Source organism: Solanum tuberosum, unplaced genomic scaffold (genome assembly GCF_000226075.1).
Source record: "Solanum tuberosum cultivar DM 1-3 516 R44 unplaced genomic scaffold, SolTub_3.0 scf00517, whole genome shotgun sequence".
NCBI classification, from domain to species: domain Eukaryota; kingdom Viridiplantae; phylum Streptophyta; class Magnoliopsida; order Solanales; family Solanaceae; genus Solanum; species Solanum tuberosum.
Genome location: NW_006239435.1, coordinates 166605 through 237432, shown reverse-complemented (window position 1 = coordinate 237432; position 70828 = coordinate 166605). Strand labels below are relative to the sequence as shown.

Below are 70828 nucleotides of genomic sequence, written 5' to 3'. Positions count from 1 at the left end.
TGCAGGAACTAAATAAACTGGAAGGTAAACTGGCAGAGCTCTCTTGTAGGCTTGAATTAGAAATGAAATGAAATGTGCACCACATCCTTGATTCTCATGTACTATCTGCATGAACATCCAAAGGGAAAACAGTGCTTGCAGATCAACAATATCAGCATGTCGATTAAACTCTTGCAATCCTTGATTAGTATGAATCCAAAAAATTTCAAGATAGCAGCACCTACCTTAGGCAAACAGATGAAACACAATTAAGAGTCTACTATTGAGGCCAATACAACGGGATGTTTGGTTTTTTCATAACATTTACAGGCTACAGCTGCCTTTTCTTTTTGGTAAGGTATAAAGTGGCTACGGCACTGCAGGTATTTTTATTCATATGAAGCTTATCAGTGACTTGTGCACCATAATTGGACCTACAAAGCAAATTAATGAACAAAACTAATCCTGTACTTAATAGTTTCAAGAACTCTTGATCTGCAGAATTGATAGTCCACACATATCAAACCTCATATACTTCTCCTCTCTAACTGGGTATTCACTATGATAATTAAATCAGAACTGTTCCTTTTGCTGTAATACAACTTAAATGCATTTCACATAGCCCCAAAATACCACATGAAAGAAGAACGGAAAAAATATCACAAATTCCAAACAGTGAACAACATATTTTCCACATACACATAAGAACATCCAGATATTGCTTTTGCCTTCATTAGCTCTAAAAAAGTATTTGACTATCAACCATGCTGGTTCATTGAAAAGCAAAGGGTAATAATAAACAACAAAAAAGGAAAAGGAACTATGATATGGTTAAAATGCATAAATCTACTAAGCAGTTTATTCTTAATCATAAAGTAGTGACTACATAAACTTACTAGAAATAACCAATGGCATCAATTTACAGACGCTTAATAAAAAGATATCGCTCAAGCCCCAAGAGCCCTTGTTGTAATCTTAAAAATTTGTTAATTAAACCCTAACGTTAGAAGTACCCAGACAACCTCAAAATCTTTAAGAATGCAGAACAATAGAAACAGAGGACACGAAACAACCTCCAGCCAAACCTCCAACTTCTAGCTCTACACAGTAAATATTTTAACTCCTTTTCCCTCCAGCATTTTATAAAGTAGCAACATTTACTTTAGGAGGACCACACCCAACTAAAATAGAAAGCAGCATTCATATTTGGACTATTTTTACTGCCAAAGAACAGGAAACTATGACATACCGAGCAGGGTACTTTCATTTGCGGATCCAGTTTAATGTCAATACCATTGGACTTGTAATGATTCTCTATTGCTTCCAAATTCATTACAGAGTTCCCACATGCCAGATCTTTCACACCCTGCAGGATAACCAAAGCTTTGCCACCATGTTTGTTGAGAAAGGATTTGTAAGATGGATGCAGACTATCTTGCTTCAATATATAAGCGGACCTGACATAAATTTAAAAAATGCAGTATGAGAGAAAAACATTGCTCATTAGAGGATAGGCATCTCAGACTCAGAATAAGCAAATCAGTCTTCTGAGTAAATCAGATTTAGAATTCTGAACTCACTACCTTTTAATCAAAACAATAGACCAACAGGAAAGAGATTTTTTTTATCTTTATTGTAATACCTGACAAAAAAGCATTTAGACAACTACTTGTAGACAGAAGTTTTGGGTAATTTCTGCAGGAATTTGTAATCACAACTAATCCTATGGAGGCACAAATATCTATCTTTTCCATACAAGTAACATATCTACACCATTAGCACTTTCTGTGTATACTGTGAAGTGCTAAAAACTGGCTTGTTGTGTATATATTGTATCCCTTCCTTTGAATATTACAGATTTGACCTCTTCTTGCCGTTGCTAACAAAATACACCCCATCTCCCACATCATCAGCAGGAGCCAAAGTTATATGAGCTGACAATGCTAGCTTGGATAGGAATTCCACTTGGGCTAATGGAGCACGACAGCCCAAGCAGTTACTTAGACTCATTGTTGAGGTACATTATCCTTTAATTATTGTGCTTCGGGATGACATACATGCAAAGACAGTAGTATGTTCACGGAAGGCTTTGCTTTGTATAAAGCCTTTCCACAAAAGATACATGGATATATAAGGAAGCTAGAGCTTGGGAAATGCAGTGTTGCTTCCTCAAAGGAGATACTAAACATGTCAACTATCTCATGGAGCCACTGCAAATTGGTGCAGTTTATGTTTAATTGGTTAAACTAAACGCATGGTATCAAGATTTTTATAAATAGGATCCTACTTACATTGATAGAAGGGATTGGAGATTAGATCTAGGGATGGCAATGGTGCGGGTGCGGGGTAAACCCGCATAAACCCGCAATGACTTTACTCCCCCCCTCCCCGCATAGCACAATCCGCACCTGCATAAACCCGCAATGACTTTACTCCACCCCGCCCCGCATAGCACATTTTTTTATTTTTTCCCCACCCCGCCCCGCATATACCTGCCCCGCAAAACTTCAACATAACAGTACATGTGCTTGATTTTGACACTTAAGTAAAACAATACTGTAATTTATTAAGTTTTTCATACACTTTAGTTTCTCATTTAAGAATCTGTTACATTACTTTCTAACACCATGATTATGAAGGTAAATAATAAAATATATAGCCTAGTCAGTATACAAATTAATTAGAATCAGAATTCATCACAAGTGATGCATCATTTTACTTAATAATATTGTATAAACACTAGAGACAAAAGATAGGCATAATAAACTAAGAAATTCAGTGTCAACTGTCAACTGACAACTGATTTGCATCTGCTATTCGCCCAATTTAGTTTAACTTCAAAAGAAAAAAAAGCCCCTAACCCGTACCCGCTCCGCATGTTTTCCTAAAAAAAAATTTTGTACCCGCCCCACCCCCACAAAAACATTAACTCGCACTCCCCGCAAACACTATAACCCGCCCCGCTTTGCAACCGCCCCGCCCCATTGCCATCCCTAATTAGATCTCAAGACAATCCATAAAATCCTGCTGAAAGTAGAAAATGCTTTGTCCACATTCTCCTTAATGCAAGGTCGTGAATCGTGATACAGTTCTTTCATTGTATATTGTGACAGATAAATAAAGAATCTGAGATTGACCTGATTCAGAGATGAAAATTCTACTATTCTTGAAACATATTACCAGATTATCAAATGAGACTATCAGTTTAAACATTCATCATAATAAGACTACTGAATGTCGGTGTCCTATCAGCACTCTGACTGTCATGACTTCCTTAGTCTGAGACAGCCACTTCAATAAAGGAGAGACTGAGCACACATATACACCGATTAGAACATAAAGCTTACAAAGTTGTAAACCACTAGTAATAGTGTGACCAGTTCATGCATTTATGTAGCTGTCACTTCCATTAGAATAATCCCAAATACAATCAATCTGATACATATCAAACATAAGGGTGAATTTCAATCAAGAAGTCAACTTCATTCTCCAATTATTCAAGTTGCCTCACTCTCCACTAAAATGGGATTAAAAAATTTAGGCAATTACCATTTCTAGGGGAACTTCTCTTTCATGGTTGACTTGGAAAGTACCTAATTTCTTGGCCAACTTCAATACAAAGTCAAATCAATATGATTTATTAGCTTAGAGCCAAGCATGGTTAATCTCAACTTCTAAGCACTGCAAATTACATCATGTTCAGAAGGAAGAAACATTTACTTGTTCATGGCATTACAGTTTATCAACAATGTTATAATAATGTATTATAACATAAAAAGCATACGAAATATGGCTTGCAATTAAAGGAAAGATATCATTACTCAGTATGTTTTTATATGAAATTAGGTCCCACAAAAGGAGAAAAAATGATGCTTACAGGATCTGTGAAGAGGATAGACACATAAGGAAAATGTCTCCGTGAGCCCAAGTTAAAGGCTTGCATATGCGCCCAAACCGCTTACTTTTTATTCCACAACGGGATGCCAACACAGCCGCACGCACAAGAATGTAAACCGCCAAGCTCGTGTGCTGTGTGCTACCAGTAAGAAGCAACGATGGCCCTGCAATTGCACCCGCTAGCAATGCTCTCCACTTAGCTGTCCTGGAGTTCAAATAAGTTTCTGCTTAATCTACTGTTAGGTTAATCATTTCACCAACTCTCAAACAAATGAACATTTTCTGATTTTCGCCCACATATATACAAACACACGCTCAAACAATACAATACATAATTATATGCATAGATAAGTAACAGATTAGTTATATCTATTTCGCATGTACATAATTCTATTTAACAAACTGAAAACATCTGAATTTAATTAACACACATACAAATGTGTGTATGGATATATACAGTGACGTACCTTCGATGACCTCCCCAAGCGGATACAATTTCATCAACTGATACAAATGTACCAGAGAAAGTGCCAAGGAACAGACCATATCTTAGAGTTTCCTTTAGTGCCAAAATTACATCATCCCTGCTCGAGACCATTTGCCCTTTCCTAAAAAATTAAAACATATTCAACTGAGCTAAACCAAAGCGGTGAAATATAGATCTAAATGCTTTGAGGATTCAAAAACAACTTTACTTCGCGGAGGACATCGATTTTCTACGTCGTAGCCGAGAGAGAACAGCAAAGATAGCGAGGCCACCTTTTAGGCCAGCGCCAATAGTGAATCCTTTAACGGAAGCACTAAAGATTCTCCAAAGCTTGTCGTAATCCTGAACCGGATAAGATTCGAGGCTAAGCAAAGAGCAAGATGACGAAGAGGAAGGGAGAGTCGATCGCCGGCAATGCTGGCAGTTCTGGATTAGGCTTTCCTCATCGAGGGAAGAGCACGTACAGGGGCCACCGGCAGAGACATCAGCTCCGTCGCCGGACGGCGGCATAGCGGAGGTGGAATGGAAAGCGTTTCCGAATGAAACTCTGAAATTATCGAAGGGCAAGTGGAAGTATTACACGTATGATTGTAGAATTAGCTGTTGAGGATGACGGTTTTTCAAAAATAAAATAAATTTTATTTTCTGGTACCTGATTGTGATTTTCACTCACTGTTTTTATTTATAAATAAATAAAAATAAAAGACACTATGATTATTTCACCATAATATTTAGTATATCAATTAATATTTAATTTTAATTTTTTATATTCAACGATTTTGGACAAATAAAAATGAATAGAATTTCAACATCAGTGGCATAGTGAAAAGAATAATACTACTAGTAAATTATTTGTGTGCCTCGCCAGAGAGTTAGTATTAATTAAATGCGCAGTCCTTAAATAGGTAAAAATTTATGATATGATTGGTTTGTTATTTTTGTCATTGACTTGTCACCTTCAAAATGTGAGAATGATATTTAAAACTTACAAGCTACTGCTAACAATTAAATTATGTGAATATGATTGTTTCATGTATAATTTCATTTTAGACTGCTTATAATTTTAAAAGACAAATTGAAATTGTTTCCAATAAAGGAACTTATCATTTTCTTAGAAACATGGAAGGAAAGTAGGAGGAAGTGTCAATTTTTTCCTGGTATATTAACAAAAGAAATTTGAAGTCAGTTGGCTTATATACAATATTCTTGCAAAGCAATTGAATCAAAGATTTGGAAGAGAATCAACCATTAAATTAGAAAATCTTGTTTTTATGATTTATTTTTGTTATTTTGACTTAAAAACGAGTGTTTAAAAACACTTTTTAGTTTTACTCAAACAATACAATAGTGGTTAAGAATAGACTTTGGATTGGTTATTGTTTTTTTACTTACTTTTATCATTTTAGCTTAAAATCAAGTGCTTATAAAAACTTCTTGAAATTTACACAAACACTGAAAAAAGACTTGAATTGAAATAAGAGATACGAATGGACATTCATATATAGCTGTTTATCTCCTATAGGCTATAGATATGTATAATTTATACAAGTTTGAAGGAGCTAGATACATTCCACATGTTGGTTAAACTTGAAAATTAGAGATCTCGATACAAAGAAATTCAGATAAAGAGGGACTATAATGTTCAGAATTTTCAAATAATCAATTTTCATTTTTTAAGATCGCAGTACTCATTTTTCCATTGGTTCTTTGTTCATATAGCTCTTTTTATCATTTGATGAACCTTTGCTTCCCAATAATAAAACACACCGGGTTGTGGTTGATAAAAAAAATGTATTTCTTTTGGGATAGAAGAGTGTAAAATATAGTATCGAATCTGTGAACCTGGATCTAAGCTAAGAATTTCATCAAGTGTTAAAGAGAAATTTTAGATTTCATGTCCAACAAACTAGATCCTACCTCTTTAACATCAAGGTGATGAATAACATTGTAATACAATGCTTTTGTACCTCACTACTTAGCAACAGATGTCCTTCATTCCGCTTTGAGAACAATCTTCATGAACTCGTAGACGAAGTAGCTTATGGAGGCTGAAGGTAACACCTGAAGATTCAGAACATGAAAAGTGAGAATGGGAAAGTCTTGATAGTTACTTGAAATTTAGAATACTATAATCATATACATATGAATGTCAATTGAACTGAAATATGACAATCCCTCTAGCTCTGAATGAAGTACTCTTTCTGCTATTTAAAGAAAAAGTAAGACACAGGGTCTATCCAATAAAAGGAAGGGAAAGGGTGAAAAGGAAGATGAAAGGAAGAAATTAGATATGCCACCACCCCAGAATCTTCTTGTCTTTGTCTCCCCTCTTGCTATCCATTTTCATAGATAGTTTGTTCTTTCGAGGAAAGGAGATGAGATTTTAAGCCTTAGATTTAGTTAAACACAGCTAATTTTGTTCTAATTAACGATGTTAACCTAAAGAAATATTGTGACCTCCATGCATATCGAGGAGCACAACGGTTGGGAAGAACATCGTATTCAGTTTCTGAGATTAAAACGAGTCATTTTCCAATTAAAAGGTTATCTCAAACATAATGGCATGGTTACACAGTACTGGTACCTGTAGTAAACTAGGGATTAGTCCTGCATATAGAGCTGGAACACCTCCCTGTTCAACAATCTTCGCACATGTTGCCAACGCACTCAGTTTAGATGCCCGGCCTTGTAATTGAAGATGTCTTCTAATGACCTCAAATGGATAAGTTGCAGCTTCAGCACAAGCACCAGCAATAGCACCATGAAGTAAGGTCCTCATAGGTCCCAACTCAAGCTGGTCAAAAGCATTGAGCTCTGCTCCCTGATTCTTCATATACTCTATTCTTTTTCTGCCTTCAGGTGAACGCAAATAAGCTGATTTTAATATGTCATATACACCATAGAAAACAGCCGCTGCTGGGGCCATACTCAAAATGGAGGGTACTAGTCCCTTATAAAGAGAGAAGAATCCTTCAGTTCTGATCACATGTTGGAAAGCTCCAACCACACCACCCAAGGCTTCTCCACCCCGTGCCACTAACTTGGTCCGGATCTGAAAGGTTTTAAATTATCAGGCAACATAGGAAATAACAAAGCAGAAGCCAGAGAAAATCAACTTCCCCAACCATAAGGAGGATAATCAAATCTAATAAGGACATTTCTGAAAAAAGAAAAAATCAATAATAGGACTACAGGTGATGTGAACACGCTAGACATTCATATTTATTAAAAACAAAAGATTGTTACACATTCTTACAGAAGAGGAAATGCAAACTACTTCAGCGCAGCTGCTTTCATATTCAAATCAGAGACCTAAAAACTATGTACTAAAACCAGGCCTTTGATGCTAATGGTTGACAGAATATCATTCCATGCACAAATTCAAACAAGCACTATGTTATATTAGAAGCATGTATCAGACCTGAAAGATAAGGGAGAAACTAATTTGGTCCATATTAACAATAACAGACATTGTCCAGCACCCATTTTGTTGCTGGTTCCCTGATGAAGCTAAAATTGCTCTATTCTTCCATCTCATTCCTTGTTTTTCTCTTGGACAAAGCTGCTGTACTAAACCTTTCTTCTTCCTTTTTTATCAGTAGCTGCTGTACTAAATTTTATACAGGGCATTTCGCTTCTTCACCCCTGCCATGTATGTCATCTTCAGTTGGGACCCTTCTATTATCTGTTTTAGAAAAAAAAATTAAATCCTCAACTTCTCCCGACTAAGTTTATTTCTAATCCAAAATGACACATTAAGATTCTAAGATTCTTAGTTTTATTTTATTCTGTATTCCAAAAGTTTTCCCATCTTTTGGTACCTTGTGCATATCAATAAATAGCAAAAACAAAAAAAGATGTGCTTAAGGATCTTCCGGTCAGGATTCACAATGATGTGCTTAATAGTGTGTATTCTTGCTTGAGGACGAGAAGCTTAAAAGCTAGAGGAAGTTGATAAGAGTCTATTAATCATCAACCTCTTTGTCCACAGCCCAAGGCTTTCCCTCAAGCACTGTCCCACCTCCCCATTCCTTTTTTTAATAAGGTCCCACCACCTCCCTGGTCCTTTCTGCCACTAGCTGGCTTTCCTTTCCCCTTGTCACACCACTATCTCCTTCCACAACTCACCAAGAAATACTAGAAAAACAAAAAAGATTTAGAGGCAAAACCTGCTTGAAAAGTTAGAACTCATCAACAGATGAATCAGAAACAGCGTAACCACCGAATGTATCATGTTTTCAATCAGCAACTGTAAAATATACGAGAAATAGGACAGTTATGAATCAAAAATGGGATGGGTAGATGATTATTGACACTTGAAGATAAGGGATCCAAAACATCAACCTTCTTTCCTTCAAATCCAAAATCAATTGTTTCATATAAAGAATCTCTTGTTTTTTGATTGCTGAATTTCCGATGCAAATCAAAGTCTAACAAAAAGATATCTCCTTTCTACCAGAAGAAACCTATTATCAATGAATGACACAAGTCAAACTGACAAGCAGCTAGAATTTTGCAGAACTTAAACCATAAGATTATGTGACAAAATACCTCCTTTTTTACTCCACAAGTTAATTTTATAATTTTAGTCCTATTTTCGGATTTCACTTGTACTTGCAGCTTCCTTTTTGGATTTTGCTAGAAGGTGAGAAATTTTATTGATGGAACGGAAGAACCATGAGCAACATAAAAGGATGTTTACTAAAGAAGAGAAAAGAGCTCTCTTATTTTCCTTTTCTCTTGCTATCAGTGGATTGGAAATGTACAAGTAAAGAAAACAATTACATAGAAAATTGGTACTAGAAAAGAAGTTCTTTGACAGTTCTGTCAACAGCTAGATCAAAATGCAAAAATTAATGCACTGACAGTTTTATGTGTTTGTACACGATCTTAGATGGGCTTAGTGAAAATTATAATTATCAAAAGGCTTAAAAAATGCAATTTTCCATATCTCATAACTCATGACTTACAGTGTCCAGTGGTAAGCACATCACAGTAGCAGTCACTCCAGCTGCAGCACCAGCAACAAACCGCTCGATGTTAGTAGTTTCTTCATTTCCTGATAATCTTAGGAGTTGCTTTCTGTATGTGTCAAAAGCACAAAAATTAACTGCCTTAAAAGGAGCAGTACGAAGAATATTGACCAAGTTCCCTTTCCAAAAGCCTCTCAAGCCTTGAGTAGCTGCAATTGTTTTGATGAGCTCCGACAGGTGCTTCTGTTCACCACGAACTATATATTCCAGCTTTAGTCTTTCAAGTGGAGCAACAACAGTTCTGCAAAAACAAGATTTATTCAAACAGAGTTGAAGCAAAAGATAATTGTAAGCAGAAACTGAATTCAAGATCAATGTGAAGTTAACTACTTTAGAAGGTATATCGAAGGATAAACTAAACTATCTTTTACCAATTTTATTATTTTAATTTTTAACAAATGTCAAATAATCAAATATAAAGAAGTTAACAGGTCTATTGTGTTAGTTATATACAATTAGTTGTCGACTCTGGCCATCACAATATCAGAGAGAACAAGGAACAAAGAACGAGAACAGAGAATCGGAAGCATATGGAGACTTGAAAAAAGTGTACAGAGGCTCAAAAAGAATGAAGAAGTAAATTAACCAAGAATGGATGGACAAGCTCGTATTCCAAAAAAAAAATGATGGACCAACCCTCTCTCTCCTCAATATAAAGCTCCCACGACGGTTTCAGAATAACGACCATTCCGAAATTTCATCTTGGTGCAAATTGCAGAAAACCCCTAAAGATGATTAAGGCAATTTGTAAGCTTCAAATATTTACTTACCAAAAGGAGGGGGACAAGAGGAATACAAAATTTAACTTCTTTGTATTCAGAAACAGTATGATTAAGAAAAAGTTAAAAACTTGAGCATACGGAATATCTAGAGGCTTAATCCAAATTAAAGGATTTTATTGGAAGTATTCAGATAAAAATTGTATTAGGTCAAAACGTGATGTTCCTCTTTTCAATTTGAATGTCTTGTTTAACTTTTTAAAAAGATTTAAAAACCTCTCTCCTGCCCTCCGGCAAAACAAAAAAAAGGAAATGGCACTAAACAACAATGATTTTAAATGGTCATAGCATTGTAGAAATATGGATGACTTGATGAGTAACAGGTCGAACTTTTTGGGTAAAAGCTTACTTCTGATTCATCTCTATGTTGGAATGGAGTGTAGAAAGTGTATCAAAGAAAAACATGATGTTTTTGGTTTAGAAGATGGGCGTCGATTTAACAAGATCCGGGAAAAAACCACAATATTCATCAAATGGAGAGTAACTGAAAAGTGAGACAAAGGTTCAAAGTTTGAGCAAAATGGATGACCGCGCATGCTTTAAAATCATTGATTTATAACTTAACAGAAAATAGGCCTTTGATTCTGAAAAGAAGGCCAAGACAAGGGAGGGATAGCCTAGTAAAAAAGGCCCACTAACTCAATGAGGTTGGGATTTTGAGTCACCAAGGGAACAAAATAGGGGAAGGGCCACTGTTTGCTCCTGAATTGGGGAGCTTAAGCGGTGGGATTTACGTATCAAAAAAGGAAGGTAAGACCAGACACCACACCATATCCTAATGTTTCATTGGACATTTTTTTACCTTAAAACAACAAGAGAAGCATAACTAGACCCATGACACTTTCATTCGTAACAGCAGCATAGTGATATCGGATTATCTAAATTAAATATGTCCACAATGTGACTTGTTTGACAGAGCCTAAGATTCTTTTTACTGTTCTTACTTATTAATCTCTCTTGATTAACCACTACAGCTTCTTACCCCAAGGTAGAAGAATATCAGGATAAATCTCCAACAAAGACTCATCCATTTCCCAGCACTTATACATTTGAAAAACAATTAATGGAAACCATCCCCTTTCATGGCATTACCTCCATATTCACAGTTTATCAATGTCCTATATTGAAAATTCAGTCCTCTCTGCACTATTGTTTTTCTGTTAATGAAAATCAACCCCTTTCTCCCTCATATTTATCCATATTTACAGCTTTTTTGCTATTATATATATTTGAAACTTCATGGCCCATTCCTTGTTTCTTAGAATTCCTTCTTTCAAATGCAAGTAAAGATATGGCAGTGTTGTAGATAGGGTCAACTGAGAAGGTCTGGAAGCTTTCACAGTCAACCAAGACCAAGAGAGACAGTCGACTGCCCTTAAAACAAATAAGCCAGTTAATACATTCTTTTACAGTAATATAGTTGTGAAAATTTACTTTGCTTCTTCTGTTCATGCTTAGTTTTTCTGTAGTTATTTATGGGGCCAAAAGATATGAATGCACAACACCCCGTTGCACCACGGGGAAAATCTCCTAAGGTGCCACTTAAGAGTAACCAGCAAGAAAAGACTAGAAAACAGAATCCTAAGTGGATCAAAGAATGCCCTCGTGCATTTAAAATTTTTTCCTTATAGTTTGTTAAAAGAACACACCATCTAGCTCCCTGGTTATTGTACTTGCTTTTGAAATGTGCACAAGGAAGAAAGAAGGTAAACTTCAGATGGCAAGCAATTTAACCTCAAAGGCAGTATGGGAAATTCCCTACCACGGTTTAAGTATTTACATAGGAGATCAAGTGCAAGGAAGCAATAAAAAAGGTCAGCTATGTAATAATTCCTCCAGGCTATGATGAAAATCCACACTGTTAAATAGGAGACTGGCAAGTTAAACTATGTTTGCAGCACATCTTGTTTCTTATCTCCACCTCCTACAAAGCATTTGTCATTGTTCTGCCGACTAGACCCCAAACAATTATGGAGTTACTCAATATATATATATATATATAGAAAGTTATGCATACTGCGACAACTTTACTCAGCGAACACCAAAAGTAATCAATCATCAATCAACTACACATTAACTAACCAGTTGTGTTGACTATATATATCCTCTACATCCATTCCATTATGTTCAGATTCATTTCGTTCCAATAAAACCTTGTAATTAATTTGTCTTTTTAGGTTACTTTGGAATTCTCTAAAACAACTTGAAATCTCACATTAGTTCCTTCACAAACAAGTGTCTAACCAAAAGGCTCCTAGCAAACACTAGATCTAATTTCAGTGAAATAACAACTAAGCTTAATTTTTCAATTAGTTTGAATGCCTAAAACCATGAGCAAGTTTATGAATGAATTCCATATCCACTGTTCAAAATATTAAGACTCCCTACCAGATTAGCAATGAGGTCAAAGTGGCAAGGTTGGGGGTGTTAAACAACTTGGGTTTCGAGATCTAATTTTCCCGAAAGCAGGATAACTTTATTTATAATTACTTCACCCCTTGGTTATCAAGAAAATAACTACTTCTCCCCTTATATGGGTACTTGACTAGGTGTGAGTTGTGACTGTGTTACATTCAATCTTTTTAATCGGTAATCTACCTAACATGGATTTCCTTGTATAATGTCACTCCACTCGAAAGAAGAAAAAGTCCCCTCTAAGACTAAGAAAGAAATTATGATGACCCAAAGATATATATAGATAAGAATAACATCAATTAGCAAAAACCATAAGCTGCAGTAATTATTTTTCTTCAATCCAAAACTTGGCAGAGACAAATTATTCCTACGTCACAAAGAAGATAATGATGTATTGAAAACTCTCTCCTCTACATAATGTAGCTTCTTTTTTTCTCTTATCCCTCCTATATATCTCATCTCAAAATTCAATCACAACTTGCCAAATGGCACTTACAAAACAAAGTCATACACCTAATATTAGGGTATCAACAACAGATCCCCAATAACTAATTTGAAATTCTGAGTAAGTTCAAACTGCTGTCAGTGTACAACAATAACACCCCCAGTGTAATCCCACAAGTGTCGTCTGGGAGGATAGAGTGTCGCGGACCTTATGGCTACTTAAGTGCAGCAAATCGAAGTATTTACTAAAAGGATAAACGACAAGTAAAACAGATACTGGAGAAAAGCACTAACCTTGACACCATTGCAGCAACTGCTCCAGCCCACAAATGTTTGCTGGTGTTCATTGCACCACGTCCCCGTAACCCAATATTTCGCTTCTTCACATCCCCATTGCCGTCACTAGACTCTTCCACCTTTGAACTCTCGTCTCCATTACTCAACAAACATTCACTGGAATTCCCAACAACCTCAGTATTCTTCTTAACTGACAAACTCAAACACAAGAAATTACCCCCAAAACCGGCATGAACACTTTTTTTTTCTCGCCGGAAAATTGGTCCACTACGACGAGAAAAGGGAGAATGTAACTCACTGGAATCATCAATTGATGATATTTTTAGAAAATTATTTGTAATTGAAGAAGGAATCAATGGTTCAATAAATAATCCACCAGAAAACAAAATTGTATCTGGATTTTCTACAAGAGTGAGACTTTCTAAGTGTTTAAACCAAATATTATGAACTCCAGTCATTCTAAATTCTACAGTATAGTGAATATGAGAAGAATTTTGCTGGCATTCAATGAGATAATGGAAGGGAAAATGGCAAAGTCACCTTTGCTTATGTCGCCGCACTGAGCAGCTTCAGCCTAGTTGATTATTTTTTGTGTGGTTTGTACACCATTATTAAACTACCGAAAAAAATATCATTATTATTGGAACTATTAAGTGCAGGCCCTATACTATATATAATAATAGTAATAATAATGGAAAAAGAACAAATATACCCTCGAACTATCGTAAATGATATGCAGATACCATTTGTCATATTTTTGATACATTGGTGCTCCTAACGTTCAAAAATTAGAGCATATATGCCCTTCACTCTAATGGAAGACTAAATAGAGACACGTGACACAATCTTATTCGTCAATTCGATATTTAATAAATGTCGAGTCGATGGATAAGATTATGACATGTGTATGTCCATTAGTCCAATGGTATATATGCTCTAGTTTTTTGACGGCAGGGGCACCAATATCCCAAAAGTATGACGGAGGGTATTTGCATACCATTTACGATACTTCAGGGTGTCCTTTTTCCCAAATAATAATAATAATAATAATATAGCTAATTGAAATGAAGAACGTAAAAAGGGAAAAGGGTTCGAAATATATCTGAACTTTGATCGAAATTGTTATAATAATTCCAAACTTTGGACAGTACCGATTACTCCTAAACTATTTAATAGTGTAATCATTATAAATAGTAACTTATCTAGATGGGCAACTATATATCTTTAAAATACAATATTAAATAGGTCAAAGTTCAAATATATTTCATACTTTTTTTCCAAATAAAAACAAAATGGATAAGAAAAAATGTGAGAAATTGGAAGTGTGCTAGTGTGTTTGTCTTGGGAGTTGGTTTTTTGATGGTTGACACATGTATTTGATCAAGAAAAGGCTTAAATATGTCAATTAAATTTAATAAAATGACTCCACATATATCATTCGTAATAAGGGATACGAGGGAAAAGGACGGAAGAAATTAGATTATATCATATGGTAAAATTTGATACTAATTAGATAAGGTATGTATTATTAGTGGGTGATCTACACCATTGCTAATAAATATTTCCTTCGTCTTAAAATATTTGCGTCTTTATTAAAACTATTTGTTTTAAAATATTTGTTATTTTAATTATATTTTTTTCCATTCTAATCTTAATAGTAATTATTCTTGAAAATTATAAGTATTCAGTGAGGAGAGATTATAGTCATCACACATATGAGGGTAAATAGTCAAATACCTTCTTAATTACTATTTTCTTGATGAGTTATATATAAATATAAAAAAGGAAAAAAGAACAAATATACCCTCAAACTATCGTAAAATATCCTTCGTCATATTTTTGGGACATTGGTACCCTGCCGTCCAAAAACTAGAGTGAAGGGCATATATATTCTAGTTTTTGGACGGCAAGTGCACCAATGTCCCAAAAGTATGACGAAGGATATCTATATATTATTTACGATAGTTCAAAAGTATATTTATCATTTTTCCCAATAAAAAAATACCAAATATTTTGAGACGAAAGAAAAAGTAACACTAACATATGATGCAAAAAATAAATATAACTAATACCGGAGGCATAATTGAATAGTGCAATAATGTGTTCTAGGGAATCGTATGTGTGGGGGTATTATATTTCAAGAAAATTATGAAGATATCATCGAGTTTACTTGTTTAAATTACATATTGATATTGCATTTCTTTTCCTAAGTACGCTAAACGAATATAAGTGGAACTATGAAATGTTATTATTTTGTAGAGGTATTATTTAATCGATAAATTAATATTTATTAATTTAAAAAGTGTTTTGAGATTCAATGAAGGTTAATTTTGATTACATTAAAATTATTCAATTTTACTAATTTATGTATCATATTTATTGAATTCACATAAAAATAAATTCATTATACATAAAGTACAATGTATGTATATGATTCATTGTAATCTATTTTTTTGAAAATGATATAATACCTTTGGAACCAATTACGCGTAAGAAAGCACATATTGTATCTAAAATCCTTCACAATTTTATGGTGCAGTTCAACAAGACAATACCGAAACTCTTGGATGCAACAAGAAAAATTAGAGATAAACTTCAACTAGATTTAAATTTTAACAAAAAACAAAACACAATGAAATCATATTTCACTAAATGGTCTTAGATATATTTGTACTTGTAAAGAATTATTAATTTATAATATTAATGAGACCATATATTTATATAGAGGTCTTTTGAAAATAAATTATCTTATCAAAATGCGTGATTTCTTGCATTGGCTCAAGTCAGGATCGGAGAAAAATATTATCTTAGAGAGATTATTAATTATCGAGTATCAATTTAGTATAGTTTTACTGTATTTGATGAACGTATGCTAATGAATCCGAATATTTATTTGAATTAAATGATATTCACTCCGTCGATTGTATTAATGCTAATGAATCCGAATATTTGTAATTTTATTAGTAATATTTTCCTCATATGGATAATGTCAAGAATATCCGTTGCACAAAACGTGAATTTCATTATGATAAAGCCTTTATTTTTTGTTTGTTATTTTATTTCTTCGATATGTATAAATATTTTTCAAAACTCACTTTATTATCGGAAAAAAATAGAAATAAAATTATAAAATAGGGAATGGAATATCACTAATATAATGAAATTTTATATAATTAATCAACTGAAATACATGAAATGAAATCTGAATTAATCGAGGTTTAATACAGATCCAAACACCGGACTACATGTGTTAAGTAATCAAGGTCCAAGAACCGATTTGTAATCCTCCCACCTCTTTTTATTTTTCTTCTATATTGTGCAGCAACAAACAACAAAAATGAAATAAAAAAATGAAACATGAAAATATCTCCCCGGCCCACCGACTTATAAATACCGCATTTCCTTCGCGCCATTACATTTCGAATGTTCATTCTCCCAGACTCGACGTTCAACTGAGAGAGAATTGCAGAAGACGATCGCTTCGAGATTCCTTTTTCCTGAATTTTCTTCTCCGATACAGTCTAATTCTCAACACGAACACTGAAAGCTAAGTTCACAGAGCCAATAGCTTCGATTTCTAGGGTTAACATCCTTGCTTTGTGATCGACAAGGCCACAAAAATTAACGTCGTAGGATTCCTACTTCGTGTATGTAGGGGAATTCGATAAGTATTTGCGTTTGATTTGAAAATGAGTAAGCTTTTAGGGTTATCAGGCATGAAAGGCCTTGATCACTTCAAATCGCTGTCAGGATCTGGTGTAGGAGCTGCGAAAACGATGTCAATACCTACGCGCATGTCTTCGGACATGGTTTCTACTGGAAGTTTTGCGAATCTGAAGCTTACAGCAGGTAGTATTTTGATGTATTAGCGTTCTTAATTTTTTGAAGAAATGGATACATTTTCTTATAAATTGCTCATGTTTCTATCGTCACCAGAGAAATTGGTGAAGGAGCAAGCTTCTGCTAAAACTGATCTGCAATTGGCGGTAAATTGGTTGAACTGTTCGAATTGAACACCAATGCATGGTTTTGTGTTTTTATGTGTGTGTGTGTGTGTGTGTTTGTGGTATCTTTCTATGTCTTTCCTATTTTGTGCGTGTGTCATGTGCCATAGATTCAGCTACCAGGTGTAGGATTTTACAGAACACAAAGTCCTCTATATGTTCATATAAATGCAAGTATTAGGTTTCATGTCTAAATTTGAACTCAATAATTAGTAATTTCACTTGTTCTCTAACTATGCGCCATCATAATACAGAGCTCAAAATTAAAGAAGTTGACTGAAGAAGTTCATATGCTAGAAGAAAAGTTGAAAAATGCATACAATGAAAATGCTAAGTTGAAAGTGAAGCAGAAAGAAGACGAGAAGCTATGGAAAGGACTGGAATCTAAATTTTCTTCAACAAAGACCTTGTGTGATCAGCTAACTGAAACCTTACAGCACCTAGCTGGTGTGGTTCAAGATGGTATGTAAGCGGAACTTTCCTTTGAAGAATTTCCAGATGCAGAGCAGATGGAACAATCCTTTCTAGCTTTTAATATTATTTTTCTGATTGTGCACTTGAACTCTACAGCTGAGAAAGACAAGGCATTTTTTGAAGATAGACAATCTGCAACTTCTGTTGTTGTTGATAACTTGCAAGACGACTTGAAATCCCTCTCTTTGAGGTTGGAATCCTCCGAAGAAACTGTTAGAAATTGTAAGTTATTAAATGCTTGATTGTGCAATATGTTTTATCCTCAATTAAGAAATTCTATGTAGTCAGAAATCATATCTGCTGCTGAGTAACTAGAGATTTATGCTTCTTAGATCCTAATGTTTATAGTTTCTAACATGTTTTTGGGTTGTCACTAAAGGTAAACGGGAGCTGAATGAACTTGGTATTGAGAAGGAGAAAATGAAGAACTGTTTCATGGTTGAACAGAGCAAATGTACTAGTGTAATTGGGGAGAAAGGTAAATAGCTATGATCTAAGAGCTTTTGTGCTTGCACCTTAACTTTCTAGAAATAGCAGATGTTGCGTAAAAAATGGCTCTACTGTCTGCATCAGCAAGCTAATCCCCTTTTCTTATTTTTTTTTAGTTCTGTTGTCTATCAAATGCCAGTGCCCTTTGGTTGGATTCATTATGGACCTCACTGAAAAAAAATTACTTAAGCAGCTCAAGTTCTATTTCACTTTTATTACATGGTCGATTTGTTTGTGAACAATCTATGACTGTCTGCTCTTAATTACGTAGACTTGTCTGTAGCTATATAAATGCCCATAGTTTCTCCTTTTTGAATCAAGGGCTTGTGATTCAAGTCTTTTTTGAGTATATAACTGTTGAGTCCCACATTGTTTGTGGGATGGACACTTGAGCTTCCTCACCTCTTGAGCTAGCTTTTCTAGTTGAGTTAGGCCCACATTCCATTTCAGAGCACGCAAAGGTCTTGGATTCGAGTCTCGCCATCCATTATTCTTTTATAAAATTCCACATGATTAGCCCCATGAAAAATAATCAGGCCCACACGTGAGGGGTCGTGTTGAAGAGATAATAAAGTTAATAAAAGTGTGCTCTCTCGGAAAGCTTAAGCTTTTAGATGAGATGGTCACACACTTCAGCAACAACATCTGTCTTTTATGTTATGCTGCTACTGAAACTGTTCACAGTAATTGGAAACAGTTTGTTTGACAATTCAGTTGAAGTCATCTGTCATTTGACATTCTTCTCTATCCATTGGAGTTCATACCGTGCGCTTTAAGATTCTTTTAACAGAAACTTTTCAGAGTCTTAGTTTCTCCGAAAAAGGTGTTAGCTCTTTAGGACATTTGTCTTGTTAATTAGAAAGGGGAAGTTTTCCTGTTATGCTTCATTCTGTCTAACAAATGTTCTACTGCTGTCATAGACCTAAACATCTCTAGTTTTGTTATAATTTTACCTCTTGGTAACTTTCTAGTTCTAATCACTTTTCTCCCTGTATTTACTTGTTTCTTTCTTTTAATTTTTCATAAGATGCCATGATCAAGGAGTTTGAAGCTACTGTAGCAGTTAATGGACTTGCAGTGGAGAACTTGAAGAATAAGTTGGAAGAATTACATCTTGAATCACGATTAAAAGAAGATAAACTGGAGGACTTGAGAACTGCCAAAAAGAATGCGGAGAAAGAAAAGAGTGATCTTGTATCTAAAAATAGCGAATTTGCTAAACAGTTAGATACATCACTTCAGGAGATAAAGAACCTTAATGAGTTTGTGAATGAAATGGTGGTGAAGGTTACTGATCTGGATAGTCAAAGTCTTGCCTTTGCGGAGAAGATTATTCAGCTTACTGCTTTATTTGACTCTGGTTTTGAAATGATGAGAGAGAGGAGGGAACTTGCTGCTCAGCATGCTCAACAAAAGTTTGGCAAGCTCCATGATCAATATACAAGCATTACATCAGAGAAAAATGCTCTACTGTTGGCTAATAAGGACTTGAAGGATAAGGTCTCTGCACTTCAGAAAGAGCAAGAACATGCAATGGTGCAGCACGCTCAAGAATCCCTTTTAGCAGAAGATCAAATTAGAAAATTAGATTCTGAAGTAGAACTGCTTCTTTCCAAGAAGAAGGAGATGGAACTGCTGATTAGCAAGCTGCAGGAGAATATTGTCACTCTATCAGATAGTTCAAAACTATCGGAGAATGAAATGGTTGATTCTTCTCACAAGATATTCATGCCTAGTTGCAGTGTCCGATTTAACATAACATGCTCAATTTTCATATGTTGCAGCAAAATTTATCATTGAAACTCTCTGAGATGGAAACAGAGAACAAAGACCATATTGGAAAGCTTCAATCAGACATGCAGAAAAAGGAAGATGAGATTCATGTTTTACTCAAGGAAATTGACAATTATACGGAAACAGTGGATTCACTGGAGAAGCATGTTACAGAGATTAACAATAAATTGGAGGAGAAAGATCAGCTTGTTCAGGAACTTCAGGACAAGGAGAAACAGTTGGAAGCTGAGAGAGAAAAGGTTTTTACTACGGATACTTTTAGTTCTACAAGTTCTATTATAACCAATACAATGTGTTCAAATGACTAGTGTTTTGCACCTTGTTGCAGATTCAGGCATCTTTGCTTGCTGCTGAAAGCAAGCTCACCGAATCTAAAAAGCAGTATGATCAGATGTTAGAAAGCAAACAGCTAGAACTTTCGAGGCATTTAAAAGAATTATCCCAGAAAAATGATCAGGTTAACCTTAAAATATTTTTTCTGTTGTTTTCTCTGCACTTGTTTGATCCTACCCTACAAGTTACGATCGTAAGATCTTGCTCAGGCCATCAATGACATCCGGAGGAGGTACGACTTGGAGAAGTTGGAAAGTGTCAATCTAGAGAAGGAGAAGGTAGCTACTAATTCTTATGGTAAAGGACATTTGACTGGAAAAATACTGTATGCCTTTCACTTTATTTATTAATCTTCAGGCTGAAAAAATTGTTGGGGAGATGGAAAAGAATTGTGAGTTAAAGCTGTCGGAATGCAGAGAAGAATCTAAGCAGAACTTGAAGCATGTACAGGAAGAACATGCTAATTTGGTATGTGTTGGAAAGGATGCACAATTATCATTTACTTCTTTAGGGTCATGAAATCTTCTATATTTTCTTATGAATTCCAAAATTGGCAGTCTGATAATTCTACTTATTCCTTCTTTAAAGTCATTCTTTGCACACAGTTCAGTTTTTCCTTTGTTTTCTAGTTCAATCCTCTCAGATATTAGTGTTTCAGTTACATTGAAGTTCTATAATCTTTCATGATTCTCACACTTATTTGTTAAGGTTGTAGGGGAACTCTTGAGAACGATGATCTTTATCTAAAAGTTGTGGTCATTTATATGAACTATTGAATTTCTCATGATTCTCTGGGAAAATGAATTTTGGGATCTTGCTTAGATCTTTTTAAAAACAGTTTTTCAAGGCTTAAAATGATGTTTAAGGCTAAAAAGTAATTTTTTGAGTTGTTTGTACTGGAATCACGATGGTGAGCGGGCAAGTCGGATGTGATTTTTTCACACGTTGTTGAAGCTACCTTCTTCAAGGCAGCTTTTCCCAAAATTGAACTCTATTTAATTTCCTAGATAACCTTTCCTCATGCTAGCGAATGTGAAATATCTACAGAATATGGATATGATTAATTTGCAATCTGTTAGTATGATCATCTAACAAAGTAAAAGATCATTATACTAATCCTGTTTGTTACATCTAATGGGTTCTATTTTGTCCACCATATATCCGGACGGGCCGTTAGGCTAAGAAATGCTGCCTAAGAAACATAAAACCATCTCTTTGCTTTACTATGTAATTCAGACAAGACCAACACTTCTTGAGCTTCAAAGACAGAAGCTTGTGAATATGTTGAGAACAGACTTCATTTAGCCAGTAGCTGAAGCATTTTGCTGCAGGTATGTCAGATTCAGCAAGCGCACAGCAGGAAGGAAATGAGTCTTGTTGCCAGTCACAATGAAGAGCTAAAACGTTCCCGCTTTCAGTATGAAAATGAATTGAGAGAGGTAAATTCTTTTAAACTTAGTTTTTGTGTCTTGGAAAAATTATTCTGCGTGTATATTACCTTAGTAGCTGATGTGTGATATTTATTTCAGAAAACAAATTCAATGAGGAACGAACATGAAGCTCAGTTAAGAGCTCTGAGACTTGAGCTTGAGGATGACAGCAGAAGACTGCAGGAGGAGTTGTATATGCAGAAGTCTAAAGTATGTTCTAATTGATTTTCTGTTCACATTGAGTTTTTGTCTTATTGTATTCATGTGTCATCTCAGGAGGAAAAACAGAGGGCTCTTTTGCAGTTGCAGTGGAAAGTAATGGGAGATAATCCAGAAGAAGAAGAAGTGACTTCAAAGAAGGTTTGACTCTTTATTGATTAGATAAGACTTATGCCCGTCTTTTACCCAGTTTCTGTCTGCAATCACTTCTTAGTTCAGTGGTTCCTTTCTGATTCAATAGATACTTCATGAGGATTTGAATTTAATTATCAAAGCTTATTGTGGTATAACTAATAAAAAAATAATTGTCAGTTATAAAACCACATAGCTATACAAAGTCATTGCAGTTGATTTACTAACATATAAATCTGCTGATTGAAGTTTTAAATTTATATGTACAAATAAATCATGTATACTCCCATATTAGGTAGCACTTTTTGTTTTTATAAGGTAAGGTAACCCCATATTAGGTAATGCTCACAAGTAACTACTACAGAAATTAATTTGTGTTATATGGTTGAACCTTGTATCTTCTAATTGTATCATGCTGATCACCAAGTGTAACTACACGTTTTGTTCGCCTCCCTGAGATTTGTTGGATATGACTGGCTCCCACATGAGAACAAATGAAAAAGACACCAAAACTTGACGTATGTTAGAGATTTTCACTTGTTATATTTTTTATCTGAACTGAAAGAGATGTGGAAGGATCAATTTGGTTGCTACTTGAGGGGGATTCTGAACACTTTAAATACAACAACAAACAACAACAACAACAACAACAACATACCCAGTGAAAACACTTTAAAGACAACCAATTTGGAAAATAAGTCTAACTTCAACCATCATTGCTGAAAATTTGTGAAATTTGCAGAACTACTCTTGCTCGGTGACAAAAAGAAACCAACCTGATAGTGGCAAACCACCTGTGAGAGCTGAAGCTAAGGATGTGGTAAACATGCAAAGCAACAGATCATTCTGGTTTCCTTTCAATTTTCTAATGTTTCAATGTTTTCGTAGGATTCACATTATCTGGTTGGAAATCAAATACCTGTATCAAATTTGTTGAGGAAAGTTGAGCAGGTGAATTCAGGAAGTCTGCCCCAACATAGTAGGAAGGTTAGTGTTTAACTGCAGTTATCACTAACCCAAACAGTTCAGCTTAATTAGCTTCTGCAACATTAGCTTGCGAATAAGAAGCACTTAGTTCTGTAGAATGAGTTAGCTGATGCCTTATCATGGAGCATGCTCTTTTATGGATTCATTTTGCATTAGATAATTGGTATCTAGCATCTGGATTACACTCTGATTTCATCTCCTTCAGTGGAGATTTATATCAACATATGACCTGAATTCTTCTGCATGTCCTATCTCACTGTTCCTCACTTTGTAAATTCCAGGTGACTCATCATGAGTATGAAGTTGAAACCACAAATAGTAGAATAATCACAAAACGAAGAAAAACAAAAAGCACTGTCATGTTTGATGTATGTAAAATTGAATTCTTAACAGCATTGCTGGTCGTCATTACCTGATTCCAGTATGTCACTAGACTGCTGGCCTGCCAATGTAAATGATGAGTCTAACTTCTATATTACTGTATTATGAAAGGATCCATCAAAGCACAAGAAGAGAAGGACACCAAAGGTGAAGACTCCCAAAGAGATTATTGGGGTATGACTCATTCATTACCTCCTTTTTGTTCACTTGCCATTGTCACCCGATTCCAGTATATCGAAGTTACCACCCGTCGTTATGCATTTATGCCAATGTTTAGATAAGTTTAGCGTTGATATTGCTGTACTATGAAAAGTTTCATCAAAGCACGATAAAAAAGAGACCAAAATCAAGACCCCCGGAGACTTAATCAGCATATGAATCATTATTTGACCCTGTTGTGTTTTCACTTTCCATTCATGGTCCTTCGTACCTTAATCTAAGAAAAGATCAGGTCTCCTTAATTGGTGCCTTGAAAGCTTAACTAGCTAAAAGAGTAACACGATACAGACAAATCTCCATACTTGAGCTCAACTTGTTCTAAAATCCATTACTTAATTTTGAATGCAGGTTGTTAAAAAAGGTCACCCAAAACCTGCAAACATAGGTGATTTGTTCTCAGAAGGATCTCTGAATCCATATGCTGATGATCCCTATGCATTTGATTAAGAGGTACTATTAATCATTCTAATTGCAGAAACCTGAGAAATAAAACTTTATATCTCTTCTTGTCATGCCTGTGCTGCGCACTATCAATCAGTTCCCAGTGCATTCATTAATTTGTCCATCTAAAGATATAGCTTGAGCAAACAATTTTTCACCTGTTAGAAGAAAGAAGAAAGTTTTATCTTATTCTGATACCAGAAACCTTTCAGTAATAATAATGTAACTTCTTCCTGCAATCAGCCTATGCTTCATTGAATAACCTCTTCCCCACTCCCCAACCCCTTCTCTGTAAATTTACTGCTACCGATTCAACGCCCCCATTTTTCAGCACACATTTCATATGACTTGATAAAAGAGTAATTATTAAGGTATGTGCTTTTGCAGCTTTATCAGGAGTGTTGAGCATCACATCCTTGTTTAGTTTTTTTCTTCTATCAGTGCCCTTCCCAGGTTGGATAATACTATATGGACAAACTCTTAATTGTCAACTTTATCCCTTGTCAGGTGAATAAGGTACTACTCCAGAGTGTTTATCTGAAGTGAAGTTTGACCTGTAAATTCATGCATGCTGATTCTTTGATGGTAGGCATATATTTGTTTGTTTCATATATAGCAAGGAATTATAATTACTTTTTCTCGCAATGCGTATATCACTGCAATTAGTATGTGAAGAAATTAACTTGATTAGAGCTCGATGTGAGAGGAAGTGCAGCAGTGTAAAGTCACCACCAGCTGCTTAGAACTACATATATTTTTTGTATGTGCTTTCCAAACTGTATAAGATCAGCTTTGGTTGTCGGTTTAGGTGGAAATTTCTTTAGATTAGTAAGACTTGCACACAGCCGCTGGCCTTCTTCCCAACATAAGCACACGCAAATAGTAACTCCGGGGTCTCTCTAGTCTCTATACGTCTCAAGGGAACACTAGAATCAGATAAACTAATACCCTATAGGAAAAAAACAAAATTTATACGGGCATACATTCACTTTTGTTTGTCTCTTATATTAAAAAAGATATATTTTCACTTTTAATATATCAAGAGAAAACATATTTAATTACATATTCTTCAAATTATTTTTCAAGACTCAAAAAGATTATACATCAATTAATATTGGTAATTGGGAAAAAATACTCAAATTATTACATATTCTTTAAACTGTTTTTCAAGACTTAAAAAAAGACTATCTATCAATTAACATTGATAATTATAATAAAATATTTATATTAATTATTATTTTAAAGGGACATACAAAATTTAAAGTAGTCAAGTAAAAATAAATTGAGAAAATAGTGACTCTCGTGAATGTTGCCATCACTCAACCCCCTCGCTTTTATAGAGGTGTAATTGGATAAAGTATAGGACGCGTTATGCATCCTCGTGCGCAATAAGTCATAAATGACTCATTTGAGTTGCAACGCCGTTAAGGAAGGGGATTTTTATATACTCGTCAAACTATTTTTACTTTAAGCTATTGAGTAAACGGTTATTTTAATTAATTTTTGAAATAAAAATACATTGCCTTCATTTTATTTTATTTAGCCTCTTTATTAAAAATATATATTTTTTATTTTATTAATTCATTTTAGTAAATTAAGAAAATTTTACTACTACTTTTTTTTCTCATACTATCCTTGTATTGAGTTTTTACGCATCTGATGAAAAAGTAGTACGGTTTAGGCGTTTACTCATGGCCACCGACAGGGGCAATTACATGATGCATTTGAGATTGTAAAGGAAAAAAGAAAAAAGATTCTCCCTTAGAGAGTAGTATACAACTAGCGCAGATATTTCATTTTGTCTGCGGCCGTTGAAAAGATAGTTTTGATTTAAATGTAGTAGGCATATAACGTGACTCATGTGCGCTTGTTAGGGAGCACGGTGGTAGTTACGACCTTATTAAATCTACTCCCTCCGTTACTATTTAGTTGTCCGGATATGATTTTGCATAATTCTTTCAAAAAAATCAAGAATGTAATTTGATTGGTACATTCTTTATTATTATTTTAAATCTTTGTCTATTTACTTGCTATTAAATTCTAGAATAATTAATGTGTTGGATAAAAATGAAAAAAAGTAATTGGTTCTTTGTTTATCGTTTAAATCGATAAGTATAGTTATTTTCAGTATACATGACAATCAAACAAGGACCATGGAGTATTCTCTTTGTCTTACTTCATGCCACTTTTTCATTTCTTTTAAATAGTTTGAATAAGTATTTTGACTTATAGTATGTAGTTTTTAAATATATAAATTTTATTTTTGAAATTATATAATTTAATATTGATACTTCTAATCGTATCACATCTCTTGTTTGAAGTGATAAACGGATTATAAAGTATCTTCTACCACGGAGAAGCATAATGCCTTCTTGCAATTTTACAAATAAATACATTTATATACTATGTATGCAATGAGGTATACATACATCAAGACTTGAGCTTTATGAAACATGAAATAAAAATCTTTGTCTTTGCCTTCTCTGAGGTTTGAGTATCATCTACCTATGAAAACTTTGTACTCCAGTTAACTACTTGTTGATTTGGTACGGTCCGAATCTCTTGCTTTACGACTTTTTGAATGAATCGAGGCAACCATGAGCCATATAGACGGGTTCCATCTTGATCCCACGAGGCCATGATTAAATCTCCGATCTCTGAATTACCTAAATGGACTAAGTAGAAGATCCAAAACAAAATTTGAGCAACGTCTCGGGGCATTACTAGTCACTGTCTCTGTCTGAACTGGGAGAAGAACTGGCTGAGTAGTCTGATGAGTCTGAAGGAAGGTATCAGCCAGCATCTGACCAAGCTGGACTTGTGCTAGTGTGGTGATGTGCACATAATCCATCCCTACAGGTAGCCCTTTGGCATCAACAGTTCTCACATTTGGAAGATTAATACTCAGTTGAGCTTTTCTAACCTGCTCCATAAAAGATCCAATAGATGATGCCAATGCCACCTAAACACACACCAACCAAATAAAATTAGCCAAATGTATTCAAATTTGCCTCAATAAAAGTGTGGACCACTCTTAACTAACACCAATAATGACATTAAAAAGAGTTGTACAGAATTGAATTTGAAGTCCTAAAACCTACCAGTGTTATCAAAGGCGCGCTTTAAGCGCGCTTAAGCCCTGAAGCGAGGCTCAAAACGTGTTGAGCGCTTCGCCTCGCTTTATGTGCGCTTCAGTGTGTCATCAAGGTTTTAAGGCAAACACTTCCTTGCCAATGAGCCTCTTATGGAGAAGTGAAACTAAATGATTGATATTTCACTTTATCATATTTTTTTTTTCAATTTCTTTGGTCATATATTTGTCATTTATGTTTATAATTATTAGTCTTAGACTAAACATATATATTTGTATTCTTTTCTCCCTTTGCACCTTTTTTCATTCAAGCCCACGCTTTATTTGCGCTTTGTGCTTAAAGCCCCCACAGACCTTAGAGCTTTTTTGCGCTTTTCGCCTTTGATAACACTGAAACCTACACCCTCCCTTCACTTTTACCTATACACAATAGACTTCATACACCTCATAAGGAATGATAAATGCAATGCATATTTTACCATGTCTGTCCCCGACAAGTAAAAATGAAAATTTATTTTTAATATAGTAGACAAGTAAAAGTGAATGTCATGAGTACGTGGCTTGCTGATAAGGAAAGAGAGCAACCACTATAGGATACCTTAAATTTTCATGTGGTACATGAATAGAGACTGACCAGCTTCATCACAGAAATTGGAAAAACAAAAGTGATAGTGAAAGTACGAGAGTCAAATCATTTATTTCCGTGTCAATTCAAGAATTAATAATTAATAAAGTTGCAACTTTTTATAATTAAAAAAAAATACTACAAGTAAAAAACTGTTCCATTCCAAAATACTAATAATTGTCCTACTTTTGACACACAATAATATATTTTTGCCAACTAGAGTAATATAATTTGAATGAGTAAAGATATTTTTTTTACCTGAATCACAGGCAATGTAGGTGACTGTAGATCACGGAGCACATTCTTGAAAAATCTCTTCAGTCTAAATCTGTACAATTTGGCATCTTCAAGAGTCTCTGTATCACTCTCACCTTGGTACCACAACGCTTAAGCCCTGAAGCGAGGCTCAAAACATGTTGTGCGCTCCGCCTCGCTTTATGTGCGCTTCAGTGTGTCATCAAGGTTTTAAGGCAAACACTTCCTTGCCAATGAGCCTCTTATGGAGAAGTGAAACTAAATGATTGATATTTCACTTTATCATATTTTTTTTTTCAATTTCTTTGGTCATATATTTGTCATTTATGTTTATAATTATTAGTCTTAGACTAAACATATATATTTGTATTCTTTTCTCCCTTTGCACCTTTTTTCATTCAAGCCCACGCTTTATTTGCGCTTTGTGCTTAAAGCCCCCACAGACCTTAGAGCTTTTTTGCGCTTTTCGCCTTTGATAACACTGAAACCTACACCCTCCCTTCACTTTTACCTATACACAATAGACTTCATACACCTCATAAGGAATGATAAATGCAATGCATATTTTACCATGTCTGTCCCCGACAAGTAAAAATGAAAATTTATTTTTAATATAGTAGACAAGTAAAAGTGAATGTCATGAGTACGTGGCTTGCTGATAAGGAAAGAGAGCAACCACTATAGGATACCTTAAATTTTCATGTGGTACATGAATAGAGACTGACCAGCTTCATCACAGAAATTGGAAAAACAAAAGTGATAGTGAAAGTACGAGAGTCAAATCATTTATTTCCGTGTCAATTCAAGAATTAATAATTAATAAAGTTGCAACTTTTTATAATTAAAAAAAAATACTACAAGTAAAAAACTGTTCCATTCCAAAATACTAATAATTGTCCTACTTTTGACACACAATAATATATTTTTGCCAACTAGAGTAATATAATTTGAATGAGTAAAGATATTTTTTTTACCTGAATCACAGGCAATGTAGGTGACTGTAGATCACGGAGCACATTCTTGAAAAATCTCTTCAGTCTAAATCTGTACAATTTGGCATCTTCAAGAGTCTCTGTATCACTCTCACCTTGGTACCACAACAAAGCTTGAAGTTTTCCACCTCCTTGCAAAGCAGCTTCTGTTCTCCTTATCATATGATTATACAGAACACCGCCACGAGCCCATTCGCTTATATTTGTACCTCCAATAGCACAAGGCACCAAACCAATTACTCCAATACTTGGATCTCTTTTCAGAACTGAATTGGCAAATGACATACCTGGCCCAACACCACAAACTTTACCCAAATCTATGTCTTGGTGAAGTGGTTCTTGAGCTTCAACCCATGTAAGTCCTGCATTGAGTCTGAGGATGTTTGAGTTGGATTGACATTCTGGCGGAATTACACCATCCCATGTCTCATTAGCCAGGCCATTTTGGCCATGGTTAATGACACCACCTCGGCCGGACATGTTGCTTTGTCCGGCTAATATGAATATGTTTAGGACCTGTGAAGTTGAAACATTTCCTAGATCTGCTGTATTTACCCACCTGATGTGTGTTAGAAGTATTAACCAAAGAAAGGGAATCATTGTTTTCTTGAAATTGAGGAAAAATTGTGACATCAAGCAAGTGATCTGCCCATAAGAAGGAATATAGAAAGGGCAACGTGGAGTGTGAAAAGGTGAGAGGAGGTTGCTGCCTAATTGGCCCAATCTTAAAGCAAGATGTGTTGATTTCTTTATTACAACTGTATTGGGATTTTTTCTTTTAAAACCCAAACCTACTACTTTAATTATCAGCTGTTGAATAAGACTAGGAGACAAACTTTTTGGTTGTTCAAGTTTCCACATCTAAGCATATGTCAATTCCACCTATTAATCTACTACTACTGTTTTCATGGACACTTCATATCATCATTGTCCTTAATTATCACTTTCATTTCCATATCCTAGTGTTAAAAAGTGACTCATAACATTGGTCTAGGTGTCTTTTCTTTCCATTAAAATAAGGCAACAAAAGTTAAGCCAACATACACAATTACTGTAATTCACAGCAGTTGGAATTAGATGCCCCTCCAAATCCCCCAAAAAAGAGATTGCAACTTTACTAGCAACACTTATCCCCAAAAATGAAAAAAGAATGACCATCTTTTACCCCATGGTCACTAACTTTACCAATCCTTGAGGGAAAAGAATATATTAGATAGAAACAAGATTTTAACGGGAGGTCTGTGCACAAAGCATCCCGCATTAGCATGGTCTAGAGAAGGGCCGCACCTGTGATGTAGATCGTCTTTTCTAATGCAAGCATTAATGGCTACTTCCACCTATTTTAAAGTTAAAAAGAAAAAAGTTTCTCCACCTATTTATACTGGTGAATCTCTTTCTAGAATCAAGATCTATTCAGAGCATTCAATTGGAAGTAAATAGAAAATGAGAAATTCTAGAAAACACTGATTACTTGCACGAGCAAAATGGAAATAATAAAGTAAAGCCAATGCAATCTACTGCTGCAACATTTACAACTATAACACTAGAAAATACAGATACAGAAGCATTGCATTATCCACGATGCAGTCTAACAAATCAGAAATATGTTCTCAGGCCAGATAACGAAGATTTGAACATTGTTCTTCTTCAGAAGATTCCAAATAATTACTATCCACAATCAGAACACCACCTAATTAACCATAAAATCATGCAATACTTTCACAAATCTGCAGGACATCTTCATCATATTGTTAGAACCAAACGAAAATACTGGATGCAACACTATCGAAATATTTGGTACATGAAGCCACGATCTGATAGATATGCATGGAAGTCGATCAAATCTCAGTTCTTAAGTACTGCTGCATCTAAAGGTTGATATCAGATACTTCTAGAATTTAACACTAGCAAACAAGTATACTTCAATGAAGAACAAAATGTGAACAGTCAACACAGAACTATTGAATAGAGCAACAAAATGAATCGAACAAAAGTACTGGGATCAATTCAACGCCAGCAACAGCAGCAGGGTCCAAACGGAGAGTAAAGCGATAACTTGAATCAATAATTCCGTAACGCTGCAGAGTTTGAGCCTCTTGTTCTTCAATTTCTCCTTCACTATCTTCATCTTCAATTCCACCACCTCTTTCAAATTCTCCTCATTCTGAAATCATCAAAAATCAAAAACTTCAACAACAAAAATTTCCGATCTATATATCATATAATAATCAAACGCATGTAAAACAGAGTGAAACGAAAAGTGATTGATTACCTTGTTTTGGTTAAGATTCGCATAATCGAGGGTAGTATTTTTCAGGGATGAGATGAGAATTGCAGATTTAGCACATTGAATTGCGACTTTAGGCGTGAGAGCTTCAGCTATTTCTCTTTCACTTGTGATGTCCTCCATTTTTTCTCTGTTTTCGCGCTCGAGAAAGTGTTCTGTTTCACGTGAACATTATGATTGTAAAAAGTATTTTTCCCTCGCAAAAAGTACTCTATATACTGTGAAAGTAGCATTTTTGTTGCGTCTGAGAAATTTTTGAAACTAAAATTTGCGTTAAAAACACTTATTTTTTATAATATCCGAATATTTTTTATTTCTTTTCTGGTTAGGAAATCATGTATGGCCATAAATTTTTGGAAAATTCCGATATTCATATCCCGGAAGTTCCCGAATTTTTCGGACACATTTATTCGTCTAATACATTGCAAATGATACATTAGTTAATCATAGAGATGTATCCGAGAGGAAATTTTTGTAATTTTTTAAATAGTAGAAAATTTTAGAGATTATGATATTTTAAGTTGTATATTTCTATATTTTAATACTCCCTCTGTTCCTAATTACTTGTCAACTTTTGAATTGTCGCACTTATTAAAAGAAAACAATGATTGATATAGTAAATTTACCATTTTACTCCTATTAATTATGAAAGTGAATGAATTAAAAACTTAAAATTTTCAAGAAGTTTTATCTTTTTCAAAACAATTAATTAAGGGTATAATAGGTAAAAAACAGATTTGTCCTTTCTTAATTTGTCAAAATAGACAAGTAAGTAGAGACAACTAAAAAAAATGAAGAAGTAATTAGGGACGTGTGTACTGAAGAAGGCCAAAAACACAAATATCCTTGCTTCTGCCTTCAAAATGAGACCCATTGAACAGCCAAGCGCCTACTACTTCCAGGCAAGTTTATCGCCCTTGTTTTTCTTACTTTTGTGTTGGGTCAAATATTATACACTAATCTCCGCCCTTGTTTTCAATATTACATACTAATCTCCGTGTTTTTCTTACTTTTGTGTTGGGTCAAATATTATACACTAATCTCCGCCCTTGTTTTCAATATTACACACCAATCTCCGAGGTTGAGTTTTTGACTGAAAAGCTGTGATTTTGGGATTAAGCGTATCTTGTACAACTAAGCTGTGATTTTGGGATTAAGCATCGTGTTCACCTCAAGGTCCTTCAACTTCTCATCACTTGGTCTGAATCGAGAAGAGCTTGACTCTAGACATAATTGTTATTTTCTATATAATTTGTTTTAGTTGGAGATGTTACTTACTCGTTTACCCGTAAAGTGCATGCTTAAAAGTCAAAACATTAATAGAATGGAAAGAAAAATGATTCCTTTCATAGAAAATGTTACTGAAACACCAACAAGACGTTAACCCAATTCAAAGAACTAACACACATTGAACACAAACTCAAAAACTCAACAGCTGACAAAGGTTTTACTTTGCCATTATTGAAAACACAAATACTGCACTCGTTTATTTGGTCGCATGTAACACACAATATGCGACAGACCACATCGAAGAAAAATTTCAAAAGACCGAGTGTACTTGATCAGTGAGATGCTATCTTGCGACTGATTGACTTGTTAAACCATGTCTTCCAGCTTCCAGCTCCCTTCCGGATTGGTGACTGCTTCCCATCATCAACTGTGTTCTCACCCTGTGACGACTTCTTGAACAGCATGAAATTTCGAACTCCAAGCGATCCAATAGTCTCCCATGGACCCAGAGCTGCAATGAGAAGAACATAAGCACATAAGTAAAATACTCATCCACATTGGAACAAAAACAAGAGCCTCTATACTCGAACAAAAAGCAGTCCATCTACTAATTTACAGTTAAGAGTGGGCACCAACAGTTCCACCACCATCACCACAACAACATACCCAGTGTAATCCCCCAAAGCAGGGTCTGGGAAGGCAAGTGCATAGGCAGACCAGACCTTACTCCTACCTCGGAGGTAGAGAGGCAGTTCCCCGTAGACCCTCAGCTCTAACAGTTTGATCCCAGCAAACACCAAAAATTTACAATGTTGGGACATTAAAAGCATTTTAGAGCACAAAATGCACACACATTGTACCAAATGCAAATTGTTCATATGAAGTTGCAAAAACTGAGCAAAAGATCCATTTTTTAAACCAACTAATCATAAATTTGAGGCAAGCAGCTATAGCAAATCAACAATAAACTCGAGCATATGCAACTTTATAATCAAACCAATTAAATCAGGAACAAGTTGCTAAAGATAATCATAAAAGCAACCAAATGCAAAGAACAAAGAGCAAACTTTATGATTAACAAACCAAGTTTGAACAAACAAGTCGGCATCATCAAATCAGCAAAATTATACAAAATATTAGCTTGTTTATAAAAGCAAGCAAAGCTACAGAACAAAACAAATTAAGACCTAACAAGCAGAACTCTCAAAATAACACAATTCAGAATGCATCAACTTGATAATCAGCACGAGTTGAAAATTTTCTGATGCAAAAACCAAAGAGCACACCAAAACTTCTCACCAACAAAACACAAATTTGAGTGTATATTCAACACATACTATACTGATAAACAAAACCCATCTAACTTATATGTAAAAAAAAAGGGTAAAAACGCAACATTTGTTTAGATTTCTATACATGATGATATGGTGAGAATTACCTTCAGTGCCAGCACTGGGGCAATAAAGCACAAAGTTACTGAAGTCAGAACCAAGAACAGGAAGGCGGCCTTCCCTAGCATAAGCTTTCATTGCAGTATCAATAACATCAGCCACAAGCTCCTCTTCATTAACAACAAACCGGATCGGACCGGCACTTCCGAGAACCGTAATACTAATCAAAATCCGGTTTCCTTTTCCGGTTTGATTCTTCTTTGGCTTGTAAAGCAACATCTTGTTTTAAATTTCAATTTTTTTCTGGGTATTTTCCAAAATTTATTTTCAATCAAACAAATCAGGGCAAAAAGAAGAAAAATTACGATTTGAGATTTCTAGAAATTGTGGAAAAAACGAACAGCGTTTAAGGGTCAACGCCGAGGCAGCGGAAGTACCAGCCTTCTTTGCAAGAGCCAAAGGAGAAAGCAGATGAAACAGAGATCCCCCTTTTTGGAGTTAAAGGGGAGATCATTAACAAGTTCTTGAGGATTTCTACCATTCACAATGGAATTCGCAAGAAAAAAAAGAAATGAATCTTAGATGAAGGAAAACAAGTTTTTTCGAGAGAAACAGCTATGGATGATGAGTTTTGGCTGGCAATGAAGAATAATAGTGGTTTATATAGAATTAGGGTTAGGGTTTTTGTTTTCCTCTTTCTGTTTATAGATCTTTGGAAAGTTTCTGATTTTCTCTTTCTGATTATTGCTGCTAAATAAAGGGATTGTTTTTTCTTTTCCTTTTTGGTGTAGGATTAACTGTGACAAAATCAAAGTTTGTACGTATTCATTAGCTCAACTTTTTTTAACCTCCGTTCATCTTAACCCAATAAAATTTGGGCGAATTGATTCATAAGAATTTTGTCAAAATATTTTTTTTTAAAATTATTTTTTAATTTGATATGTTATACTTATATATAATTATAATAAAGAATTTTTTATTAGGTACTAAAATAGTTTTAAAAAAACAAATAAAATAATTAAGTTTAGTAAAAATTGGTATGAGTCGAGTCTTGACCCATTATATAATTTAGGTATAATACATAAATATGACCCTTAACTTGGGATAATTATGCCTTCCATATTTGAGTGTGCACAAGTAAACCTTTAAACTTGTATAAAATTGAACAAGTAGATACATGTATTCCACATGACATAATACGACGCCACGTAGGACACAAAATTCTCATGTAGGGTGTCATGTAAGACGAATGTGTCTATTTGTTCAATTTTATACAAGTTTAAGTGTTTATTTGATCACACCCAGAGTTTAAAGTCATAGTTGCCGACTGACGTCAATTAAGGATCATGTTTATGTATTATGCTTATAATTTATTACGTGACTCATTTTGATCAAACTCCTTTTGACCTAAATAAATTTGAGTTGGATTGAATTTTAACCCGATTATTGTCTAACTCATTATGACCCGCCCAATGATGTTTAAATTTTTTTTTTTCTTTTTTTGTGGTACTTTCGAGAAGACTGGGATAAATTGCACCGACTCCTTGTACAGGGGATGAGCATCACTGAACAGCTCAAATCTCACACGGCTCATTCGCACAAATGTCCAAAAATACATATATTGTCAGAGATACTTTATAATGTGAAAAGATATATTTGCCTTGGATATTGACAAATTATAGATAGTGAAAAATTGAAATGTGAAGTTACGTCTTTTAATTTTTAAAACTTTTAGGGACCCAAACTTTTATGTAAAATTGTTTCCGTTTCTATTTACTTGTTTATTTTTTACTTCACATATTTATTAAGAAAATAATACTAATTAACATTATGAGTTTATTATTTTATTTCTAGTAATTGATAGAATTTTAAAATTAATTTACTGATTAAATAAAAAGGGGTATATTAGGTAAAAATACTCTCTTCTCTTGATTTGTCAAAAATTACGAGTAAAAAATCAAAATTAGACAAATAAAAAGGGATAAAAGGAGTATGTATAGCAAGAGTATAGACACAAAATATACATTATCTCTTAATTTTCTAAACTAAACAAGTATTGTTGAACATCTATTTTTATTATAGTGGACAACTATTATTGAACGGAGGAAATAATACATTTATTTTCAGAATCTATGAAGTTTTGTCTTCTAATTTTTAAAATTTGAAACTTTTAGGTACCCAAACTTTTATGTAATAAAATTTTTAAAGGACATATCTTGCAAATTAGATACTTATATAATATTTTCTATACAAATTAGGTCATAACTAGAAATATTTTTGACTTATAATTTAATTAAATGAGAAGCAAAAGCAATTCTTTTCTTTCTGTCTTTGAATGGATTATTTGAACATATAATCACTAATTTCTTTTGTTGAGATCCATAAAGATGAATTCTTTTGGTGGGAGGAAACGATAAAAAAAAACAAGTATAACGACAATACCAATGGTACGATACGAGCAAGAAACATAATCTTATAGTCATAATAAAAATTTTAATACACAATTTTTTTTTTGCTAGTAATTATATAGAAAACATTTTTATAATATATTACAGTTTACACTTTCCGTTTGTAATTACCAGGATAAATAATGTACATTTAAATACCCAACCCAATCGTAGAGATCAAAACACTATGGATTAAAGGATTTGAATAATTAAAATAATTGGCCAACGAGACAAACTTATTTAATAAATTTCAGTCTCATTTAAAACATAATTTAAAGATCTGGAGATCAAAGATCATGACTCTATGGTACATGAGGATCTTTTGCAGAGCAACATGTTACCTAGAAAGAAAAAACATTTTGAAAAGATCTCTAGCAATCAAAGAAAACATTATAAAATTTAGTTTGAATAAGAAAGAGATTAAGAAGAGTGTATATGCAACATAATTAGGTTATCAACCTACTTCCTGAATTACTTTCATAAAATTTATCATATATGTTTGGAGTTCAATTATATGTATAATCTCCCAAACTTTGAAAGAGACTTTTACAATTTTAAAAGGACTAAGAAACAAATATTAAGCTCACAAGTAAGCTTCAGTTAGGCATCATATAAACAAGGTCAAACACATATGCAGACCCTTAAATTTGTCATTAAATTTCATTTTGACACTCCAACTCAATCTTATTCCATTTTAACCCTTCAATTCCAATTTTTATATTTCATTTTGGCACTTCTAAGTAATGTGGCAGAGTGTGTGCATCACACTTTCTCCAATAGAGTGAAAGACAAAAAAAAAGTACTATTTTTAAAAAATAATAATAAAAGATTACCCTTCAACTCTATTTTTTTATGTACCATTTAACACAAAATATTAATTTTATGATTTCTTTATTTCTATATACGTTATTCAACTGCAATTTTGCATTTTAAAAATCGGCGTTCATCCGTTAGTTATTGTAAAAAATTAAAATTGACGGATGATCATTGATTATTTTTTTTTAAAAGTAACAATTTCTTTTTAAGAGTTTCCCTATATTTTTGCGTGAAAAATAACCGTCGAAAGTGCGTTGATTTTCTTAAGAAAGAAAGTCAATGACAACCCAACGAAGTCTATCGAGTTTCAACATTTTTTTGTAGTGTTATTAATTAGCAATGAACATGAGTTTTTTTTACTCGTATTTAGTTGAATGAAAAATTAGAAAGCTAGTAGTTGAATTAGTCCAAATAAACTAGATATGATAAAAATAATAATTAGTGGTGTTATTTAATTTAATTAATTGTTTAAAAAAGAAAACCAACACACTTTCGTCGATTATTTTCTCACACAATAATGTACAGAAACTCTAAAAAATAAAATAAAAAATGATGTTCATCCATTTTATTTTATTTTTAAAAGGGATATGACATTGATTTTAAAAATGAAAAAGTGGAAATGAACATAAATAAAAATGAAGAAATCATAAATTTAGTATTTTGTGTTTAAATGATACTATATAAAATAAAGTTGAAGGATTAAAATGGAACAAAGCTAAGTTAGCATGACAAAATGAAAAATCGGGGCAAGTTAGAGGAGCTGTGTATGTGTTTTTAATTGGTTTTGGCTCAAGACATCTACAGCCCCTTAAAGTTGTCCGCATAATTCACTTGGACACCTCAACTAGGACTCGTACCTATTGAACACCTAAATTATTCAAAACCTGAGCGCGTGAATGGACTTTTTTTAAAAAATTTTAAAAATAAATTAGTGCTTATTTTCTTGACACTTGACATGTATTAATTAAATAACTAAAACTCATTTAATTAAACATTTATCTCTTTATTTATGAAAGAAAATTACCCCATACCCATGTACAAGTCCTCTTCTTCTTCTTCTTCAACCCACCATTTTAAAGACTTCAAATTCTCTGCCTTTTGTTTTGTTTTTGTTTTTTTCTTTCATTTTTCATTATAAACAAACTAATTGAATTTGCAAGAAGGAAAATAATCGGACCATTGGAGTTAAAAAGTTAGCCGACATTCATTGTCACGACCCGATTTCTCGAATCATGATGGCGCCTACTATACCCTACCAGTAGGTAAGCCAACTAGAAACCCAGAACATCAAGCAATGAGTGCAAGGGTAGAAACTAGCGAAAACAATACACTAAACAAGGACAACAAGGCGGAAGCAAACCAAAATAAATAGATATAGAAATCCCTCCCAGAACCTGGAAGTCACTAGTACAGAACTATCTAATAAAGAGTACAAGTCCCAAAAGTGGACCACAACAGAGCGTGTCTCAAAAGCAACAAGACTAGCTAAACCAAAAGAAGGAGGCAGAACAAACCCAAAACGCCAAGTGCTCGCCCTCGTCTCCGAGTCACAACTGCAAAAGAAGGTTGGAACTACTTACCGCTGATAACTGGTACTGGGACCTGCATCACAAATTAGATGCAAAGCGTAGCATGAGTACCAACACAACAGGTACTCAGTAGGCATCATAGGCCAACTGAGCAAAAAGGGTAAAAACAATATGAAAGGATCTAATCTAGACACAGAGAGGTCAAAGTGGATACGAAAAGAAAGCACACGAGCATACCAGAAATAAACTAAGTACAACTAAACTAAACCTAACTGGACCCCCATAAGCCCAAAAGGTACACTCGTGCGCAAGTTCAAATAAAACCTGAACGGACCCCCATAAGCCCGACAGGTACACAGAAAAGCAAAAGTCTACTGAGAAAGAAGAAAATCGGGATCCCAGCCCAAAGTAACTAAGATAATCCATCAGACTCCACCCAGCCAGCAGTGCACTCCCAGCCTAGCTAGAAAGAGTGACCCTAGGGGGCACCCAACCAAACAGTCCATTCCCAGCCCAGCTAGAAAGAGTCACCCATGAGTGAGGGAGATATCGCGAGTCGTCCTACCATGCAGTCAGATCCCAGCCCAGTTAGAAAGAGCGACCTGGGGACACCCAACCAGCAACACACTCCCAGCCCAGCTAGAAAGAGAGGCCCGGGGGAGATCGCCGATATCACCGAGTCTACCCAGCCAGTGATACGCTCCCAGCCCAGCTAGAAAGAACGACCCCGGGGGTGATGGTATCTCCAATAGGATCCAATCCAACAACAACCACCATGGAACATCGTCCACTCTAAGAATCACATAAAAGGCTTCAAGCCTATACTATCTCAATCCCGCGCCTCTAGTGATGCACCAGACCTTCGAGAATGCGTCGAAACTGCAGAATGAGAGGGAGAATATACATAAGTACAACAAGCAGTGATAACGTCTAATCTAAGGTTTAAACTATCAGACTCAAGTCTACTACTCCAATCTACAAAGAGCTAAGTCATCCAAACGACGTCGGCAAAAAGTCAAGGCTATCCAGTCCACACGGGTCATAAGTCTAAGGCAATGCTAGCTTAACCTAAACTAAGGACATCATGCTTACGGTTAAGAATGAACAAGGCATGCAACACATAGCATACAAGCATACAATAACATTTAACACATAAACATGCAACTCTACTAAACCGGTTAACATGATACTACACCTGAATATGGGCAATCGATCATAACATGAGGTATCTAATCAAAGTAAGGTAGGAAACTGATACCCACCCCCAATTCACTCTAATCGACATGCTTTTACACAATTAAGCTCAATCTAAAATAAAAGAAGTCGTAGCCTACCTTAAGGCCTACCGCACGCGCTCCAAATCACTTTACCGGAGCTTTTCCTTCCCGAACGACCCTTGAACGTTGCCACTCTATCAAATATAGGATCACAACGTTAGTACGGTCGTTTAGACACCAAAATCACAACAAAAGGAGACGAGCCAATTTTGGAGTTACAATGGAAATCGTGGGACCCGCACCGAACTGTGTGAAATTGACTCCATCAAGAGACCCTAAACAGCACCCCGAACTTGTGTTCCAAAATGGAACACAATTCAAGGCTCAAATCACAGCAAAAACCAACAAGCAAGAAAACCACATTTTAATCAACTTAAAAGTAAACAACAACAGTCTAAACTCGAAATTAACGAAAATTGAAAAGTTCCCAGCACTCCTTGAACACTCTACGAGGTAGCCACGACAATTCTCAACACGTGGGACTTCGAATCACCAAAAACTGAGCTAAAAATGAGTGAGATATGACCAAAACAAGAATGCCAAGAACAAAGGCTCGAAAAATGGTACATCAGTCAGGTTAATCACGAAATTACCTCGAACTATGCGCACCCGACAACTTCCGTACACTCTACAGTGAAGCCACCGAGAATACGAAGCTCCCGCACTTCGAATCACCTAAATCGGTTGAGAGATGAAAGAGAGATGAGGGTTTTAAGTTTGGAAAAGTTGGCTGATATATCTGCATTTATAGCAGATATTTCTGCAATTTTTTTCCAAAACATAAAAATTCCGATGGGGTGCTACGAACTCGTTCGGAACCCCGTGCATGCAAATGAGATATGCAACCATACCAAATTTGATATTCCGGACTCAATGGCGCAGTCAAAATTTCCATACGAGGTCATCTTGATAAAATGTGGGTCCCACACCCAAATGTCATTTTAAGTCAAAATCCACTAAAGGGCTCGGAAAAATATCAAAAACCTCGGGACACAAAAGAAGGGTCAATCTAGACCAAACTCGACATTCTGGAGCTAACCGCACTGACAGAATTCTCATCCGAGCGCGTTTACTCAGAATATTGACTAAAGCCAAACTTAGGCTTAAACTTAAAGTTAAAACGCCTAATCGCACTGACTCACACTGAAAACCTCGTGAGTCATGCCGACCATGCTACCAGCCTAAAATGACTCTTTCAGAGCTGATGGAATCATTAGAATTGGATTCTGATGTCATCTTCTTGAACTTTTAATCGAAAATGATCGTTCAAGGTTCATAAGCTCGAAAAAACTAAAACTCGCACAAAAGCCAAACGAACGACCAGGTGACCGAACTGTCAGTCCCAGCAAGTCATAAATGACCTGGGGTCGCTACAGGAACGCTCTAAACGACACACAAAAGGCAAAACACAAAAATGACCAGAAGGGTCATTACATTCATGCATCTCTATTTTCAATAACTCCGATCAAGCAACTATCACCATTCATTAAACTTATTTTAAATGGTATAAATAAATTGATATTCCTTTGATTTCTCTTCATCGTCGATTTTGTAATAATTTATCGACATCGATTATTTTCACAAAAAATTCAATAATCACAGGAAGAATAGAATACAATGAGTGACAAGGGAAGAAAAAAAAGGCAAAAGATTAGGTAGGTGTATTAGGGCTGGGTGGGAGATATTTTATTTTTTGTTATCGTTAAGGAATCATGGTGGAGTGACAGGGAAGAAGATGAAGAAGAAAGGTGAATGGGTGGGTTAAGTGGGGGGAGAAATTTAATGGGTTAAGTTGGGGGAGAAATTTTCTTTTTTATTCTTTTTTCAATTTAATTTTTCTAGATTATTAAAGGCTGAAAATATTTTTCATTTTTCAAAATTAAAAATTTGGAGCCATGTGTCGTAATTCTATTCGTGATTTTTTAAAGAAAATGTGTGTGAATTACACGCATAATATTTGTAAAGCTAGTTGTCATTTTATGTTCAATAGATAAATATTCTTAATATTAAAGTATCTAATAGGTAAGAATCCTAGTTGAGGTCTCTAAATGAATTATGCGGACAACTTTAAGGGGCCATGGACAGGGGCGGATTTACGTTGAACGAAGGGGGTTCATCCGAACCTCCTTCGTCGAAAAATACACTATATATATAAAGACAAAATATTAATTTATGTGTATATATATACTATTGAACCCCCTGAACATATACCAAAGGCGTAGCTCAGTGGCGTTGGGGGTTCAGGAATTCGCTCTACTGCACGCGAGGTCGCGTGTTCGAATTCGGGCAGAGGCATTTTTTTATCAGCTTATATTTTAGGCGTTTTAATTTTTAAAAAAAATAATAATGCAATCAGAAAACGATGTTTAGTTCCAAAAAATTAAAATGTTGATTGGAATTTAGGATTTATTAGTTTATCCCTTAATTACATAGCCAAATATTAAAAAAACCCTTTTCTTCTTGATTCGATCCATTTAATCTGACCGTTTATATCTGATTCGACCCGTTTATTTGTGGATATTATTTACGTGATTAATTTTTTTTAACCCCCTTGATGAAAATCCTCCCTCCACCACTGGCCGTGGATGACTTAATCCAATTGGTTTTTGTTTCATGTCATGGAATGTGAAGACACACATCCCACTTTATTAATTTTTTGGATATGAGTGTCAAAATGGAACATAAAAATCGGAGTTGAAGGGTTAAAATTGAACAAGGTTGAGTTGAAGTGCCAAAATGAAATTTAGGAACAAATTTAAGGGTCTGCATATGTATTTGGCCTATAAACAAAGTTTGAGATTTCTCTATTCATTCTTTGCACCCCTTCGGCATCATATAAATAAAGTACAAAATTTCTATATTCAACCTTTACATCCAACGCTGTGTAGACATTGAATTTTTGTGGGACTCTACAAGACGTGTTCAATTCAAATTGGGACTCTAGAAGATGTGTTCAGTTTCCATTAGAATTCTTGGAGGCTACTCAATCTTAAACCTTAGTTTATGCCTATATAAATGGTACTAAATTCTCTTAAAAGGCATCTCGAAAATTCCATAAAGAGATCAAAATCTCAAATATTCCACAAAAGTAAAAAATATTCATATAGAGGTCAAATCTAAATTATCATAGTTTGAGAAATACGCCACCAACGGCTTCGAATCATGGATAAATATTATGAGAGTAGAATCAAGGATAAATCTTAGGAGAGTAGAATCAAGGGAGGAACAAAATTGTACCCGCAATCTTTATCAATAAAGTTATGTTTCTTCTTATTTTATTGTGGTTGCAATTTATTTTCTGTCACTTTAAAATTTGTTGCAAACAAATTGGCACGCCCAGTGGGACCAAATCTGCCCTCCATCTTTTCTCTCATAAATCAAATTTGAAAATCTGTAGCTACAAAGGTGGAAGAATGAATACTTCAAGTCTCGTCTTTGAGGTTCACCAAGTCTACATTCTGACAAGCATTGAAACGCAGGACATTTGTAGACATTGAAATTTCGTGGGACTCTACAAGACGTGTTCAATTCGAATTGGGACTCTAGAAGATGTGTTCAGTTTCAATTATAATTCTTGGATGCTACCCAATCATAAACCCTACTTTATGCCTATATAAATGATACTAATTTCTCTTAAAAGACATCTCGAAAATTTCATAAAGAGATCAAAATATTGAATATTCCACAAAAGGTATTGAATATTCATAGAGGTCAAATCTAAATCATCTTAGTTCAAGAAATACGCCACCAACAACCCTTGAATCATGGATAAATCTTAAGAGAGTAGAATCAAAGGAGAAACATAATTGTACCCACAATCTTTATCAATAAAGTTATGTTTATTGTGATTGCAATTTATTTTCTGTTACTTTAAAATTTGTTGTGTTCTCTAATCATGGATAACTCTTAGGAGAGTAGAATCAAGAGAGAAACTGTTATGATCTCAATCCTAGCTTATAAAATGTTGTTGTTAAGATTCGAACTACGGAAAAAGTATAAGCCATTAACAGTGAAATTAAAAGATTGAAGGGTCGAGATTCAATTCATTTAAATAAAGCTGAAGGGACGAGATCGTGCCACATGGATATATGGTTATATATACACATCACAGAGGAGAGAGAGGGCTAACTGAAATTTGGTAATTTTCAATTCTCTTCTCGTGCTCTCTTCTTCCTCTCAAGTTCTTTTCTCTTCTCATCTAAATCTGATCTTCTTCTCTCTTCTTCCTCTTCTGCAGATCACGTCTCGAATATGGAGCTCACTATAAATAGTTTCTTTTTCTAGCTAGAATTTTCTTGTTTAATTGAGTATCATTTCTCTGTTTTTGATAAATCACAGAAAATTCAAAAAGGGTGTTGAGTTAATTGTTAATTTTTGCATTTGAATTTTGATCTCGATTGAGATCATAACAACTGGTATCAGAGCATCGATTATGCGACCTGTGGGTAAGAAATGACAGAAGGGACTCGCCGGAAGGTAACTGAGGACAAGCTCATTCATCATGAAGAAATTTTGACAGATCTACTGAGTTCTCAACAAGAGGCACGCAATACACAAGTCGGAATTCAAGGCACGTTGAAGCTCATTCTAGACAGGCTGTGTGCATTAGAAAAATCTCCTGCTGGTCCAAACATTGGAGAAGGGTTACTTCCAAGTCCAGCTCAAGATAATAGAAATCGGCCCCAACAACCTCCTATCCTGCCACCGAAATAGGAATTGCCCTCTTTTGAAGGTGAGGAACCTAAGGTATGGATTCGAAAATGCGAGAAATATTTTGATCAATATAGAATACTTGATGAACATAAGGTGAAATCTGCTGTTTTTTATTGAATGGATTGGCTGAGGTATGGTATCAGTCGTTGGTGTTGAGTAGAGGGTTAGTGACATGGATCAAGTTCAAGGAGGAACTGATCAATTGTTTTAGTGACATACTGGTGGAAGATGTGGTTGAGGAATTTAATAAATTGAGCCAAGTAGGTTCTGTTGATAAATTACTTGGGAGATTTGAGCACCTTAAGGCTCAAATGCTTATTTGAAATCATGCACTAAATAAATCTCACTTTCTATGTAGTTTCATAGGAGCATTGAAAGAGGAAATCAGGTTTGCTGTCAAGCTGTTTAAACCTACTAAATTGAAGATAATGATTGAAAAGGCTAAGATGCAGGAGCTAGCTATTGAAGCTCTCAAAAGAGGAATAAGACAAGTACCAGATCTGCTCAGCTTGTGACTAATACGATTGTTAACAGAGGGCCTGCTAACGCCGTTGTGAAGAATACTACATTACGACTCAGCCCGGAGGTGTATGAGTATAGGAAAATCAATCATTTGTGCTTCAGGTATGGAGAAAAGTATGGCCTGGTCATGTATGCAAAAGGAGGCAACTAAATTGTTTGATAGGGGAATAGAGGCTGAAATTAACATGAATGAAATTAACACTTACCAGGAAGAAGATGAACCACCTGATGTGATGATATAAGAAGTAATAGAACAAGAGATTCAACAAGCTGTGTGCCTGGATGCTTTAACATGTCATAATCAAGGTGAAAACACTATTTTAGTGGGGGATACTATGAAGAAGAGGCAGCTATCTATATTGATTAATTTAGGTAGTACTCATAGCTTCATAGATAAACATACCGTCCAAGCTACAGGGCATCAATCCAGCCATTGCCCTCCTGTGAGAGTGACCGTGGTTGATGGTAACTATGTGATGTGCACATCCCATTGCAAAGGTTTTTTTTATGGAAAATGCAAAGGCAAACATTTATGGAAGACCTACTCATCATTCACTTAGGAGGTTGTGATTTGGTACTTGGTAATGACTGGATGAAAAGGCACAACCCCACTACGTTTGATCATGAAAAAAGATGTGTCATTATTGGAAGGAAGCCTAACAAACTAGTTTTGCCAGCTCTAGTAGAAGGCAGTTTGAAGATGTTCAGTAGTGGTTCCATGAGTCGAATCCTGAAGAAAGGACATGCTCTTATTGCTCACTTGTTCATGATGCCGAATGCGAGTGAAGATCCTCTTGATGCTGCAGTACAAGAGGTGATAGATCAGTATGTCGAGGTATTTGCTGAACATAAATCCCTACTACCTATGAGATCATTAGGTCATGCTATTCCACTAAAGCCTGGGGCCATGCTAGTTAGTTTGACACCCTATAGATACAATTACAACCAGAAAGACGAGTTGGAGAAACAAGTAAATGAGATGCTTACCAGTAGAGTGATTCAACGTAGTCAATCTCCATTCTCTTCACCAGCCTTACTAGTCAAGAAGAAGGACGGTACTTGGAGATTTTGTATTGATTATAGGGGCCTTAATGACATCACCATTAAGAATAAGTACCCCATCCCTATAGTGGATGATCTCTTAGATGAGTTGTGTGGTGCAGTAATTTTCTCCAAGGTTGATCTCAGGGCAGGCTACCATCAGATAAGAATGAAAAGAAAGGATGTGTTCAAGACTGCTTTCAGGACTCATGCAGGACATTATGAGTTTAAAGTGATGCCTTTTGGTCTTACCAATGCTCTAGCTACCTTCCAAGCTCTTATGAATTAGGTTTTCCAACCTTTCTTGCGAAAATTTGTCTTAGTGTTTTTTGATGATATACTTGTGTATAGTCTAACAGTAAATGATCATGTGCAACACTTGAAAGTTGTATTTGAGATTCTCAAACGACATTCACTCTATGCTAAGAGAACGAAGTGTTCATTTGGCCAACCACAAGTGGAGTACTTGGGGCATGTTATTACTAGGGAAGGTGTAGCTACTGATCCTCAAAAAATTAGAGCCATGGTCGAATGGCCTAGACCAAAAACACTCAAAGCACTTAGAGGATTCCTCGGTCTTACTGGCTACTATAGAAAGTATGTTGTTAATTATAATACTATTAGTAGGCCCCTCACTGATTTGTTAAAGAAGGATGCCTTCAAATGAAATCCAGAGGCATGTCTAGCATTTGAAGCCCTTAAGACAGCTATGAGCACTACATCTGTGCTCGCACTTCCTGACTATTCACAAGAGTTTGTCGTTGAGACTGATGCCAGTCATGGAGGCATTGGTGCAGTACTTATGCAGAAGGGGAGACCAATTGCTTATTTTAGTAAGGTGTTGGCACCCAAGCACCGAGGCAAGTCTATTTATGAGAATGAATATATGGCTTTGTTAAGTGTTGTGGATAAGTGGAGACACTATCTCTAGTTCAAGCACTTCGTGGTGCGGACTGACCATCATAGCTTAAAGTATCTACTGGAATAAAAGGTAACCTCCGTTATTCAGCAGAAGGGTTTGACCAAGTTGTTGGGACCTGATTATGAGGTTCAATATAAGAGAGGTGCTGAAAATAGAGTTGTTGATGCTTTGTCTAGGCAACAAGAAGGGTTAGATTCCTTGGATAATCAGGATATTGGGAATTTAATGGCTATAAGCAGTTGCACTCCAACTTGGGTACGAGAGATTATCGGGAGCTATGTAGAGGATGCTCATGTTCGATACATTATTACACTACTTGCAGTAGGATCTCATGGAACTCTCAGACAACAACTCATTTCTTTTTTCCATGACACTCCCATTGGTGGTCATTCTGGTCAGTTAGGTACATTGAAAAGGCTGTCGCAACTCTTCTATTGGCCAAAGATGAAGTTTATGGTTAATGATTATGTGTCCAGTTGTGATGTATACCACAGGAATAAAGATGATAATGCGGCTTATCCGGGATTGTTGCAACCCTTACCTGTTCTAAATTAAGCATGGTGCCATATCATCATGGACTTTGTGGAAGGTCTTCCCAAGTCTAAGTCTAAAGATGTCATATTAGTGGTGGTTGATAGATTCTCTAAGTATGCCCATTTCATAGCTTTATCGCACCCCTATACTGCCGACACTATTGCTTTCGTGTTTTGGAAGAGGATACATAGCCTATATGGCACTCCAGAGTCTATTGTGACTGATAGGGACAAGGTGTTTCTGAGCAACTTTTGGCGAGCTTTATTCAACTTACTGGGCACTCAACTCAATTATAGCTCTGCCTATCACCTCAAAAGTGATGGCCAAACAGAAAGGGTTAATAGGTGCTTGGAAAACTACTTAAGATGCATGGTGGCAATCATTCCTAACCAGTGGAAACAATGACTATCCGCAACTGAATGGTGGTATAATACTAATTTTCATACAGGGTTGAAGTGTACTCCTTTTGAAGCTCTTTATGGGTATACACCCCCTCAGCTATGTATCAGACCTTTATTAGAAAATGTGGTGCAAGCTGCTGAAGATGTGATCATACATAGACAACAATTTTTACAATTATTTAAGGATAACTTACATGCAGCTCAAGCCATGATGAAGTTCTTTGCTGATAATCGAAGGACCGATAGAGAGTTTGCAGTGGGAGATTCAGTATATTTGAAGTTGCAGCCATACAGACAAACATCATTAGCACTACAGAGGAACCTTAAGCTCAATTCTAAATACTATGGTCCCTATTTGGTTATTGCTAGGATTGGTAATGTAGCTTACAAACTAGCATTACCACCTGAATCTAAGGTCCACCATGTATTCCATGTCTCGTTACTCAAAAAGAAAGTGGAAAATCGTGTAGTGGTTCAGTCGTCTCTACCTAACATTGGAGCTGATGGTCAGTTTATAGTGCGACCAGTTGCCATTCTGCAAAGGCAAATGGTTAAGCAGAATAATGTTGCTGCTGTAAAAATGTTGGTTCAATGGTCAAACCTTCCTCCTGAAGATGCTACATGAGAGGACTACCAACACTTACACACCACCTTCCCTAATTTTAGTCCTGATCCTTGAGGACAAGAATCATTTGAAGACGGAGGGTATGTTATGATCTCAATCCTAGCTTATAAAATGTTGTTGTCAAGATTTGAACTAGGGAAAAAGTATAAGCCATTAACAGTGAAATTAAAAGATTGAAGGGTCGATATTCAATTCATTTAAATAAAGCTGAAGGGACGAGATCGTGCCACATGGACATATGGTTATATATACACATCACAGAGGAGAGAGAGGGCTAATTGAAATCTGGTAATTTTCAATTCTCTTCTCGTGCTCTCTTCTTCCTCTTCTCATCTAAATCTGATCTTCTTCTCTCTTCTTCCTCTTCTGCAGATCACGTCTCGAATATGGAGCTCACTACAAATAGTTTCTTTTTCTAGCTAGAATTTCCTTGTTCAATTGAGTATCATTTCTCTGTTTTTGATAAATCACAGAAAATTCCCAAAAAGGGTGTTGAGTTGATTGTTAATTTTTGCATTTGAATTTTGATCTCGATTGAAATCATAACAGAAACATAATTGTACCCACAATCTTTATCAATAAAGTTATGTTTATTGTGATTGCAATTTATTTTCAACTTTAAAATTTGTTGCAAACACACTGATCTATCGATTGTGAAGCTATCATCTGATTCAATCAATCGTACTTCTTTAGATATTATCATGAAAGGAAAAACTTGCAAACTGAACCAAAATTGGCAATTTGAGCACTTACCCCTGAACTTGTGTGGAAGCCCATATTCCTTTTTAAATGGGCCGATAGAAATAGTAGACCCAAACTCAAACTTGCGCTCCAATTCAGATTGAGCCCTCAAATAAATTTTCTCACATTGAGCCGCTTCCCTCCTCTCTTTCTGCAAAACACCATACTATACTCATTCTCTCTCAACAGAAAAATCAAATTAAAGCGTATGTTCATCTTTCCCTCTGCATATTACACTGAGTATCTGCCTCTACTAGCTTGATTTTGTGTTTGTGTTCTAATATTGGTTTTTGTTTTAGCAAGTAACTTTTTAAATTTTTTTTATCTCAAGCTCAGTTTATGTTTAGTTGATTTCAGAAGCTTACAGTTTGTATATTTACCTCTTGCAGAGATTATTAGTAATGGGGAAGAAAAAGCAAAAGATTGTTCTACCTCCTGATCTTCCACCGGAAGTTCCTGATGAAGCAGTCGAAGTATCAGATGAAGACGTGCTTTTCGTAAGCGAAAATCGAGAATATACTGGATTCTTGTCGAATTTGGATACGAAGTCAATTAATAAGTAAGCAATTATTGGCATGTATATTTGTTTATTCTCACTTTATGTTGTTGGAGCTAATGCACATACATATATGTTTTTTTTTTTTTAAAAAAAATAATCTTGCAACCCTGGTATGGTTTTGTGTATTACAAAGGTGTTCGTAAATGAGCAATTCTCGGCATGATTTTTGGTTGGTTTCGACTTTATTTTTGTGGATTGATGCATAGATAATGAAACTTTTTCATTTTGATTCGGTAAGTTGGATGATTTGAATGTGGTATAAATCTGTATTTTTTGCTTGAAAAATGTTCACTCAAAAGTCTACATATCCGAAAACTAGAAAAGACAGAGCTCTTGCAAAGGGGAATATACTGTTTAATTGATTTGCTAGAGACTAATATTTGAAATTATATTTGGTAGTATTAGTTATTTTCGGAAAAATGATTTTTTCCCCTTAGGTCTCTTATGATCGGTTGATCAACCTGATAAAAAAATATGACTGGTTGATCAAATATCGACTTTCATAAAGAAGAAGAAAATTCATGGAAGAACGATTTTAAATGCCTAGAAGGGAAACAAAACCGATGTTAGCTCTATGTAGGAAGGGAGTTGGAAGAAAGGAGGCAGAGGAGGATTGATGACAAAGTATTCCAGCATGCATATGGTGGACAGTTTGGAAGGAGAGAAACTTAAGACATTTTGAAGATAGAAGAAATTCCATTTAGAAAATCAAGATGAATAGCTTCAGCCTTTTCTATTTTTGGTATAAGCAGGTTTTAATGGGGGATATAGGAGATTTAGTAGATTTCATAGGCAAAGTGTAAGAAAATAGATGTACAAATAAACCCCCATACTCCTTTTTTGTAATTGTAAATCCTCTCCCTCAGCATTTGTTTTGGTGCTGAGTTTTCTATGAATACGAGTTACCTTTATCTCAAAAAATTGTAGGATACCTACATATTGTATAACTTGTGCTTCATTTGACACTTCCACATGTTAATGTACTATATGGAGTATGCTAGAGCTTTATCTAAGTGGCCAGTGTCTTTTCCCTCTGTATTGCTGTTATCCTTGCCTTCATGCTCATCTCTTACTGAAAAATTCTACTCAGTGACGTGTTGAGAGTATTTTCCAAGACTCAATAGGTAAAAGGTCAAACTTCTGGCATCGAAGGGTTACTACGTTGGTGCTCTCTGCCAAAATCTTCTCATCATTAAAAAAGATTTACTTGATGATCCAACTGTGTGTTTTACATTTCCCCCAAATAAATGGGAGGCCAATAAACTCCTCTCTCTTGATCAGAAGTGCCAAACTTAAGATTGATTTTTGACCTAAAATTATCGAAGTGTAACGAACATTGGTGGATCAAATAGTTAAATTTTAGTTAGAAAAGATCAAACAGGTAGAAAAGGAAGTCTAGCTCAAAGAATTTGCCTCCCATTTCAACTTGGAATCCTTTTTTTGGTCGTGGAAGTGGGTTTAATCAGGGAAACAGTTCTTCCATGTAACACATGTGTGAGCTTTGGCAGGCATAATAGCTCATTTGCAATCAATCCATTCTCCCCCATCTGAATGAGTGATTCAAACTGACACAAGATTGACAGCTGAGCATATTTTTCTGCCAGATTCTATTGCGGCCTACAGTAATGATTGGTCCATAGTGAACCTTTTTTTTCCTTTTCGAAAATCTAGTTTTAAGTGGTCGCGAAATCACCTTTAGCTCCCATAGTTTGGCTCTTTGTTCAGAAGCTCCAGAGCTTAATTAGTTTAATGCTTATCCTAGTTTTGTAGCTTGTCAATGGGCCCATAATTCACCAATTCGAAGAAGTTCACCGTATCCTGGAATTTTCTTAAGCTCTTGTGATCTTCTCACAGTATCCTGGATTATTGAATAGTTCACCCTGGTGCCCCTGTAGTTAGGGGTCGTTTTCATTTCCCACTCTTGACGTTTTCCTTGGCATTTGGCCCTTTTTCAAGTTAATCTATCTGACATGGCAACTTTTATTTGTTCAATGGATTGCTATGTTTCTTAAATAATGTGAGAGTGATGTGTCCTTTTGTATTTGCTTAACTTCTATTTTTTGCTATGTTCAACATTGGGAGTACGATTTAGTTAGAACATCTGTTTCTTTAAGTTTCTTATATCCTATTCCCGTCTTGTGCAAGTCTATTAACTTTCTAAAGTTCTATAACTGATCTTATTATTGTTATTGGAAAGGCACGTTACTCGTGTTGCCGATGTGAAAGAAGATGAGCTGGAGTCTCTGTATGAAAGGCGATTAAAGAAGAAGTCACTTGATAAAGAAACAGAAAAACAGGGACTAGAGGTTGATCCTGTGGATGCTCTTCCTGTGAAGACATTAGATGGAAAACTTTATTACAGGACAGGTACTAAAAGCTCTTGTTCACTCATCATCACCCGGTATTTTACCTGCTGTAACCGTTAATTGAGTCTTATCATGTTATACAGTGCCAAAGGCTACACAAAAATCTGAAAACGAAGATAAAGATGAAGCTAATACTAACAACAAAGATGCTGGTATTGATGCAAGTGTGGTGAGGCTGACTAAAGCGGAGAAGCGTGCCAAATTGAAGAAAATTAGGAAAGAGGCTAAGAAACAGGCAAAAGAGGGAACAGAAGTAGAAGATGTTGAGCAAATACCTCAAGCTGAAGTCTTGGTATGTGCATTATATATCCTAAAATATATGCTGTTGTGCTAGAATATCTACCCTAAAGTAATTTTAAATTGTAGATGACAATGCAAAGAGGGAAAAGAGGCACTTGAACTTTTGAAAAGAGTATATATGATGAGAGTTGGGTACTACACAAGTTAATGCTGGCACCCCTAGTTGCACTGTCATGATACTGTTAATTAGTGGAATTAATACCTGGTTTCGGTGCTTCATGTTTTCCTGATTTTGGTAAAGGAGGAAATCTAAAACCACTTGGATTGGGGTGATCTTTGTAAGAGGTGTTGTAGCGTGATTTAAGCTAGGCATTTCTGTGTCAGACTATTCTAGAAAATAATACTCCCTCGGACCCAAAAATCAGAATGACAAACCTGTCTTTAGCTGTCCCAAACATACTTTCCTCTTTTTTCGTCAATACTCTTTCAATATATAGTATGTACGATTGAATTTCAATGGATAAAAAAGGAAGAACAGGAAAAATAGGGCTTTTTTATATTAAGTATACTTGGGACTTCTCTTATATATACACTTTAGTGTCCTCTTTGCTGCTGTCTTCTTCTTCTTGAGCTTGTAGCACCTTCTCTTCTACCACCTTTGTTTTTCTGCTCCTTGTGAATCACATCTTTTTTTGATAACCGTGATGTCCCAGCCAGCTTCTGAATCATTTCCTTCTTCTTCTTATTTCTCTCTTCTACTCCCTTAGTTCAATTACTTAAACAAAAATTTAAAACTAAATGCCAATAATTCTCTTCTGTATTTGATTAATTGGAAAGTAGCTTTGCAATTCAATCTATAATTCAGTGGCGTTGTTGAAGTATATTTTAGTGATGTTTACTTCGAATTCTGGGATTTATATTGTCATTACCGTATGCTGGTTGCAGAAATTTTTATTAACTATGGTAAAAAAGGACACTTAAATTTTGATACAAGTATATTGATTTATACTTCCTTGGTGTTAGGACGAGGTGAGAAATGATATGACAGCAGAAGAGGCCAATCAAAAAAAGAAGTTTAGACTAGCTGAGCTGGGAACTGCACTGCTTACTGATCCTGAATTAAACATCAAATCTCTCAAGGAGATGCTGGAGATTTCTAAAGATGGTGATCGTGATATAGCGGTACTTGCCCTTCAGTCTTTGTTGGCTGTTTTCAGAGATATCATTCCTGGGTGAGAAGCTTGCAAGAGTTCATGGGCTGCTTCTAGTTTACTTGTCGTAGTTTTTTGTTCTTTTGTCAACTTTACTATGTAAACGATTAACTCTTCTTCTGTCCTTTCAATATGTGCTCCAGGTATCGCATCCGTCTGCCAACTGAAAAGGAGCAGGAGATGAAAGTATCAAAGGCTATTAAGAAAATGCGGTTCTATGAATCTACCCTCTTATCTGCATATAAGGTTGATTTATGGATCAAAATCTCATATATTAATTGATTGACATCTGAATTCATATTATAGCTGCTAGTGCATATTGTTAATAACATGCTTTACCACTTTGTTGTGTTCCAATTCTTTGTTTGAAAATTATTGTGCCACCTTTTTAGTGCACTGTGTTAATAGACTTTTGACCTTTTGTCTTGTGGATGGAAAAATATGAATTCAGACCATAGAAATTGTACTTCGTTTGGAATAAGAAGTATGAAACACAGGAATATATATTCTTCGAGCTGTTCTTGTTTCTGGTGTTACATGATAGCATCTTGAGGTACTTAATGCAGACGAGAGTGCTAGGGCTGCTGTAATAATTAATGTATTCCTCCAGATGTTAGGTTGAGTTATTGAATTCTCATTACATTGCAACTATTTTACATATTTCTACCTGTTATTATGTATGAATAAACACCAGACAGACTTTTTTTTATCCAGGGCATTATATGAATTATCTTAGCTGGGGGATATTAAATTCAAAGTATTAAAGTAAATTCATCACCTGAGAATGAGTAAATAAGTTTGACGAGTGTAAGGGCTAGCTAGACTCCTACTATGTTAAGCATGCTCACATACTGAAGCAACTTCTATGAAATGAATAGAAGTAAAAGTAAGAATTTGTCTTTGAAAGGGGGTCAATCAAATGGGTACAATCTAAGTTATTATGTATCAGGATGACTGTACGTTTTCTCAAATAAACTTCTTGATATATCTCGTATCAGCAAGGTAAGTTGCTGAGATGAAGAAAAATTGAAATTTAAAGTTACATAGAATATGATTTTCCTATTTCAAAATGGTCTTGGAGACTTTTTTGACAATAAAAATGGTCTTAGAGACTTAACTTGCATCCTTAGAAATGTTACTCATGTATTTGGATTGCAGATTCAAATATAATTTTGCTCATTACTCCTTTTCCTATTTGGGTATTAACAGGCGTATATACAGAAGCTGCTAGCTATTGAAAATCAGGCTGTATACAAACGTGTCGCAGTTCGCTGCATCTGTATATTACTCGAGGCAGTTCCACACTTCAATTTCCGAGAGAATTTGTTAGGTGCTGTCATAAGAAACATAAGCTCTGAGGATGACATATCAAGGTAAATTATGCCTACTGCTCCTCTTTCGTTTCCTTCCATTTTGTATCTTTTGCCCTCCATGAATCCTTCATTGGGTTGCCCTATGATCCTGTTCTGGACTTCTGGTGGTGAAAATCTTCAGTTCTCACGACTAGTCGTATACAAACTTTCTTCATTTCGAGTTGCTCTGGCATTATAAAGGATGCAAGACAAGCGTTATTTGGTTTCTGTTCTGACTTGGTTGCAGAAAATTAAGCTTTAAAATAAATCTACAATTACAAGCACTTATTCCATGGAAGGACTGGTATTGAAGTCCTTAATTGTGAGGCTGAATTAATATATAACTTTTTAAGTGCAATGAGGTTATAGAGAGTAAACCTGATAATCAGGTCTCTATTTGGTTAGTTGGATGACTGAGAGACCCCATAAAATTGCAATGCATTCTTTTTTGATAACCTAGAGGGCTAGTAACCCATGGTTCGAAACTCTGTGGGTAATGAGCCTTCCCCTAATCCCTATACCCTTCTCCACTTAAATACAAGGCTTTTGTGTAGGGAAGATCCCAAATTTGTAACATGTGTCTAACACACGCATAATACACTGCACTCTTACTGCTAGACCAGGGCTTTGGGGGCAAATATTGCAATCACTTCTTTGTAGAGGCTATATTTAAACTATTTATTGGAATGTTTGAGGGTTTGGAGTAATAGAAGATTTGAAAGAGGTTTCTCTAAAAAATTTTGAGGATTTAAAAGGGCTTCTCATTAGTTAATCAATCCAACACCTTTGTTTACTTTAATGCTTTACATTCATCCAATATATTATGTCTAATCTATTTTCCCGTTTTTGTTGATGTAATTCGATTAGGCGTATATATTAGGGAATAGTTGAGACTTATACTCAACTTTAAATTATGAAGCCGAGCCTTTAATTTTGTTATATTGAATCCCTAGCCACTTTTTGCTATTATTAACTTTAAAAGCTTTGATAGTGGAAGAAGAAGTTTCCGTTTTAAAGAGGTGAGCTTAGTTTTAGTGACAAACTATCCTCCCCAGACCACATGTGGGATTACCCCGGGTTTGTTATTGTTGTTGCTTCCTGTCTTGTCCAAAAGTTGAATGCTAATATGTCATTTCAAGATCTACTAAATTGCTTCTATTGGCAAAGCTTGAAAATTTATTGTACAGAGTTCGTGCACTTTAAAGTTAATTGAGATATGTTGCATTGTTTTGTAGATTAGTCCTCTCTCTCCATAGATGCATGCTGATTGTGAAACAGAATATTCAAATATACTTGTGCCTCCAGGTTATGCTGTTTTTTGAAGTAGCAACTATGTTCTCTCAAGTTTATCTATCTACTGCTTGTTGACAGGAAACTTTGCTGTGCTACTGTTAAGTCACTTTTCACCAATGAGGGGAAGCACGGTGGTGAGGTAACGGTGGAGGCTGTTCAAATGATTGCAGACCTTGTTAAAGCTTCTGATTGTCAACTACATCCTGATTCCATTGAGGTCTGCAATTTTAATACCGAAACTTTGGTTTTAGGATATTTTTTCTTAGATTGTTTATGATGACATATTGAACTTAAATATGATGTGAATTTGAAGCATATATCCTGGGTATTGGGAAAAAGGTGAATATTCCAATGTTAAATATGATGGCAGTGTCAAATAATTGATGAAGAAGATGGCGATCTTTTAAAATGTTGCTAGTCAACATATGAATTAATACTCTCAACAACATTTATTCAAGTACAGGGTCTACCTGGGAATTCTTACTTAATTTTTGTTGAATCTCAACCTATTAGAAATAGTTTTTGATTTAGCAGTGGGAGAATGATTGTCCTCCTAACATGATTTTGTCATGCTCAGGTGTTCATGTCTCTGACATTTGATGATGACCTTGGAAGGCGCGAAGCTCAAGATGCTAAGAATAAATTTAAAAGCAAAAATGCTAAAAGAAAGGACCTTAAGGAGCAGAAAGAATCAGCTGCCAACGAGAAAAAGAGAACACGGAAAGAGATGATGTCAAAGACACGAGAAGAGGTATTCTTTTGCCAACATGATCTGTGACTGGACTTGTTAAGTGTAAGTTCATTTGCGCATCTCATGTTTTCATAGGTCACTACAGAATTGAAGGCTGCTTCATTAGCTACAGATGTTACTGAAAGGAGAAGGATGCAGACTGATGTATTATCAGCTATCTTTGAGACATACTTTCGTGTCCTAAAGCATGCCATAAAGCCTAGGTATGTTTTTCTTGCTGATGATGTAATGGAGCATGTCAATCAATGAATTCAATTATCATGAACACACTAGGTTTGAACTTGAACCACATCATAGAACTAGTTCCTCAGTGAGGAAAGAAAAATACTGCGCTTCCATTTTTTGGGCTACCTGTCGTTTATTATTATTTTGGTGAAATTGTATTGATTTAATGAGAAATCCTGTCATACAAATGTATAGGGAAGTAGAGAATCGCACACAAAAACATGATCCTTTGCAGAAAGCTTTCTAGCTTTTATAGAGAGGAAAATCCTACCTAGGAGAAAAGAATACATGATTGTCAAGCCAGTCAGTCATTTCCTTTCTCTTTGCAAAACTATAATTAGCCATCACTATAAAAGAAGAGGTATATGAATCAAATTTGCAGTTGAGATCAATTTATGAAACTAGAAGAAGATATCTGAGGAAGACGAATAGGAGAATGAATGCCACCTTTCATTTCCTTTCTTATTTAATTGATTTTCTCATAAAGAATTTAAAGAAGACATAATTTTTTGGATGATTCAGTGCCCAACTCTTTGGATTTTATACCAATCCACTATGTTTTTTGTTTGATTCTTTCTCAGAAAGTAACTTCACTGTGATCGTTTCTCAGATCAGAAGCAGGTTCCTCATCTCAGCCAGCTGGAAGTTATCCACTTCTTACTCCTTGTCTTAATGGAATTGGGAAGTTTTGCCAGCTTATTGACTTAGATTTCATGTCTGATCTCATGAATTATCTGAGAAAGCTTGCCAGAAGTGGCAATAGCTCTGATGGCTCTTCCAAGGATGTTTCAGCATGTCTGACAGTATCTGAAAGGCTCCAGTGTTGCATTGTCGCTTTCAGAGTGATGAGAAACAATTTGGACGCACTGAATGTTGATCTTCAGGATTTTTTTGTCCAACTTTACAATCTGTTAATTGAGTACAGGCCAGGAAGGTAGTTCTCCATCTATCAAATCACTATGTTTCAATTATTTGGCACTGGTAGTCTTAACTTTCCACCCTATTTTTTTCCACATCCTCCTTTTAAGGAGGAGGAAAGATTTGTACATTTCACCCTCCTCTCTGAGTACCAGAGTTGGATATTTATTCAATTAGTCAGAGGTTACATCATCTAAGGCTAGAGTAACACGGTTAGCCATCTTCTTTGTAAGCAGGGATAAAGGTGAGATCTTAGCTGAAGCTTTGAAGATAATGCTTTGTGATGATCGACAACATGACATGCAAAGGGCTGCAGCTTTTATAAAACGTTTAGCTACATTCTCTTTATGCTCTGGGCCTGCAGAGTCCTTGGCTGGTAACGACATATTTTTCTAGTCATCACTAGACTGCTATTTGTTCTTAATCAAGATTATATATGTTATGATTTATGGTTCTCATTTGTCAAACTATTGCAGCCTTGGTGACTTTGAAGCATCTTCTTCAGAAGAACGTCAAATGCCGGAACTTATTAGAAAATGATGCTGGAGGCGGCTCTGTTTCTGGTGCCATTGCGGTATGAACCTGTCTTCTTTCTGATTAATTATATGGCACTGATGGTGTAATGATGTTGACTTGTTACTTACATAAGTTGGTTTTACTTTTGTATATTTGAAGTTTGAATATGGATCATTGATGCACATGATATTTCTGAAGAAAATAAGAGAAGTCCACCTCTTCTGCCCTTCTGTTCACGGACACCTCTAATTTTGTTCCCCAGCTTCGTTTATATACTTTCTTTTGGGTAGGGGTGGGGGGTCAGGGAGGAAGGAACCAGAGGCATGGTAAACATAGGGCTTGGATCTGTTGACACTGTGGTGGTATAGAAACTTTGCAGAGCATTTATATCTAGTATATTCAGGAGTAGGCATTCCTGATGCAATGTACTTCTAGACTTTTCATAGTATTTTCTGAAGTTGTCGTAATGTATTGAACTTCCCATCAGGGAAGCTGTGGAAATGTTCAATGACATTTGTGTTCTGTGCCACTCATGGTACCAACTATATGCTTCATACTGAAATGACCCCCTTCTCATGAAAAAGAAATGTTTCCAATTGTGCCATTCATATTCAGTAGATAGTTGAACCTGTAGAATGTGCTGATGCCAGTTCTTTTCTGTTGCAGAAATATCAGCCTTATGCAACTGATCCGAACCTTAGTGGTGCACTTGCTTCAGTGCTTTGGGAGCTTAACCTCTTGTCAAAGCATTACCATCCAGCTGTTTCTACAATGGCATCCAACATTTCTATGTTGGGCACTGGTGATAACCAGATTCACCTGTCCAACAAATCTCCTCAACAAGCTTTTAAGGAGTTGTCACTTGAGCAGGACTCGTTCATCGTAAAAGTTGATCTTAATGCCAAGAGAAAAAAAGGGAATGCCTCACTAAAGCAAATTAGTAAGGGGGCTGACCTCGATTCCACTGTTCAAGTTGATGAAAATGATGTTAAAAGGAAACTCTCTGAGCATTATTCACTGCTGCATGACATAGCTGAAAATGAAAGACTAAGAGGGGAACTGGTTGGGACAACATTGTCTCTGAATCTATATGAACAATATAAGAAACAGAAGAAAAGAAGAACAAAGTAGACATTTGTTGTCTACAATTTTGTAGGTAGATCTACTTAACAGTTTAAAACATTCTGTACTTTTTTTGGATAGGAAAGTGCACCTCGTGATTGTTTTGTACAAACTGGGCATAATGCCCCTATTATGTTGTATGGATCTGATTATTTATTTCGATGTCCAGAGATATGTCCCAGGGCCACACTTGGTTGGAGCAAGTTTCGTTTCTTCCTTACCCGCCCCTTCTCTTCAAACTATTTTTGTATGTTCTCTTATTAATTGCGAGGTAAGTGTTGGGTATTAGTTGTCCTGAGTTTCTTATCAGAAATAGAGGTTTGTTCCTTTTAACTTAATCAAACTTTCACAATGTAGTCGTAGAAATTTTGAGAGTTTTGGTTAGGGGGAGAATTTATGGGACACAAGTGATACGTTATCACTTGTGTGTGAACCTCCTTGTATTACAAGTGAATTGGTTGATATTATTTCTCTCTATATTTTGTACTCTTATATTTATATAGTGGATTGCTTATCTCTTTTGTGGATGTAGGTTGGTTGATCGAACCACGTTAAATCTTTGTATCTTTTGGTATATTTTTTGCTTGTCTTCTTACTCATGGTATTTTGAGGTTTGTTTTGCTAGCTTCCGCATGACACCTAATTATTTTGGTCCTAACAATAAGAGGAGAGGAAAATGAGGGCTTATTGTCGCCATCAAGTGTTTCAAATTTCTTGCATGTACAAACTATCGAATGTTTTAAGATAGGTTCTATAGGAATTGGACGATTAATAAATGTCCGTGTTCCTTTCATTACATTATGTTTTAATAAGTTCCTAGATAACAAGTCTAAAAGTTTCTCCTTAGATGAAGATCTTGTGCTAATGATGAAAATAGACCGATTTTATATCACAATTTTACACCAAGAAAAAAAAGAAAGGAATGGCCTGAAATAACAGAAGCTTAGTTATGGAGTAGAAGAAGGGTGACTGGTGGGTTTACAAAAACATTGTTTTGATCATGCAACAACAATTTCAGAAGATTAACAAACATATAGCTGTTCAAAGCATAATCATTTTACGTATTGAAGAATTTCCATAGATTCTTAACAGTGATGAGCTCTCAAATTTTCTTTTTCTTTTTCCACCCGGTGTCCACATTAGGGTTTTGACTAAATTTGGATCGCACATTTGAGGTTGAATTTCTCCATATCAAAGGCTCAAATTCGAGACCTCTGATTAAAGGTTGAACAATTCCATCACTACACTACAACCAGGTTAGTAAAAAGGTACATAAACTGATTTCCATATTTTTGTTTGTTCCCTTTCCCTAGATTCATTATAATTTAGAGTCTTATTTACTAAATTATCATTGTTATCGGTCATCAAGTTGTAATTCCAATAAATTTAGTGTAGGTACTTAATACTATATATAGGATAATATATATATAAAAATATAAAATCTCTTGATTCGTAAAAGATGGATAAGTGAAATAAAAAAAAATTGACTAGTAAAAAGTAACAGAATGAAAAAAAATATTTTTACTTTTTTCAAGTGATATGATTACACCGTTTAACTCCCAAATCAAATTTAAGAAACCCTTTTTAGGTGCATTAACTTGATACTTTAATGGCCTAATTAAAGGAACTTGAAACAAATACATTAACTACCCTATGATCGATATTATTGTCGGTCCATACATATTCTCCAAAAAAATAAATAATGAAAAACTAACTCAAAAACTTTGATGTTGCAAAATTTCAATATAATTATATAGTACCCATTTTTTTATTTTATTTTACGAATCATTCATGATACCATAGCAATAAACTCATAAAGTTAGCAATGGTCTATTTTTTCCGGGTAAAATAACTATGTACATATCGAAAACAGTAATAAATGTCGCCTTCCTTTACAACAATAATTTCCTCTTTACCATACGAAATTATAGTTCACCTTCGATTCAGAAAATATTACATAAAATATATATAATGTTTTTCTAAAAGGTACTAGGAGGCTTAGCTATATTATTTGCCACTTGGCTATACTTTTATTAATTAATCAAAAGGAGCTTAGCCTTTTCTTAAAAAGGGTAGGAGTAGTTTTCATCTAATGGATGTACAAATTTGCAATTTGGACATGTTGGTGAAGATTTTGACATCATTACTAACATGTGACATTTTTTGCAAACTGCAGTGACCATTTCTTGTTGATCAACATCAAATGTTAGCCATGAAGGTGAACGATTGATTAAACCTTTAGACTCATAATTGTCTTTTTTTATGAAGTGATTTGAGGTGTTGCTAACAAAATTGTCATCAATTTGGTTGATTTTTTCTGGTGATTGATATGATGGTAATAAGTTGAGTTCAAGATCTAAACTCATATGCACTTGATGTGTTGGTAGTGGTTCAGGCTCACTTAGTCTTGGATCTCTTGATGTTCTCTTTTGTGTTCTTGTGTTGTAGAAGTAAATCTGTCCAGACTGCATTTATAAAACAACAAAAAGAATTAAAAAATCAGTGGCGGATTCAAAATCTTTACTCGGATGAGTCAAAATACAAAAAAGAAAATATATGAAAAAATCAAAAAACATATATGTATATTAATATTTTTTACCTAGCTAGTTACACACTGTAATTTCCAGTGTACCAAATAAGACTGTATACTCTACCTTTCATAATATTTTATGCTTAAGCACATGATTGGATGTACTTATTTTATGTGACTTTTAAGAATAAATTATTGGGATCCCAACTTTTGACTTTTTTATTGTTGTTTTTATTTTGGTTTAAAATCAAATGGTTGAATTTTTTAATTTTTTTTTTTACTTTTTCAAAACATGATGTAGAGTTCAAAAATTATTTTTAACTTAAACGCTTTCATTAAATTCATTCAAACGGGCTCGAAGTCTTTTAACTAGTTTTATAGTATTTCTTGAAAGAAAAATACATCAATAATATGATCTTAAAAGTATGACCTACCGATCAGTGAAGTGAGTAAAAAATCCATAAGATGGGGAGATTCAAATCTCATTAAAGATAGTTTTAAAATTTCCAACTGACTATTAAATATTAGTGGACAAAGTCATTCAACTAATAACAAAACAAAACAAAACAATTTTTCTGAAACACAATTACCTCTCTTATGTCAAGAGAATTCAAAAAAAATATTATCTTCAGACACGCACACACTAACAAGAACACCATTGTTATACATATAAAAAAAAATAGCATACCTTAATATCAAGACATCTTTGCCACTCCAAAGGAAGAGGAGTCTCAGGATTCAATTGTGTACCAAACAAAGTTGTAATTTTTTTTGCTTGAATTTGTGGCTTTATTTCATCACAAGACAATTGATCATCTTCCCATTTTCTCTTCTTACATAAATCTTCCATTACATTTCTTTGTTTTGGAATTTGACTTATTTTATGAAAAGACACCATCACTAATAATATATATATTTTTGGATTGTTGAGATAATTATAAAATGTTGTGGAAGATTATATAGGGGGTGGCAAGTAAGTGCAATATAGAATCTAAAAGGGCAAAAATTTAAATGTGGAAGTAGAAAGGGTCCCATTATTTCTGTATGACGTGCTCTTCAAGTGAGAAGTAAATTGAATTAAATTGGAGTTGGGACTTTGCAATTACTATACACCTCCAACCTGCTATTTAAAGCTAAGTAGGTAGTACTAACTAACTCTTTTATCTCTTTGGTCAAATCTACACTCTTTCTCATGCATGCACTAATTTATACTTCCTCCGTCCCTATTTAGTTGTCCACTTTAGAAATGACACACAGATTAAGACAACAATGATTAACATAATGAAGTTACAATTTTACCCTTATAGTACAATTTACAATTTCAAAATAAATTAACTCAAGATAACTAATCAATGTTGAGAAGTTCATAAGTTTATTTACTTTATTTATGACAACTTTATTTAAATAAGGGTATAATAGGAAAAAATTTGTTGTCCTTTCTTGATTTGTCAAAATTGACAACTAAATAGAGACAACTAAAAGAGGAAATATGGACAACTAAATAAGAACGGAGGGAGTACTATTTATTAGCTTTTGCCATCATATATTATGATCACTTTACTTTAATGTAAACCTTGGCTAGACCACACAATTCTTGTTTATGTCATTTTTTATTATTATACACAAGAAATGTAGAGTTTTGTTTGAGTTAGCTCATGGTAAATAGCTGATAAGTTTTAAGTGTTTGGAGTTAATTTTATAAATAAGTAGTTATGTGTTTGAATGAAAGTATTAAAATTAATGATATAAATAGTACTCTCACATTAATTTTTCTGTTTCGCTTCTTGAGAGTTGATTTAATTAAGTTTTGGAAATAAATTAGATTAGATTAATTCAATATTTGTAAAATTACAATTTAGATATTACTTTCTCTATTCCATATTAACTGAATTTGTGAGGCAATGCACATTTATTAAGAAAAACATTCAAGGACATAAAATATAATTTTGCAAGAAATACAATTATCTCCTCTTAGTCCATATATTAAGTAAATTGTTGAGACTTTTTTCATAATTTAAAATAAATAAATTACTCAAAGTTTAAGAAAACTATTGAAACTTTTTTTCTTCATATTTATCCTTCAGAGGTTCTTAAATAGAATAGTTTGGAAATAATCAAAAGAATAATAGTGAAAAATATTGTGTAATTTATGCTAAAACGTATTTTCTTCTTCTTATGGGGTGTGTCAAACCTCAACAATTCAATTAATATAGACAAGATAGATTAAAAAATTATAAAATAAATACAATATATTATGATTCTCTCATATCAATATGGGTTTAAAAAATTATCTTAAAATGCTGGTCAAAGTTCAAGTAATTTCGGAGCTAAATTACTTGAGATATTATTCTCTTCCTACTTTCAAGTTTTAAATTTCGGAGCTAAATTAGATCAGATTAGTTCAAAATATTAAAATTACATTAATTAAAATATTCAAAAATTATACGTAACAATATACTGTGATTCTTCTCATATCACTTAACTTGCTGAGTAATTATTTGACTTTCAAAAAGTAAAACATGACAAGTATTTTGGACCGGAGAAATTAAAGTAGATTGCACTCATGTCACTATCCCTCTACTTGATTGTTGGTCTACTATTAATAAGTGAGCGATGTAATATATCATTGTGTGTATAGCAAGCTGCCATTAATGCCAATTACTTTATAATGGATGGGGAAAAGGAACTTGCAAAATGTTCATTCATGAGATATTTATCCCTTCAGTATGGGATATATAACTTTTTTAAGGAAGATCTTTCATAAAATCCTTCATCTTTAGTCCATTCATGATTTTTTTTTCTTTTTTTTCTATTGGAATTGTAATTAAGAAACTATAGGTTTCTGATTGGTTTATGGACTAATTATGCACATATTATAATGCACATAGGGGAGGATACAACATATTGGATGGGGTTTTCGGAAACTCAATAATTTTTGTCTGAACTTTATATTTTATATTGAGAAATGAGAACTCGTTAAGTATATAATTTTTTTTTTTTTATAATAATAAAGAAGCTATTAATAAAAGGAGTTGTTTGTTCAATTATAATTGCATGTTTATTTTATTGGGATAGAAGATAATTGATGATCAACACCTATTGGGGTTTCAAATGAGTGAGTTGAGCTGAATTTCAAAATGTTAAAATAGGTTGAGTTGATAAATAAGTGTGTCATTGACCCGCTGAAACAAGTTGAGTTGAAATGAGCTAAAAATTGAAACATTATAATCCAATCCGTTCAATTCTTACTTAGTTTCAAATTCAAAGTTTGTTTTGTTATAATTTGCATGCTTGAATACTTAATAAAACTTGTTTTTCTTATATTATGAATTTAAAAAACTTGTCAAATAAAAGAATGTCTTTTTAAAACATTTCAGACAAAGTTTCTCATTGGTCAATTTGCATTGCCTATTAGTATAGTTTTAAAATGGCTTGAATTATGCGAGTCAAAATAAGCCCAGTTAATAAAATATGCAGATTACTATAATCCGCCCTAACATAAACAGTTGGGTGGATCATGATTTTCACACCCAAAACTAATATATCAAAGCATAGTAACCAAGAGGGAAGTTAAAATCTGTTCGATTCTTTATATTTTGAAATCTTTTAGTAAAAATTTTGACGACAAGTTTGTAATTTCCAAATTGGTGATATATACAACCACCCTTCGACAACGCTTACGATAAAGTTGCACCTTATCTTGCATATAATAATTGATATACTGTTACGTCTATATTAGCTATATAAAATTTAATATGAGCAACCAATTAAACACATATTTTTGTTATATGATCAGATCAATCAATTAAACATGTTTAATGTAATGAAACCAAACAACCCCAAATGATACATCTTCCACCAACACAATTAAAAGCAGATATACGTCGTAATTTTTCCTTCCAAAGGAAGCCTATAGACAAAATATTAGCTGTAGAGTTATTGTATTTAGACACATAGGTCGTGACGTTAATAAGATATAGAGAAGATGAAGAGGGGAGGACGTTATCTGATATCTGTATTGGAGTTCGACTATTTCAGATTCGTGTCATGTAGAGCCTCATTCAAGAGAAGTTTTCCTTACCAAGATTTTTTTCATAGCCAAGGCTCGACTTTGAGACTTCGGGTTAAGGGAGGAGCAGTTTCATCCACTGCACCACATCCTTTCGTGATGACAAAGGGGGTTATGAAATTGTCTAGAAAATTATAAAATGGTCCTTTATTTTTGGAAGTAATTAAGTCCAAAATAGTAATCACTTGATAATTATTTGGGTAATTTTGGTTTCCATTAAACAAACTCTAATTGTTAAATATAACCGAAATTGTGAAATAATTTTTAACCAGATACACCAAGATATTTTATTAAAATTCCAGAAACTACAACAAACGCACACAAAAATAAAGGACCAAAAATAACATAAAGCTACAAAATTTATACTTTCAAATGTTAGTTCCAACTAAATAATTTCTATTTTTAAAAATTCTCATTGTTAAATTTAACAATCAGAATTGGTAAATATTCATTAAAGACTGAAAAAACGCTCACTTTTTGATAAATTTAAAAGACAAAAACAATTCAAATTGATATTTAAACGATTATTTTGAATCTACTATAAAAAATAAATAAGAAACTATATTTTCATCATTTTATCTGAAATTGTCATTAAATAATAAGAGTCCGTATACAGTTGAGTTGAAGAAGGGCGTTGAAATATAGCTAGAGAAACTTTAAATAGGGGGTTGGTCATTATAGCTCATAACTCCTACTACTTCTCCCTTTCAGTTTTGCTTCTTCGGTATTTCAAAAATAATTTTTATTTATTATTTTTAATATATTTTAAAAAATATTTTATTCTTAATATTAATTACTTATTTTCTGAATTAATTTTCAAAACAAAAAATTATATATTAATAATATATATATTATGGTAAATACTTCTATTAATCAGTATTTTAAAAAGACTTCTAAAATCTAAAATAGATAAAGTAAAAGCGAAAGTAAAGAGTAAAAACTTTAAAGGCTCTTCAACGGTTCAACCATTGAAAAAGCAAAATAAATATCATAAAAAGTTTATATCATGAGTTTGCTGATTTTTCTAGAGTACTATAGGATCGTTGTAAAGTCATTTCTATGTAGTTGTTTAGGAGTATGTGGAATTTAATACTCTCTTCGTTCAATAATATTTGTTTAATATATTATGTTTTTCGGTTCTTTTTTATATGTTATATTTACTATAAATAGTTGATTCATGATATTTGTCATTTCATAAAATCAATGCATAAATTGTAATATTCTTTGTATTTTACCCTTGTGAGTTATTAGCCTTGAAAATATATATTTGACTAACATAAAAATTAAATGAATAATTTATGTTCATTGATCAAATTAATTAATCACAATAAATAATTTCATATTCATTGGTTGAAAAAGTTGACTTAAAATTTTTTAAATAAGGATAGAATGGTAAACTTACTTAATTTCTTATTCACGTGAAATAAAAAATTGTGACATATGAATAGGAACGGAGGGAGTACTATTTTGGAATATCCAATAATATTTGTTCACTTTATGAAATCAGTGGATAATTTTATACTTAGCTCCTAATTTATTCTTATCATTAATTATAGTCATTTCTCTATTACATTTTTCAAGATATTATATTTATTATATTTAAAGGGTGATATAGTATAATTATTCTTCTATTAATTTCTTAAGAAATGTGTAAAGTCAATAGTGGACGAGTATTGTTGGAGAGAGGAAGTATTGATTTAGCAGATTTATTAGAACAATCGGTTTCTTTACTTGTAGTTGGAAATTGGAATCTACTTGCTCCGACCGATTTTAGTTGTCATGCTTATTAAAAAGAGAATATTATTTATTATTTTAAAAAATTAAGATAAAATTTAGAAAAAAAACTATTTAATTACACAAATATTTTTATTATATTTGTTAATTCTTCGTATAATTTTAAATAATTACACATTATTTCACTAATTAATAATTTTATATCACATTTCCAGTAAAATACACTTAAATACATAAGTATATTTTTGCTATCAGATACACTCTGAATACAATTACGTAGAGAGAGAGGCAAGTGAAATAGGAGGGACACGAGCTAGAGAGGAGATGTATCCCACATAAGTGTGAACCATATTAGATACATATATGTGAAATATTAGATACATTCTGGAAACTCATGGGTAGAAACATAGTTAAGTCCTCAATTGAGATTTGTATTGTTTGCCCAAAAAATAATAATTTTTTTCACTTTCATCTTTATTCTAATAAAAACTAATAAATGTAGAAAGAGATTAGTAATTGAGGTCAAAGAATAATATATAAATAATTTAGTCAAATTATCCCTTAAATAAAAAGGCGTGCAATGAGCAATATTTTACTTATAGGAAGTCAGCACACTTTGTTTATGCATCTATTTAAAGTCCTATAATTATTGAAATTGAAATTTATAAGATAAAAAAAATTTCATCCATATTTTCAACGTATTGTTTACATTTTTTTTTATAAAAAAAACTAACAATTTCCAATCCATTGAAACTACACATAATCTATTTGTGTGTGCTTTTAATAGTTCACAACGGCCCTCAACCATTTTTAAACAACCAGAATTTTAATGAGTCATGAATACGTATGAGATCCCCCCACCCCACCCCACTACTTTGCATCATCACTTCAAATGAAACCATTTCCCTTCAACTTACCCTCCACGATTTTTTGTGGAGTGATAAGTATGCTTTTATTTTTAATAAGATATCTCAAATTTGGCCTTCACGAGTATAAAAGTTGTTTTCGTTTAGGCAGTGGCGAAATCATAATTTTCAATAAGGGGGTTCATAATCTGAAAAAATAGACACACGAAGTAGCTAAAGGAGGTTTGACATATATTATATATAACTAAAATATTATTTAACCATGTATAAATAATATAATTTTCCGCCGATGACGGTTCGAATGAATCCCTATAAGTTGGTGGCTCCGCCACTGTGTTAAGGTGCACTTTACTACTCAATGTGAGACTTTCCGATGTGAATCCAAATCTAATCGAACTTCAATATGGATATCGAACTAAAAAATTAAAAAAATTGAATTCCCTTAAACTTTGGTTGTCTATGTTTTGCATGCAACATTTCTTTTTCTATATATTTATTATACATATTATTATAACTTAACATGATGATATAAGATCTTCATACATATCGTTTACGTAATGAACCAAATTATTGGTATTCTCTCTCAAATAACACAATCTCTCCTCCATTTCGATTCTCCTATATTTTTCACTTTTGAAATTCCTTAAGAGAAATCTTTCCACAAATAATAGCCAATCAAATTTACCGTTTATTTTTCCTAATCAATATATACATACACTATGTGCTGCTTATTAATGGGCCTGGGTGCGCGAATGAGAGGTAAGTTTAATTGAGAATCTGCGCAGTCATAATTTATTTTTTTAAATGAAATTTATATATTTGTAAACTACGTAAAAAGTACTATAAGTCACAATAATTTACAATCCAAATATTTAATAAATATATGAAAAACTTGCGGTCAAAGATAAACTTATTTGTATCTCAAAATCTGAAATGTATATCGAGACGGAGGAAGTATATATATTGGTCCGCTATAGGAATTTAGAAGGAGGGTGAAACAAATATGCACAAGCACAAGTATTCTAAAATACCAACGTAACATCGAAAAAGTGAGCAATAAAGTACTTATTTATTAGTAGTACGTAGTATCAGTATAAGGTTTAATTAATTCCAATACCTATTTTAAGAACATTACACATCCATGACATGAATGGAACGTAGAAAAGGAGGAAACAACAAGTGAGTTGAATATTGAGTAGGCATCTTCTAATGAGGGAACATTAAAAAAACCATGCATGGCTCATTATGGTTAGCCCATAATCCCAATTCAATGGACGTACGTACGTAACCTATTTATTTATGCATATTCACCAACCACATTCATTATATTGACGAATTTTACTCCTACTTCACAAAAAAAGCAAAACAAGCCCATCAGTTTTGTGAACGAATTTAAGCTTGCT

General features: G+C 34.3%; 7 protein-coding genes across 9 annotated transcripts in view; 2 read left to right on the top strand and 5 right to left on the bottom strand.

Moving 5' to 3' along the window:
- LOC102579190 (uncharacterized) overlaps positions 1 to 4987 on the bottom strand; it is a 6198-nt gene extending 1211 nt beyond the window's left edge. Inside the window, exons 1-5 of the mRNA XM_015304154.1 lie at positions 4572 to 4987; positions 4344 to 4484; positions 3857 to 4081; positions 1229 to 1436; positions 1 to 105 (exon numbers count right to left, since the gene is read on the bottom strand). The exon at positions 1 to 105 is cut by the window's left edge and continues 32 nt beyond it. Of these exons, the coding sequence (XP_015159640.1) occupies positions 1 to 105; positions 1229 to 1436; positions 3857 to 4081; positions 4344 to 4484; positions 4572 to 4873 (981 nt within the window). The 5' untranslated portion in view covers positions 4874 to 4987. The remainder of the gene's footprint in view (positions 106 to 1228; positions 1437 to 3856; positions 4082 to 4343; positions 4485 to 4571) is intronic.
- Positions 4988 to 6137: 1150 nt separating this feature from the next.
- LOC102579513 (probable mitochondrial adenine nucleotide transporter BTL3) lies at positions 6138 to 13953 on the bottom strand. Its single transcript, XM_006364792.2, has 4 exons — positions 13329 to 13953; positions 9334 to 9637; positions 6948 to 7415; positions 6138 to 6424 (listed from the first exon to the last, which is right to left on the bottom strand). Exons 1-4 carry the CDS (start codon positions 13787 to 13789, stop codon positions 6356 to 6358), a joined length of 1302 nt encoding a protein of 433 aa, XP_006364854.1. The 5' UTR covers positions 13790 to 13953; the 3' UTR covers positions 6138 to 6355.
- A 2804-nt stretch (positions 13954 to 16757) lies between these two features.
- Positions 16758 to 25166, top strand: LOC102578861 (synaptonemal complex protein 1-like). Its single transcript, XM_015304165.1, has 19 exons — positions 16758 to 17180; positions 17268 to 17317; positions 17590 to 17797; positions 17906 to 18031; positions 18189 to 18287; positions 19326 to 20002; positions 20083 to 20331; positions 20421 to 20549; positions 20635 to 20703; positions 20783 to 20893; positions 21757 to 21864; positions 21955 to 22065; positions 22132 to 22215; positions 22949 to 23026; positions 23095 to 23193; positions 23475 to 23561; positions 23686 to 23748; positions 24142 to 24243; positions 24742 to 25166. Exons 1-18 carry the CDS (start codon positions 17021 to 17023, stop codon positions 24238 to 24240), a joined length of 2607 nt encoding a protein of 868 aa, XP_015159651.1. The 5' UTR covers positions 16758 to 17020; the 3' UTR covers positions 24241 to 24243; positions 24742 to 25166.
- Positions 25167 to 26581: 1415 nt separating this feature from the next.
- Positions 26582 to 31759, bottom strand: LOC102578515 (probable carbohydrate esterase At4g34215). 3 transcript variants are annotated; one of them, XM_015304162.1, is made up of 4 exons: positions 31470 to 31759; positions 29293 to 31361; positions 28209 to 28321; positions 26582 to 27196 (listed from the first exon to the last, which is right to left on the bottom strand). In XM_015304162.1, exons 2-4 carry the CDS (start codon positions 30056 to 30058, stop codon positions 26897 to 26899), a joined length of 1179 nt encoding a protein of 392 aa, XP_015159648.1. In that variant the 5' UTR covers positions 30059 to 31361; positions 31470 to 31759; the 3' UTR covers positions 26582 to 26896. The 3 variants fall into 3 exon arrangements, with proteins under 3 accessions (XP_015159648.1, XP_006364851.1, XP_015159647.1); XM_006364789.2 differs by having other exon boundaries at positions 28209 to 28329; positions 29301 to 31361; XM_015304161.1 differs by lacking the exon at positions 28209 to 28321 and having other exon boundaries at positions 29180 to 31361.
- A 1050-nt stretch (positions 31760 to 32809) lies between these two features.
- LOC102578189 (uncharacterized protein At4g22758-like) lies at positions 32810 to 34958 on the bottom strand. The gene is made up of 2 exons (XM_006364788.2): positions 34153 to 34958; positions 32810 to 33225 (listed from the first exon to the last, which is right to left on the bottom strand). The coding sequence occupies exons 1-2, from the start codon at positions 34382 to 34384 to the stop codon at positions 33047 to 33049; spliced, it is 411 nt and encodes a 136-aa protein (XP_006364850.1). The 5' UTR covers positions 34385 to 34958; the 3' UTR covers positions 32810 to 33046.
- Positions 34959 to 49779: 14821 nt separating this feature from the next.
- On the top strand, positions 49780 to 60429 carry LOC102606180 (nucleolar complex protein 3 homolog). Its single transcript, XM_006364787.2, has 14 exons — positions 49780 to 49879; positions 50063 to 50232; positions 52430 to 52599; positions 52682 to 52890; positions 53862 to 54070; positions 54193 to 54295; positions 55259 to 55422; positions 56773 to 56911; positions 57272 to 57445; positions 57521 to 57648; positions 58281 to 58604; positions 58825 to 58964; positions 59065 to 59162; positions 59771 to 60429. The coding sequence occupies exons 2-14, from the start codon at positions 50075 to 50077 to the stop codon at positions 60233 to 60235; spliced, it is 2481 nt and encodes an 826-aa protein (XP_006364849.1). The 5' UTR covers positions 49780 to 49879; positions 50063 to 50074; the 3' UTR covers positions 60236 to 60429.
- A 1562-nt stretch (positions 60430 to 61991) lies between these two features.
- On the bottom strand, positions 61992 to 63703 carry LOC102605844 (uncharacterized). Its single transcript, XM_006364786.2, has 2 exons — positions 63445 to 63703; positions 61992 to 62691 (listed from the first exon to the last, which is right to left on the bottom strand). The coding sequence occupies exons 1-2, from the start codon at positions 63652 to 63654 to the stop codon at positions 62290 to 62292; spliced, it is 612 nt and encodes a 203-aa protein (XP_006364848.1). The 5' UTR covers positions 63655 to 63703; the 3' UTR covers positions 61992 to 62289.
- Positions 63704 to 70828: the final 7125 nt, after the last annotated feature.

What these genes read in the sequence shown, in the direction of transcription:
- LOC102579513 (XM_006364792.2), bottom strand. Translation starts at nt 13,789, where the DNA reads ATGACTGGAGTTCATAATATTTGGTTTAAACACTTAGAAAGTCTCACT. An exon ending in TGTGCTTACCACTGGACACT is followed by an intron (nt 7,416 to 9,333) that starts GTAAGTCATGAG and finishes AAAACCTTTCAG; the next exon opens with ATCCGGACCAAGTTAGTGGC. An exon ending in TAATCCCTAGTTTACTACAG is followed by an intron (nt 6,425 to 6,947) that starts GTACCAGTACTG and finishes CTGAATCTTCAG; the next exon opens with GTGTTACCTTCAGCCTCCAT.
- LOC102578861 (XM_015304165.1), top strand. Translation starts at nt 17,021, where the DNA reads ATGAGTAAGCTTTTAGGGTTATCAGGCATGAAAGGCCTTGATCACTTC. An exon ending in TATCCCAGAAAAATGATCAG is followed by an intron (nt 20,550 to 20,634) that starts GTTAACCTTAAA and finishes GATCTTGCTCAG; the next exon opens with GCCATCAATGACATCCGGAG. An exon ending in AAAGCACTGTCATGTTTGAT is followed by an intron (nt 23,562 to 23,685) that starts GTATGTAAAATT and finishes GTATTATGAAAG; the next exon opens with GATCCATCAAAGCACAAGAA.
- LOC102578515 (XM_015304161.1), bottom strand. Translation starts at nt 30,058, where the DNA reads ATGTGGAAACTTGAACAACCAAAAAGTTTGTCTCCTAGTCTTATTCAA. An exon ending in CTACATTGCCTGTGATTCAG is followed by an intron (nt 27,197 to 29,179) that starts GTAAAAAAAATA and finishes GTGTGTGTTTAG; the next exon opens with GTGGCATTGGCATCATCTAT.
- LOC102578189 (XM_006364788.2), bottom strand. Translation starts at nt 34,384, where the DNA reads ATGTTGCTTTACAAGCCAAAGAAGAATCAAACCGGAAAAGGAAACCGG. An exon ending in CCCCAGTGCTGGCACTGAAG is followed by an intron (nt 33,226 to 34,152) that starts GTAATTCTCACC and finishes TTCTCATTGCAG; the next exon opens with CTCTGGGTCCATGGGAGACT.
- LOC102606180 (XM_006364787.2), top strand. Translation starts at nt 50,075, where the DNA reads ATGGGGAAGAAAAAGCAAAAGATTGTTCTACCTCCTGATCTTCCACCG. An exon ending in GATACGAAGTCAATTAATAA is followed by an intron (nt 50,233 to 52,429) that starts GTAAGCAATTAT and finishes GTTATTGGAAAG; the next exon opens with GCACGTTACTCGTGTTGCCG. An exon ending in GCCTGCAGAGTCCTTGGCTG is followed by an intron (nt 58,965 to 59,064) that starts GTAACGACATAT and finishes AAACTATTGCAG; the next exon opens with CCTTGGTGACTTTGAAGCAT.
- LOC102605844 (XM_006364786.2), bottom strand. Translation starts at nt 63,654, where the DNA reads ATGGTGTCTTTTCATAAAATAAGTCAAATTCCAAAACAAAGAAATGTA. An exon ending in AAAGATGTCTTGATATTAAG is followed by an intron (nt 62,692 to 63,444) that starts GTATGCTATTTT and finishes TTATAAATGCAG; the next exon opens with TCTGGACAGATTTACTTCTA.